Below are 72,089 nucleotides of genomic sequence, written 5' to 3' on the forward strand. Positions count from 1 at the left end.
GTACATGAGGCACCACAACCATCACTGGCAGTACCAGCAGTTGGTAGACTGAGTCCCCGCAGGGTGGAGTGTATCTCTGCCTCCGTGGAGTTCATGCTACCTGTTCACAGGAAATTTCGTGGCTCTCACACCAATGTGCGGGAATGTGAACTGCCACACACCATGTGAAGCACTCTGGGCACTAAGCCCCCTCCAGAACCAGTGGAGAACAGCATCCACTACCCCAGTCCTTGGCAGGATGAAGCAGTCTGGGCACTAAGCCCCCTGCAGAACCAGTGGAGAACAGCATCCACTACCCCAGTCCTTGGCAGGATGAATCACTCTGGGCACTAAGCCCCCTGCAGAACCAGTGGAGAACAGCATCCACTACCCCAGTCCTTGGCAGGATGAATCACTCTGGGCACTAAGCCCCCTCCAGAACCAGTGGAGAAAAGGATCCACTAAAGAGACTGTGGCTTTGCACTCCCCAGGAAAAATCAGTGGGCAAACCACCCACTTGAGAGACTTGCGAGACTGTGGCTTTGCACTCCCCAGGACCAATCAGTGGGCAACCCACCCACTTGAGAGAATTGTGAGACTGTGGCTTTGCACTCCCCAGGACCAATCAGTGGGCAAACCACCCACTTGAGAGACGTGTGAGATTGTGGCTTTGCACTCCCCAGAAGCAATCAGTGGGCAAACCACCCACTTGAGAGACTTAAGAGACTGTGGCTTTGCACTCCCCAGGACCAATCAGTGGGTATGGAGCCCCCTCGTGGAGCAGTGGCGTCGTCCCTTCATCTGGCTGAGGTGCCCCCCCCTCCCCTTCCCCCTGAGGTTCCTGTTTTTTTTTACCTGATGCCCCAGCAGTGTTCTCTCCGTTTAGAGGCAGGTATCATGTGTGGCATTTTGGGACCACTGGTCCACAGACAATGAATGGAACACCATCCGGACTTCTGTAGTTGCTGTACATATTTGTTTATACTGATCTGTTACAGACCTGTTTCCATATCTGAATTTTAGAGGATTACACTCATTACAATCATTCCCTTTTGTCATTGTGTTCTTCCAGAGGGTTGCGGGGTGTATATGTATTGTTGCAGCATGGTGTTGTGGGTGAAGGTAGGGATGGAGGTGTTGCATGTTGTGTGAGTGTGTGTCACTCTCTTCCCCCCGTGTACTAGGTGCAGTACTCACTGTGGTCGTCGCTGCAGTCTTTGCTGCTCCTGGTAGAAGAGGAGGTAAACCAACATTGGTAGCACCTGTAGTTCGTGCTCCATGGCATCCTGGTTCCTCATTGGGTGTCGAGAGGTGAGTGGTTTCCGTTCCAAGTCCTGTTTCTGCCGTGCTTTTGATGGCGTTGGTGCTGCCCCGGATAAGGTGGCGGATTGGTGCTTTGTAATATAGTGGGCGGTACATTGTGTTCCACCTGTCTGTTGCCGGTTACCACTGCAGTGTTTGTTTCTACCACCGTGGCGGTCGGAGTGCTAAAGTGGCTGTCTGTGTTGGCGGTTTCTGCCATGGTCATAATTCCATTTTTTTTTACTGCCGGCCTGTTGACGGTATTACCGCCGCTTTAACACTGACCACCAGGGTTGTAATGAGGGCCTAAGTCTCCGCATATGCAACAGAAACAAGGAAATAGCAAAGACATTAGGCTGCCTAGTATTGCTTTGTATTACTCTAAAAGCCATCCTAAAGTTCCAAAAACCCAGATTACAACAGACTGGTAACGTCCATCTCCTTCTATACCGTTGATAGTCGGGACAAAATAGTCTGGGGTGATTCTACCACCTGTGGGCAGAATGGGCAAAACCAATCCCGATAACTAGGGTAGCATTTCCACTTGGTTGTGAAAGAACTAAAGAGAAATGTTCCCATATAAAATTTGAGGTGTAGAGTCTTCGCATGGGTGGGGGGGTTCAATCTCATCCAAGAACACCTCAAAATGGTAATCCACTTTGAACTCCAAAAGATGCAGTACGAAAACCAGCTCTATAGATATGCAGACACAAATTATCTATGTAATGCCAGTAAGCTCCTTTCAGTTCAGACTGGTTTACTGAGATGATATCGGCAGGAGAGGTCCATAAATTATCATACCTAGTCTGGCCCAGATGAGTTTTAAAAAGACCCAAGCCAGGCAATGATACAGGCAGCAGGCTGCCTAAAAACATCTTCTAAAACCTCATGAAAAGGTGTAAACTCAGGAACTGACCAGCGTCTCTGCCAATATAGAAGTGGTCTTAGCCCAGCTTTATCATTGATCCCTCTCAGTCCATAATCATACCTCCAGGGAACAAGTGGGGTACTGACAGGGAGATTAGTTAAGCATTTCATTTCTGTCAGGTGTCAGCTCTAGTATCTTGAAAACCCCAAAGCTCCTCACCATAAAAAGTGGCCACTATAGTCTGGATTTATAAACTTAAAGGGCTGGTGACACTGGGCAAAATGAAGAGCAGTGATGGGCCCTCAAAATGCCTCCACAATGTTGCTCTAGATTGGGCCTGTGCACCTGGACATGGGGTGACTAGTCAAAGTCTTCTGTGAGCATGACCCCTAAATAGTCAAACATGGAAGGGATAAAGACCATAAGTTTAGTCTTGCTGAGGTTGATCTCTAGCCCCTTCTGCCTGTAGAACAACCCAACCGCATTGGGGATTTAGATAGTAAGACAGTATCATCTGCAAACTGAAGTGCTGGAGTGTTTCACCCATGCAAGACTACAGGCATCACCCTCACATTTCTCAAGCTGGGATATCAGATCATTAATGTGCAGGAGAAACAGGGCTAGGGCCAACACACACCCTTCTCTTACTCCCCTATTTACCAGAGTGTGGTCCTTCAATTTGCACTGTGGCCCACACATGGCAATAATTCTTAAAAGATAGCTGGGAACTCCAAACTTGGCCAGCACTGCCCACAGAGTATTTCTGGGGTCAAGGTCAAAGGCGGACCTGAGGTTCTCAAAGATAACATAAAATCTGCCACCCCACACTTGCAAGTGGAAGAAGACCTTGTCAATCAATCCAACATTGATTGAGTCAGACATCCACTTGGTCAGCCTGTTCAAAACAATCTGGCTAAATAGCTTTGCAAACTGTCAATGAGACTGATTGGTCTGTAATCGGATGGTAAAGATCTGGAGCCCTTTTAAAAAATTCTGAAAATTTCTACCCCTGCCAGGTGGAAGGGGTTGACTCATCATTCAATATAGCACTGAACAACAGGGAGAGATAAGGGCACCAAACATCTCTATAAGACTGATGTCAGAGTAGCAAACATCACTTGAGTTGGGTCCTGATCATCAATGCTGGAATATAGCTGAGAAAAGTACTCAATACAGGCAGTGTCAGAAATATTACTATCTAATGGAGCCTGAATACTGAGTCACCATCAGCAACAATTCGCCAAAAAGAATGGTAATCCTTGTTTTTGACAGCACTCAGCATTGAGCTCTTTTTAAAACATTCTCAGATTCTCTCGGCACTAGAAGTGGTAGTCTTGTAGTGCGATCTAGCATCCTGAATGGCATCTTTAGGTCCAGGTTGAATAGACTGACGCAGAACATGTCTTACCACTCGACACTCTTTAGAAAACCAAGAAGCCTCTTTCTTCCTTTCGGGGGAAGAATTAGAATCTACCAAAACTAGATTTCTTAAAGTGATTAACATGGTGCTGTGAATACCACTCACCTCACCAGAGCATCTGGAGTACAAAGGGGCAAAATATTGTCTATTACTGGAGATAAAGCGGTGGACACAGCCCCAAACACTTTCCCCAAGGCAGCATCTGGGCTTAATAAAGAGCTCCACTTTAGTCGATGCTAGTTATGGATGGAACCATCCTTCAGTCAAGTGGTTTGTCTATACTTGAAAGGGTATTTCCCAAGGTTCCCAATGTTACACCTAAAACATTCTGCTCACAGTCCTGCCTGGGGATTATAATCATGTCTGCCAATAAATGCCAGAGCCTAATGTCCAGAAGGATATAGTCATTAAGGCTAAAATGTGGTCAATGGTACGTATTACACCCCTCCCTGTTAGACTTAGTGCTCCCATTGCACAAGTGTAAATTAATTTAGCTGGACTACAATAGAGGCCACCATTTTACTGGGGGAGGACACCCCAGAATTGGTGGGAACACCTCAGAATCGGCCCTCTTCTCATCCTGAACGGCAGTCAACGGCTCAAATCTGCAGTTGAAATCACCTGCCACTATTTTTTTTAAAAAGGGAGGTCTGCCATGTAGGCAGTAATTTGATCAATGCCATGCTGCTCAACGCCTTTCCCCTTGGGTCTACAATGCACAAATATAAGTATAAAATACCCTAGCAGACGGAAAAGAATGGGTCACACATTGAACAAAAGGGCTACTCATGTCAATCGCCTTAGACTTAGAGCATAAGGCATTTTTAACACAAATTAGCAGCCCCCGGAGGGTCTACTCCTCCAAGAAGTCGAAGCAGGTAAAGAAAAATTAACAAACCCTCCAAGATACTGCACAGCTGAAGATAAATAAACCCCAGCTAGACAAGCAAATTTGGAAACCAGACCAGCAACAACCCATGAAACAAGTTTAGTGTGACAGGGTGGAGGTACAATAGTATCCCCCAAAACCACCTGCTCTACAACTGGAGTTGGTATAAAATCAGTGATCACTTGTCGGGATATTAGTGGGTTTATTTGAAGAAGATGAGCATCAATCTAAGCCATCCACGCCTGCAAGGGGACGAAATCTGTTGGAGGTCGAGACACAAGGCCAGGTGTTGACAGTGGCCCTAGTGAAAATAGACCCTGGTCCTACCCTGTCCCTCTGAGCCAAATGTCTATAAAAGAAGCCAAGGGAAACATAATAAAGGCCAACTATGACTGTCTGGCCTGAGACCCACTTCTAATCAGTTGCTCGGCCAATTCAGGACTCCTGCAGTTGATAACTGCACAGTCCCCTTTCAGATGTTTAAATGAAGGTCTAACTCATCCCTCCCTCCTCACAAACAGAATGTCATTATATTCAGTAATTTTTAATTCCGTATGGTGGATCAACCAATGGCATGCCTTATTTTGAAGGTGCGCATATGGTTCTTCTTGGGTGCCCTGTAAAGGGGTAACTCCTGTTAAAATGGACACTTGAGGGCACCAGTTGGGGGGAGATCTAAGAGGGATGGGCGTAAGTGTTAAAAGTCTGTACCTGCGAATTGGACCTCTCACATAACACCCAGTTCATAGCTCTAGAGCTTGATGACTGCCTCCTAGGAACTCCTACCCTTTCTGCTGCTGGTTGAAAAGGGCACATGGAATCTGACTCTAGGAATAAAAGGCAGACATTTTCAATAACTGCTGGCCTGGGTGGGGCTACAGGAGGATTACTGTTGTTGGCACTATTGGTCGGCTATGAAAGGGCGGGTACCTGCCCCCGGGAAAAAGTTTAGGCAAAGTCTAATAGTAAGTTCCAAGGAGCAACCCTTGTCCATCAAGGGCTTAATAAATGAAAGCACTGATGAAATTAACCAATCCAACATACTGTCCCAATCGGGAGACATGGAAATGTCAACTCCTGAAGTAGGCCTAGTCGAGCCCATGCTGATCTGCAGTGAAGGGGGATCAGTGAACTCCTTGTGGCAAGAGCTTTATCCTATTCCACCTAGCTATTTAGCACAACCCCCTTGTTTCTGCTTGTGCTTTCTTTTGGATCATAGTGCACCATCGCTGGCGTGCCTGAGGACAGAGACACTGGGGAACGCAGTGGCTGTCAAATTAGCAGACTGACCAGCCACTCTGCCAAGGATAAAGCCCAGGATAGACTGAGTGGCTATGGTCATGGGGTTCAATCCGGGAGGTGATCCTGGTAAGGGTGCTGAAAGAGGTCCATGAGCTATACCAAAATCCCGACCCTCCTTTCGACCAATTCACCCTCCCTGGACACAACACTAACATTGCGAACCAAGACGGAGCTCAGAGTAGAGGGGCCTGGTGGTTTGGCCGTAGTAGTAGCTTTGTCCGTTGGTGCTTTTCTTTTGCCCATTATGTCTCACAAGTGGCCAGAAAACACAAGTTAATATAGGACAAAGGAGAACCAGAGGCAATTTATATCAGCAGTGTATTGCCCCAGAGGTCTACAGGGAGAGGATGGTTGGTCTCAGTGCACAAAGAACACCTAAAGTCAATGGACTGCTCCCAGGTAATGACAAGGATTTTATGAGTGGAAACCATGAAGAGCTGTCCTATAAGAATAATTAATTAAAGGTTGAATGCACACTGCTGAAGAAAGAGGAGCTATGCCCCTGAGATCCTTGATGACAGAGGGGTGTCCCAGCCCAGCACTGTCCAGCCATAAGCAGGCACAGACGGGCCTGCCCTTGGCCCAGGCTTGGCCCTGCAGCTCTCAGGTGTGCCTAGTGTGCAGTCCGTGCTGTCAGTAATGGGCTCCAGCTGCATAGTCCCTCAGTCCACAGCTGTGAGGGATCACTAGGCTCCCCCTCTCACCCTCCTCTCACCCCAAGTGCTTTCTGGGACAGGTAGTCCCTGCTCCCACAATGTTTGGTGTCCTTGGCTATGGGTAACGGACTCCCTCTATATAGTTCCTCAGTCTACAGCTGCAAGGGATCATGGGGATCCCCCTCTTGCCCTCAAGTGCTTTGCGGGACATTTAGTTCCTGATCCCACAACATCAGCGCTGTGGATAATGGGCTCAAGCTACATAGTGCCTCAGTCCACAGCTGCAAGGGATCACAGACTTCCTCCTCTGGCCCTCCCCTCACCACCAAACACTTTCTGGGACTGTTAGTCCAAGCTCCTGTGACTTCTGGCATTCAGCACTGTGGGTAATGGGCTCCGGCTATATAGTTGCTCAGTCCATAGCTGCAAGAGATCACAGGGCAGCTCCTCTCACTATCCTCACAAAACAGTGATCACCAACCTATTGAATACTGTAAACTGTATCCATTTGATGACCACTTTGCCCACTGAAGCATCCTGAGTATTGTCTGAACTAGTTAGGTGAATGAGAGGACCCCCACACATCAGCATGATATTTTGTACTGCAATTCTCATCAGGCTAGAAGTCTCCTAACGGAAGGAAATCAATGTTTGATGCTTTGACAATGGTGTACATAAATGCCAGTATTTTAGAGGAGCAGGAAAGAGGGAGATTTTGAAAAATACATGCGTAGAATGTATTTTCCTCATTTACCTATATTGAAGCAGAGGATATTTTAGATGGGAGATAGTTAAAATAAAGCCATTTATGTATATAATTTGTACGCAGAAGAATGTGTCCACCAAAAGACAGTAGGCCAGTTAGAACACTTGACAACTTCAAATTCCAAAGAAACAATGGTCTAAAATTTCAATGGATTTTAGTGTTAAGATACCATATTCAGAGGAGTATACAGTACATAGCAATATGAGGGGAGGCTGGTTATTTTTACAAATTAGTCCACTTGGGTATTATCAAGAGATTGCCCACAGCTACATAACTGGCCAGGCATTCTGTAAAGAAATAGGCAGTTGACATTGACTACCTGAAATAATCATTGAGGACAGAGAAGGACAGTTTACACCACCTTCTTGGAATATTTTATTGCAACAACTGGGAACTATTGATTACAAGTTACCATACCCAAACTAACGGTCACACAGAAAGACTTAACTAGGCAATAGAACAGCCTCTGTTTTTTTTCTTTAAACAATTATCTCATTTTGAATGAATGAAGTTGATTCTGCTGTCAGAGTTTGCTTGTAAACACTTACTGCTGATTTGCCTGGGATTATCACCTTCTTTTGTACTTATGGGTATTATCCTAAAAGTGCAACCTATTTTTTTGTCCCTCTGTACAAAACCATTATGGGGTTTAGCTCAGGCTCAAAAGACAACTATACCAACCTCTTGTAGCAAACACCACTGTCATAAATTGGGTCTCTTTTTGGCAGACGCCTTGCACCCTCTTCAAGTACAGACAACAATCCTAGTCAGGCGATAGAGGTTACACTCCCAAAACTAAGATGTTCTCACCCTCAGGTAGTTTGGAACAAAGCATTCAGGCTTAACTTAAGAGGCAAGGTGTAATGTATTTGTGCAACATGCCCACACAATAACACAATGTAAACACCACAAAAAGACTCCACACAGGTTTACAAAATTAGAGAACTTTTATCTTCATAAAATAAGACCAAAATAATAAAGATCAATCAGGAAATACACTGTTACTGTCACTTTGTAAGTAACTGCAAGTACAGTGCCAAACACTGCAAGTTCTCCCTTTGAGGAGTTTACTGTATTACTTTCCAGGTGAGTGCTAGGGAAGCCTTTGTGATTCTGAGCTTAGGTGCTATGTTCCTAACTAAACAGTGAGTACAAGTTCAGCCAAGGAAGTCACATGGGCCAGGGACGGCTGCCTCTCGGTGCTTGCCTGGGTGGCACAGATGGAAAACGCACAAGGGATGATGATAGCAAAATTCACATGGGATGATGATAGTAAGATGCACCTGTGACAATGATAGTGAAATGCACAAGTGATGATGGGGCCTTAGTGTAGGGCCAAACAATCACACCAAGCCTTACAGGTCCCAACTAAATGGCAGAGTATCTTTGAATCAACTGCAGTCATGCTGATCTTTGTCCTGCTGCAGTAGCACTACCTCCTTAGTTACTTGGTAGAAGAGAGGAAAGCTGCTATGGCAACACAGATGTGGTATGATGGGGGGTTTCCCTCAGTTCGACGGTGACTCTTTATGGCCAGTGTGGCAGGGAGAGGGGGCGCTTAACACATACTAGATTGGACGGTGCAAGGTAAGGGGTGTTCATTCACAGCTCTTGGTCCAAATACTCTACTATTTGAATCTCATGTGGTGGAGTCCCAAGCAGGGGTAATTAGGAGCTATTGTTGATGGCTGTGAGATTGCAAAAACAGGAGGCAAGCCAACAAGCATTTTGAGAACACTTAGGAGAAGGTAGAGTTCAGCTCTCCTTCAGCAAAGTCAGAGGGTAGCAGGCAGCGGGGCAACATACAGAAAATCAGTCCTTCCAGATAAACAGTCCGGTTGAGTTCTTTACACAGCACAGTAGTTCTTCTGACATAGGTCCAGTTTAAGACACACAAGTGTCTGATTTGCTAGGGTCAGTGCCCCTATACTTTGTCTTTGAAATGGGGATGACTCAAAGCAGCTCCGTAAAGTGTACAGGTCCCCCTTTAATACCAGTCATGAATCCAGTTGAGAATAATCAGCCATTTGTGTGGGCTCAGGCCACTACTCTTTGAAGAGTAACTATGAGCCCTTCCGATCTTCCATGCCCAGGAAGGCCCATCAGTATGTAAATGTATGCTGTGTCATGTGGGTGTCTGGAGGAAAAGCATAAATGCAGCAGTCACCCAGCCTAGAATAGATGTGTATTGGAGACAGGGTGCTAGGCACACAGAGCAGTTAGAGTAGAGAAATGGCCACTATCTAAAAGTGGCATTTCTAAAATAGTAGTAATAAATCAGACCTTACCAGAAAAAAGGATTTGTCATAACCATTCCAATATATGAAACATGATCAGGAGCTACAGCTTATGAGTATATTAGGGAATTCCCAATGCTGACCTATGAGAGGAGCAGGACTCAAAGTAATGAAAAATGACTTTGGGAGATTTTTATTGCCAGGACATGTAACATTTTAAAGTACATGTCCTGCTTAGGGCCCAGCTTTGGGGTACAGTAAGAAAAGGGAACTTAAAGGGAAAGTAAATGAGGACAATACATTCTACGCATGTATTTTTCAAAATCTCCCTCTTTCCTGCTCCTCTAAAATACTGGCATTTATGTACACCATTGTCAAAGCATCAAACATTGATTTCCTTCCTTTAGGAGACTTCTAGCCTTGACAAGAGATTTTAAATGCCAAGTCCGAGTGTCAGGGAAACCGCATCCCTAGGCCCTGTAGCAGCAAACTGAGACATGTTTACAAGGCTACTTATTTGGATGGAACAATCGATGTTGCAGACTCACTAGTAGCATTTAATTTACAGGCCCAGGGTATATAGTATATCATTTTACAAGGGACTCAATATGCCAATTGTGGATACACAAATGTTATCATGTTTAGGGGAGTAGCACAGTGTTAAAGTGTTCAGAGTCCTAAAGCTAACAAAAGATGCAACATAAAAACAGGCGATGGAAAGGAAAATGTCAAAGGTTGCAAGGTCTAACAGCCACTGATAAGAAAATTGCTTACAGACATAGAATTACTGCTCCTATGCTCAATAGGGGTGATTTAGTATGGTTATCCACAATTAATCTAGTGATCTCAGGCATTCAATACATTTGGGGAAGATTCATCAAAAGTGGTGCTGCAACTAGTGCAGCTCCACTTTTCTTGTATTCCTAAGCGCCCCCCTAATGCCACTATGTGTGCGCCGTATCAAAGATACGGCACACCATGGTGATAGTTAAGGAACTACAGTCATCATTTTTTACGCTAGTTTGGCGCTTTGAAGGATTAGCGCCAAAAATGTTGATGCTAATCCTGCAAAGCATCCAGAAGCTCATTGAACACAATGGGATCCTCCTTGTAATGCCTGCTCTGAGCAGGTGTTAAAAATGCTGATAAAAATGACACAAATAAATCTCTTAGATTTCTTTGCGCTATTTTTTCGGTCCCCGCTAATGGGGGAACACCCCCCTTGCATATATTATGCCTGCCACAGGCATAATGTTTCTAAAAACAAAAGAGTCGTTAGATGGCTCTAGGCCCTTTTAAATCTGGCCCAATTAGTTTTCTACCTGCTTTGCATGTCCTTTTTCTGTAGAAAGTCTTGTGGAAATGGTAACAGAAAGGATCATCCAGCGGTATATGTTGTCGGGTTTAAGAGAGCCAAGGAGGATGGAAGAACAAAGCCGACTCCTCTAAAATCAGAAGATGTTCACCTTAAATTTGAGGTAGAGACCATGGGGTATGATGCAGCAGACATATTAAGGGAACCAATGTCCTTTTTGCATGCACCTAAAACTAGTAAGGAAGTTTCATGAAAAAATCTTGCAGAAACTATTACCTAAGACAAGAGAGTAGATTTCTTTTGCAAATGGTACTCTCAGGTTCAAGAGTATTTTCAATAAGGATGGGAGACAGATGGGGCAGATTGAGGGAAAGTGGGATAAAAGGATATGGAGGGTTTGTCAGTGGCAACCAGGGCATAAACATATGAGCAAGTCATCCATGTCAAGGTCACTAACAGACCAATTTCAGGCCTGCCTCAAAATAACATATCAACTATAGGGGAATTTAACAGTTAGCAAAAAGCAGTGCTTAGTTGCCTCGCAATTATTTTGTTGAACGGGTCTGTGGTTTCTAGCTATCACCCATTGCTTGCTCCTTGTCAGCACTTTTGTTGTTTCCCCCTTCTCTTCCATGTTTCTATCCCACCTTTAGTGTCTACCTCATTTGACTTGTTTGGTCATCCATCAGCAATCTCTTGTACAAGTTACAAGCAGAAATTTCCTTGCTGGTGTTCTTCTATGGTGCCTACTCTCACAATATTTTTCTGGATTCCACAGTATATAATTCTAATCCATCCATTTCCCAGACCTCAGGTGTGAGTTGTTGCTAGTTGTTTACCAGTTACTGGCATCTCCTCACTTCAAACCTATTAAGACAGGAGTCGGGGCGGGGGCTATGGTTGAAGGTGGCTCCACTGTGCACTAACTGTCACATATGTCCTTTCAACTTGACAGTACAGGGAAGAAGTGCGCAAAAGTTCTTCGACTGAAGAACGACAAAACAATACAAAGCTGATAAGACACCACCAAAGACACCTATGGTATTACTCTAACCTGTACTCTCATTTTCCCCCGATAGAGTGCATGTACTCTGAATTCCTTTCACTCAGAACTGTTACTTTCTATAGGTATAGGCTTGTGTATTAGTATTATAATCCACCAAACGTATACTTCTCAAACCTCAACCTCACATTATGATGCATAAATATATTTTCAGATACAGGATGATTAACTTAGAGGGACTGTCCCTAGTCCTGAAGCTGGACAGAGACTGGCCTTTAAGATTGAAACAACCTTTGCTTTCGCCTCATTAGTCCATCACTCTTATCTTAATGAATATATTTGATCATTCAGAACTAGTTGTTTTATTGTCTAAATAGCACAATCCTTTTTTATACACCCTTATTTGGCTAATTGCTTTATTTTATGTTTTTATTAATTTGTTGTGATGTTGTCTATGTGTGCCTCTCAGTCTCTCTGTGATTTAAACTTTTTTATACATTTTTGTATTTAAATTGAAATCATCTGTATTATGTATTTGTATATTATTTTCAGGTGTCTTCTTTCCCTCTGGGAATTCTTCCAAATGCATGGGTCCGTTATAGAAACATGTTAATTGAATACTAAAAATTTCGTCTGGTAGCCCTTATCTTGTATAATTTTGAATGTCCTGGCTTCCATATGGCAACTGGGCTGCCCTCATTTTCTTTCCTTTTTTTATAAAATTAGCAGCACACTTCTCATCATTCTGCTTCACAAGATTTACAAACAAGAAGAGGAATCTGGCAGAAACCATGCATTATATGTAGTAAGGTTTCATGCAATGAAGCATAGTATGGGATGTCACTGCACCGCTTTCTTTGAAAGAGAGAGAGAGCAGCTGGGCCATATTTGGAAAGATAACACTGGGGCACTTGAGGCTGCCTAGCACCAATGCAGGCTCCCCTACGTGTAACTCCTGGGTGTCTCCACTGTTGAGGTCAGAATAGTTTTTGTGCAGGAAGGATATCATGCTACTCAAAAACTATTCTCAGAACTGCATTCTTCTTTGCATGTGTGTAGCGCACATGCAAAGAAGAAAGAATGAGGAAAAATAACAGTATTTCTTCTCATTACGCAAAACTCAGATAGATGCACCATTTTGGCGGAAACCCAGGTTTGCTTGCTTTGGTAAATCTGGGTTTGCATAAATATACATGGGTGGATAAACGGGTATGCCCAGGCTATTCCCATTTAATGTCTCCCCAATGCAAGCTAACCGAAGGCAACCCAATGTACCTTAGCAAGTGTTCCCTTTCCTCCACCCCTTTCGTAGTAGATATCCCACATTTTCCAGTCATCCCCACATTTACACCTAAACCGATATGCAAATTTCTATGTACTCTTATGAAATAAATCTGCACCTGAGAGGTGGTATTGGTATAAGCATTGATCCTACAGCTTTGTGAATTTCATTTACAAGTGCAAAATGTTGTTAAGTAGTACTACAAAAGCGCTAATATATGTACTCATGAATGCCTTTATGAACTGCCTCCTATATATATTCCTGCAGCAGGATGTGTCAACCCATTCAATAGCAGCCTTTGTTTTACCTTTTTTCATCCCTCATTTTATGCAGCATGAGTTTGCATAGTGGCACTTTTACTACTGTTAAGTCCATGTATAGGTTACCAAGTACAAGGACATCAAGGGCCAGATGTAGAAAGGGTTTTGCGCCTCGCAAACAGCGAAAAACGCCGTTTGCGAGGCACAAAAGCCTCTCCGGTATGCAGAAATGCATTTTGCGAGTCGGATCCGACTCGCAAAATGCATTTCGAACTCGCAAATAGGAAGGGGTGTTCCCTTCCTATTTGCAACTCGCAATGCTATTCATTTTCATTTGCGACTGCGAAAGCGGTTGCAAATGAAAGCGCAGTTACAATCCACTTGAAGTGGATGGTAACCCAGTCGCAAACGGGAAGGGGACCCCAGGGGACCCCTTTCTCTTTGTGCCTGGAAAAAAAAAAAAAAATTCAGAGCAGGCAGTGGTCCAATGGACCACTACCTGCCATGAAAAATACCGAAACAAAAGGTTTCGTTTTTTTTTCTAAGTGCAGCTCGTTTTCCTTTAAGGAAAACGGGCTGCAGGTAGAAAAAAAAAAACTGCTTTATTAAAAAGCAGTCACGGACATGGTGGTCTGCTGTCTCCAGCAGGCCACCATCCCCGTGAGTGCCCATACTCGCAATGGGGTCGCAAACTGCGACCCACCTCATTAATATTAATGAGGTGGGTCTTTGCGACCCCATTGCGAGTTGCAGAAGGTGTCTGAGACACCTTTCTGCATAACAAATTGCGAGTTGCAATTTGCGAGTTGCACGGACTCGCAAATTGCAAGTCTCAATTTTGTTTTTTGCTACATCTGGCCCCTAGTCCTGTTTGGCTCAGGCAGCCATTCATAACAAGATCCCCATTGCAGGTATGGCGAGCAGTATACCGTTCTCAGACAACTGTCAAAACCATTATCTACTTAAAAAACAGTTTTCCGTTAAACTTTGACAGTAACTTACGTACACATAGAACGTTATAGTCCAATGTTGGTAATCTGTGGGGTCTGTGGGCATGTGCAAATCTATCTATGTCCAAGTGTCTTTGACCCTGTCAGGCCAGGAAATCTAGTCACTCAAGGAACAAATTCAGTCACCCACTCTCTATTAACCTTCTGACAGTCAAATCTAGGACTGCGGCTTATCATGGGGCATGTAATGATTCACATTGAGCTTGGCCTGCAGCTCAGGGAACAGACTTGCCAGCCACAGGTAATGCATATAGGGAATTAAAATGAGACACTCAATTAAATAGTGTCAAGTCATGCTCAAAGAGCTTAGACATAAAACTTTACTAATGTTGAAGAAAGCTGTGGCCAGCATTGTTGGTCAGAATGTAAAAATAATAACAGAATAAGAGTTGCCCCACAGCAGGGGAGAGGGAAGTAGTGGATGGAGAGGTGAAGGGAGCCATTTCAATATGACAACTGAACTGTTGATTGATACTGTACTGGAAGGCAAAACAGAATGCTTTGAAATGCTATGGATGTCCTGGAATTCTGCCAGGTGTGATTCAGCACAAATGTATATCACCATAAAACACAGTACTTAACACAATGGTGCAAGGGTGCCTGAGTTGTCAGCAAGATTGTTGTTTTTCAGTAAGGGACACCTTCGTGCAGAAAATAAATCTCCTGAGGCATATTCATCTTTCTATGTGTGCTGCTAAGTGCATCACACAGAAAGTGGAAATGACGAGGAGAAAAAAGATATTGGTACAGATATATCATTGCACCTGCTACTAATACTACAATAAGTGCCACATGTATATTTATGCAATTAAGTTAATTACAGTTATTTGAAAGCAAGATGGAATTGGTGGACATTTCTTATCTTAATAATGTCATCTCAGATTTTCTATTCGACACATAGACTGTAATGTCCAGGAAATGTATTCTTCTCTTGTCTATGTTGTATGTGAATGTTAATGGGTTGGTAGGAGAAAGAAGTAGCTTGGGAAGAAAGTCATGAAGTATTTCTGAAGACTATCATTCTCTGGACCAGGTACATAGATGACCTGTTTATTTTATGAAAGGGCAGCCCACAGGAATTTGACATGTATTTCAACAACTTGAATGAAAAATAATGAGGTTTGAAATTCACATGCACCATTTCCATTTTTCAGTGAATTTCTAAGGTTTTTTTCAATTCTATTTCCTAACTGTATTGTCACTGTAACCTTTATTTGTTTAGTGAATTTCATCAGTTTTTTTCTATAAATGATACTGTATTTTCACCAATACATTCAATTCAGTAATATACGTTTCCATAAGTTTATAAATAAATTTTTTTAACAATCATGTTCTTATTATACATGTTAAAAATAATATTTAACAATAAATGTAAGGTAACTTATGTGCACTTTATATAAATGCAATATGGCAAAACTCTATTTTTTTATTCATTTTTATTGATCCACAGATCAGCTGCAATCGCTTTAGCAATTCCAGGAACACACCCAAGAATCATCTTCTCATTGGATGCACTACTTCTCCATCCATCCACATTGCAAACCGTACCCTAAATCAGTAGTTTGAGCTCCCTGTTTCTTTGAAGACAGACTCAAAACCACAGCTCCATCATTTTTCTGGCTTTCCTTCAAAAGAAGAGAATTTCAAAATTAAGATGTCTTCAGTTGAAGATGAAAGAGAAGGGGTAGAGCAGGAAAAAGAAGACTTAAAACAGCCAAAGAATTCCTCCAATGTCTGAAAATATTTCTCCATCCCTTCAGGAGAAAAGAATGTTCTTCCAAACATTTGTCCATTGGAATATATGCAGCAAAAATCTGTCTGGAGGTATGGCGAAGAAGTATTCACATGGCACATTCTCTATTAGGAAACACCTGAAAACCAGACACAGAAGGACATATCACAACATGATAACAAAGAGGGAAGGTGTTGCATCATCATCATCAGCTGGGCCATCCGTGGGACCCTTACCTCTTGACCTGATGGTTAACAAAACTGGAAGACTTGGTCAAACATTGTAGTAAATGTCATATGCCAGCAGCACTAAAAATGTCATTGGTTGGTTTGAACACATGTAGATATCTGAAAAGAAAATATAGAATGCACTTACCTTTACATTACATACTATGTGCAAGTGAGTGGTAACAGGCTATGTTAGGGTCTGAATATGGGTGTATTCATGGGCATATGAGTGGCGGTACAGATGGCTGACTGAGTGTATGAGTGGTTGAGTGGATATGTGAGTGAGTGTGAGTGTGCCATTGGATGTGTAAGTATTTGAGTGGGTATCTGACTGGGTGTGTTAGTAACTGTATGGGCATCTAAATGGATATGTAAGTGGCAGTATGGATTGGTAACCGGCTGTGCTAGTTGGTGTTTGGGTGTGTAACTGTGAGAAAGTAGCCTCTTTCTAGCCTTGTTACACCCACTTTTGACCTGTTTGTGAGTATATGTCAGGGTGTTTTCACTGTCTCATAGGGATCCTGCTAGCCAGGGCCCAGTGCTCATAGTGAAAACCCTATGTTGTCAGTATGTTTGTTATGTGTCACTGGGACCCTGCTAGCCAGGACCCCAGTGCTCATACGTTTGTGGAATATATGTATGTGTTCCCTGTGTGGTGCCTAACTGTCTCACTGAGGCTCTGCTAACCAGAACCTCAGTGGTTATGCTCTCTCTGCTTTCCAAATTGTCACTAACAGGCTAGTGACCAATTTCACCAATTCACATTGGCATACTGGAACACCCATATAATTCCCTAGTGTATGGTACTGAGGTAACCAGGGTATTGGGGTTCCAGGAGATCCCTATGGGCTGCAGCATTTCTTTTGCCACCCATAGGGAGATCTGACAATTCTTACACAGGCCTGCCAGTGCAGCCTGAGTGAAATAACGTCCACGTTATTTCACAGCCATTTACCACTGCACTTAAGTAACTTATAAGTCACCTATATGTCTAACCTTCACCTGGTGAAGGTTTGGTGCAAAGTTACTTAGAGTGTGGGCCCCCTGGCACTAGCCAAGGTGCCCCCACATTGTTCAGGGCAAATTCCCCGACTTTGTGAGTGCGGGGACACCATTACACGCGTGCACTATACATAGGTCACTACCTATGTATAGCGTCACAATGGTAACTCCGAACATGGCCATGTAACATGTCTAAGATCATGGAATTGTCACCCCCATGCCATTCTGGCATGGGGGAGACAATTCCATGATCCCCCTGGGTCTCTAGCACAGAACCCGGGTACTGCCAAACTGCCTTTCCGGGGTCTCAACTGCAGCTGCTGCTGCCAACCCCTCAGACAGGTTTCTGCCCTCCTGGGGTCCAGGCAGCACTGGCCCAGGAAGGCAGAACAAAGGATTTCCTCTGAGAGAGGGTGTGGCACCCTCTCCCTTTGGAAATATGTGTGATGGCTGGGGAGGAGTAGCCTCCCCCGGCCTCTGGAAATGCTTTGATGGGCACAGATTCTGCCCACCTCTGCATAAGCCAGTCTACACCGGTTTAGGGATCCCCCAGCCCTGCTCTGGTGCAAAACTGGACAAAGGAAAGGGGAGTGACCACTGACCTGCATGACCTGCACCTCCCAGGGGAGGTGCCCAGAGCTCCTCCAGTATGCCCCAGACCTCTGCCATCTTGGAAACAGAGGTGTTGCTGGCACTCTGGACTGCTCTGAGTGGCCAGTGCCATCAGGTGACGTCAGAGACTCCTTCTGATAGGCTCTTACCTTTCTTACTAGCCTATCCTTCTTCCTAGGTAGCCAAACCTCCTTTTCTGGCTATTTAGGGTCTCTGCTTTGGGTAATTCTTCAGATACCGAATGCAAGAGCTCACCAGAGTTCCTCTGCATTTCCCTCTTCACCTTCTGCCAAAGGATCGATCGCTGACTGCTCAGGACGCCTGCAAAACCGCAACAAAGTAGCAAAGACGACTACTGCAACCTTGTATAGCTTCATCCTGCCAGCTTTCTCGCCTGTTTCCTGGTGGTGCATGCTCGGGGGGTAGCCTGCCTCCTTCTTGCACCAGGAGCTCTGAAGAAATCTCCTGTGGGTCGATGGAATCTTCCCCCTGCAACCGCAGGCAACAAAATACTGCATCACCGGTCCTCTGGTCCCCTCTCAGCACAACGAGTGTGGTCCCTGGAACTCAGCAACTCTGTCCATGTGACTCCCACAGTCCAATGACTCTTCAGTCCAAGTTTGGTGGAGGTAGGTCCTTGCCTCCCCACGCTAGACTGCATTGCTGGGTACCGCGTGATTTGCAGCTGCTCCGGCTCCTGTGCACTCTTCCAGGATTTCCTTCATGTACAGCCAAGCCTGGGTCCCCGACACTCTAACGTGCAGTGCACAACCTTCTGAGTTGTCCTCCGGCATTGTGGGACTTCCTTTTGTGACTTTGTGTGGACTCCAGTTCACTCCTCTTCTAAGTGCCTGTTCCCATACTTCTGCGGGTGCTGCCTGCTTCTGTGAGGGCTCTCTGACTTACTGGGCACCCCCTCTGTCTCCTCATCCAAGTGGCAACATCCTGGTCCCTCCTGGGCCACAGCAGCTTCCAAAAACCCTAACCGCGACTCTTGCAGCTAGCAAGGCTTGTTTGCGGTCTTTCTGCGTGGGAACACCTCTGAAAGCTTCTATACGACGTGGGACATCCATATTCCAAAGGGGAAGTTCCTAGTCCTCTTTGTTCTTGCAAAACACCAAGCTTCTTCCATCCAGTGGCAGCTTCCTTGCACCCACAGCTGGCATTTCCTGGGCTCCTGCCCACTCTTGACACTGTCGCGATCTTGGACTTGGTCCCCTTGTCTTACAGGTACTCAGGTCTGGAAATCCACTGTTGTTGTTTTGCTGGTGTTGGTTTTCCTTGCAGAATCCCCCTATCATGACTTCTGTGCTCTCTGGGGGTTGTAGGTGCACTTTACACCTACCTTACAGGGTCTTGGGGTGGGCTATTTTTCGAACCCTCACTGTTTTCTTACAGTCCCAGTGACCCTCTACAAGCTCACATAGGTTTGGGGTCCATTTGTGGTTAGCATTCCACTTTTGGAGTATATGGTTTGTGTTGCCCCATACCTATGTGTTCCTATTGCAATCTATTGTAACTTTACACTGCTTGCATTACTTCCTTTTGCTGTTACTGCATATTTTTGGTATTGTGTAGATATATCTTGTGTATATTTTGCATCCTCATACTGAGGGTACTCACTGAGATACTTTTGGCATATTGTCATAAAAATAAAGTACCTTTATTTTTAGTACTTCTGTGTATTGTGTTTTCTTATGATATTGTGCATTTGACACCAGTGGTATAGTAGGAGCTTTGCATGTCTCCTAGTTCAGCCTAAGCTGCTCTGCTATAGCTACCTTCTATCAGCCTAAGCTGCTAGAAACACCTCTTCTACACTAATAAGGGATACCTGGACCTGGTACAAAGTGTAAGTACCCCTTGGTGCCCACTACAAGCCAGGCCAGCCTCCTACAGTAACTGTGTGTGCAAGTGGCTCTGTTAGTGGTGGATACATAAGTGCTGTGTGGGTGAGTAAATGTGTAAGTGCCACTTTCACAGTATGTATTCGCACACATGAACAAATGACATTAAAATACATACAGTAGAAATAAGTTGCTCAGATCTTATTATTGTATCCAAATTAGTAACATTTCCTGAATCCAAACATCACAAAAATCCAAATAACATACAGTAAACCAAAATCACGGCAATCCTATTAATGTCCTCCTAATATTACAGTTTCAAGTTCTGTAGTCCAAAATTCCAAAATGATCATATCAGCTTAAAGTTCCAAAGGGAGATCCAAACTTATTCCAAGAGTCCAGAAATGATCCAGTCCATCCAAAAGTTGCCACTTATTAATTTGTCTGTCAACACATCTTTCATCCGGGGAGTACCCCTGGATTTCCTCAGGACCCCCTAAAATAATATTACCATAAATGCTACTTTAGTATGCAACTTAAAAATTACATTCCTGATTTTAATCATATTAATATATTCTATATTACGCTTATGTACAGTGGGAACCAAATCAAGCCATATTTCTTAATGATAATTAAGTAATAACAACGTTAATACAATACACCTTAATAGTGATCAAAGTGAACAAAACAAAAACTAATGTATAATTATTTAATGCTACGTTTGTAAGCATGCACATTCAGAAACATATCACCACACCTGGTGTAAGTGCCACTGTCACTGTCTGACTGGGTGTGTCAGTGGCTCTCGGCAAAGTGGTGTGGCAGGGCGGGGGAAGCAAAACAAAACAAAAATATATATATATATATATATATAAAAAATACAACTTACCTAGTTGCCGCGCTACTGCTGGGACGCCACCGTCACACTCCAGGCACAGGCTCCCAGCCTGCCCTCCACCAATCGTGAAGCTGTTCAGAGCAGCATTATTATTGGCTGGAGTCCCCTGGCTGGGCACTCCAGCGCAGACTGGGAGCCTTGGCAGGCCCTCTTCAACTTGTCTACACAGTGCTGGGTTGGAGAGAGCCGTTGTGCACACGTGTGTTTGGCCAGCCCAAGATGGCTGGCCAAACACACATGCACACTGAGGGGAGTGCTTTGTGCACTCCCCTCACTGCTTCTCATCCCCATGGCCCGCCCGTTAGAAATAAATTGACAATAAATAGCATTTATTGTTTTGTTTTTAAAGGTTTGCAACTCCTACTGCTGTTGGTGGGGTGTGGTGATGCTCCTCTGTCCTAACAGAAGAGCCGCCCCTGACTGACTGTCTGACTGCTGGGTACGTGAATGAATGTATAGGTGTGTGAATGGGTGTGGCAGTTCCTGCATGAATGTGTGAATGACTATGCAGGTAGATGTATAGGCAAGTAATTGGGTGTGTGAATGGTTTCATGGCTGACTATCTGTCTATATGACTAGTGAGTACATAAGTGCTTTTGAATGAGTGTAACTGAGTGGTTAAATTGCTGCCTGACTGTGTGAATAGGTGCAAATTACATAATAATAAATGACATGCTACAAGCTGACACCCACATCTAATTCCAAATACATTCATTCATACTGGCTTAAGTAAACAATTATATTTTCAATATAGCAATTACTCTTCCTTCTTTGTTGTTCACTGTTTTTTTACTTAATATTCTCATCTAAACTCCCTTCTATTTTGCCTTTTACTGTAGTGTCTAGAAGCTACACATTTTCTTTCTGCGTTTTTATACTCAAGAGTTATTTTGTTGAAAATACTTTTTTTTAGTACAAACTAATTCACATACCTGTAAAATCTCTTTCCTGTTCTCCAACTTATATGTTAATATCTGTTAATATCTGTTTTCTATTGTAAATCTTCATTCAGAAATATGGCAATCCTCCTCCACTTCAGTTGAACAGTACCAATAATAATAAACCCTTCCCATTGTGCTCTTACTCATATTGCTGTACTTATCAAATCATAAACTTTCATCTTTTATTTTTGTCATACCATTTCTAAATGGTCGCTATTTTTACCCCTTTCTATGTTCACTTCTGGTTGTAGGCAAAGTCCTTAGCATAGCTTCTCAGTATGAAGAAGGTGCAGTCATGCAGAGTGCAGTCCTTTAGGGTACAGACCAGGGTTGCGGCAGGGCAGTCCTTCTTCTCCTTGTAGTTTGAGGCAGTGATGAGAGTTTCTGGGCAACTCTCCCATATGTATTCAGTGTTCCTGGGCTGGCAAAAAAGTGGACACCTCTGACCAATGGGTGTAAGGTACCACCCTCTGGGGTGGCCACTTCCTGTGAAATGTGGCAAAAACCAATCTCAGAAAGCACTATTCTTTATAGATACAAAATGAAAATATGTTTCCTGTAGGTTAAGATCTGACTTAGCCCATTTACTAGGAGGGTCAAGTTTCTTTAACACTCTCCTTCCAGACACTCTGCTAATCTAATTACTGGGGCTCCCATCTGGCTGGGGTGGCAGGAAGTGGGGTGGGCTTGAGTCCTGTCCTTACTGTTATCCACCCTTTGAAGACCAGTTTGGCTACCCAGCTCCCTACTTTCGTTTTGTTGGGAAGTTGCAGATCTCCACCCAACAGATGTCCCATTGTCTCAATGCAGGACATTTCAAACCTCATTAAAGCAGCTTGGCTCATCCTGGCAGAGGATGGCCAATCAGAGAAGAGCTGCTGGAAGGCTGGATTTTGGCTCATCAGAAAAGCAAATTCTATAATGTCTTTACTGTCATAGTTAAAATAAATATACCTGTGGCAAGTTGTTGGATGTATTCTTCTTATCATATGAAGGACACAAATGAAATGTGTAGCTCTTTCCTAGCAATAGTTATACTTTAATAAGTGCTCCTATGTTAGCCTACAGAGTTAATGCACAACAATGGGGAAAAACAAAACTGACAGGTTTTCCCTCAGCAGAGCATACAACATATTTGTCTCTACTTATAGTTACAAGGCATCCTACCCCTGGTGCACCTAGACGAGACCTTAGGAGTGATGTATATGTAAAAATAAGGTCACCAGTATCAATCAAAAATAGGGTGATCACGGCAAAAGCATGACTTTCTCACATGCGTTCAGTACATGACTAGAAATAAGGTATACATTCTATAATTTGAAGTGTTTGGAACTTATTTCTATGATTATATTCTGCTCTGTGAATGTCTCCATGTAATAGAGAGATAATGTGACCCAAAACCACCATATTCCATGCAAACAGGTAGCAATGATATTGTTTGTTTTATTAGTCTTTTGTGCATGTCAGTGCTTTAGAAATAAGCATCAGATCTTGTTTCTCCATGCTCTTGGATATGCATACATCCATTTTCATCTTCAATGCACATGTCAGGCGGAGGGTGAGGGAAATGGGAGAAAGACAAATAAAAAAAATCTTAAAATTTTTACGTTGCTCTTCTGCTCTCCTGGTGTCCCAGCAGTCCCTGGGACACTAGCACAGGCTCCCCCACACAATCCTGGCACTGCTCTCATGCTATTCCTAGCATGAGAACAGTGCGAAGATTTGTCTGAGCAGCTTGATCTGATGCTCAGACAGTGCACTGGGGTCTGTGCAGTTTCTCCAACCCGGCTGTGCAACACAGCCGGGTCGGAGAAACCTAAGGGGAAGATTTAAGGAAAGTAACGCTGCATCCAGTGCAGCGCTACTTTTCTTGCACTCCTTAGCGCCCCACTACTGCCACCATGTGTGTGCCATATCTATGAAATGGCTCATCATGGCGCAGGGTAGGGGGAAATTGCATAAAAGATTTTGACGCTATTGATGTACTGTTCAGGGTTAACACCAACATTATGGTGCTAAGCCTGAACAGTGCCTAGGGCCAATTGTAAACAATGGAGTGCCTCCTTTTAACGTTTTCTCTGAGCAGGCATTAAAAGTGCTGAAGAAATGACACAAATAAATCACATAGATTTCTTTGGGCAATTTTTTCTCCCCACCCCCTAACAGGGGAACGCCCTCTTTGCATACATTATGCCTGGCACAGGCACAATGTAGTGCAAATGGCTACAAAGTGGCACAATGCATGCATTGCGCCACTTTGTAAATATGACGTGAGGAAAAAGCCACCTTTGTTCTGCCTTAGTGTAAAAAAATGACGCTAAGGTGATGCTAAAGTGGTGTTAGGACCACTTAAATTAGGGCCTAAGTGTGCACGTCAGTTTAGTCAGCCTAAGACTGCCAGCCAAACTGACATGCAGACTTAGCTCACTCGACTTATCCTCCCTCCTCCCATGGCCCAGCCCCAACCCTCCCTGCATATGCTGGCTGAGCCAGCAGCTGAAAAATAAAACAATGATTAAATATATTGTCCAGTGGAGCGATGCTCCTCCACCATTGCAGAGGAGCTGCCCCTGTTTATATGGAACTAATATGGTACTTCTTCTTACAATCTTTTGTGATATGGTATGTCTTTTCCCCAGCTTAGCAAACCATGATGTACACTGCCCTACATTTTCAGCTCATAGGAGTACTTCTTCATGCAGCCTTTCAAAATAGGACACTACCCTTCCCCAACTGCGCATACCACAGGGTATTCCTTGCATACTACCTCTAGCGACAGGATACTGCTCTTTCCCCACTTTGACCAACATGCACACAAGTGTACTGCGCTTATAACTCTGGCAACAGGGCACTCTCTCCACATGACATTTGAACACACACAACCAGCACATATCTACACAACAACAGTCAAATTGGTACTACACTCGCTTCCCTGCTACCTAGACTTCATCATACCACAATACATGAAGTCAAACGTTAATTCTCACATATCATTCCCAAACCAATCTACAGGTGGTAAATTTGCATATCCTATGCTATATTGCAGTATAAAGCATTCAGCACACCCCAACTATTAGCATAAACTGCAATTCTCAAACTATAAAAATCATTTTACACAGAAACCTACCAAGTCGACACATTCATTGTCATTAAGATGTACATGACACATGTCAAAATCGAAGAAACTTCAAAAGAACTGTTTCATAATATAATAAACCTCACAGTTAGTGGGAAATGAGGCATATTTCAAGCGCAAAGGATAATAATTCATGAAGGATGCCAAATAACCCCACATATTATTTAATTGAATGTCATATTTTAACACTGTGTTTGGACAAATGCCAGACAAGTGCTGTTTTGACCCTCCCATAACTTAAGGACACAATGGCCCTCATTACAACCCTGGCGGTACATGCCGCTTACCGCCGTGCAGAAGACCACCAACATACCGCTGTGGCTGCGGAATTCCGCTACAGCTATTACGACCCACAGCTCAGAATACGCCATAATACAGACACCCACACAAGTCCGCCACATCAAAGGTCAGTGATAAACTGGCGATAACAAAACTGACACAGTCACGCCAACAGGAATCACACTATCACAACCCATGAATCCACGCGGCGGTCTTTCAACGATGGTATTCCATTGGTGGTACACACCACCATGCTCAAAATACACACACATTTACAAAACGCAACCACATTGGACAATTCAAAATACACACACCTGATACACATACACACACCACACCCACAAACCCAATCCAACATAAAACACACACCCACATCACCCACAAACCAGAATTCTGAAACCAGACCAGAGAGAGACACCACCATAAACAACACCAGCATCCACAGACACACAACACCATCACTTACACAACATCCACGCACCTCAAACAACACACAACAACACATCCCCTCACACATCACAACACACACCACCTCACACATCACCCACAACACATCATGGCACCTCATGGACACCCCAGGTTCTCAGAGGAGGAGCTCAGGGTCATGGTGGAGGAAATCATCCGGGTAGAGCCACAGCTATTCGGATCGCAGGTGCAGCACACCTCCATTGCAAGGAAGATGGAGCTATGGTGCAGAATCGTCGACAGGGTCAACGCAGTGGGACAGCATCCAAGAGCAAGGGATGACATCAGAAAGAGGTGGAACGACCTACGGAGGAAGGTGCATTCCGTGGTCTCCAGACACCAGATTGTTGTACAGAGAACTGGTGGTGGACCCCCACCTCCACCCCCACAAATAACAACAAGGGAGGAGCAGGTCTTGGCAATACTGCATCATGAGGGCCTCGCAGGAGTAGCAGGAGGACTGGACTCTGGTAAGTCAAATCTTTACTATTATATCCCCACCCTACCTGCATGCCATCACATACTCCCACCCTCACTCTCACCCCCATCACTCCAACACCTCACATATGCCACACTATAACAACCCACCCATCCCAATACCAAGCCCTGCATGCAACACCAAAGCATGGACACCCATCACCAAAGCATGTCCACTACAGATACCCACACAGACCCCAAACCAAATATCACATAAGGACCAAGACAAGAATGCAAGCACTGGAGTACAGGGTCACTCACCCATTGCACACGATGGCACACACAGATGCAATAATCATGCCTTTACACCCCTGCAGGACCCCAACCTAATGTCACCAGACAGGAGGTACCAGACATATCCAGTCCCCCCACAGAAGAGACCCACAGTGATGACAGCAGCTCTGCACAACTGGATCCAGATGACCAGCCTGGCCCATCAGGGACCTCGGGACAGTCGGTTCCCCTGACACTGGCACAAGCCACCACAGAGCCTCCCCCTTCAGGAAACACCAGCAAAGCACCCACCCAGCGGGCCCATCCCTCTGTCCCCAGGACACGTCAATCAGCACTGTGTCCACCACTACGGGGAACCCAGGCAAACCCACCAACCCAAGAAAATCAGGGACCTGGGGGCTGTGGCAGTGGGCACACGGTTCAGGGGACAGAGGCTCAGGAAAACAGGTAAACTGGGAGGACTGCTGTGCGACAGGGGGAGGACAGGCCCAGGAAACCCACTCTCCACAAGGCCCTCTCCAACATCATGGGAGCTTACCATCATTCCCAGGAGATGATGGCAACGGTACTGGGCAAGTTTCAGGAGACCCAGCGGCTGCAGGAGGAACACTATCTGGGGATCAGGGAGGTCCTGAAGTCCATAAACAACACCCTGGTCACCATTGCAGGGGTGCTACAAGACCTTGTCAACACCAGGAGGGACACTGGGGCACAAGAAGGGGCCCCTGACGCTAGCCTGGATGATGAACAGCCCTCCACCTCCGCCGGCGCTAGTGGACAGGAGGCACCACCACAGCAACACGACACCAGCACCCCACCCCCTGCAGATGGAGAACCACCCCGCAAACGGTCCCTGAGATCCAGGAACAAGACAGAGAACTTTACCAAGCCCCCTGCCGGGAAATGAGACCCCCCTGAATGTCATCCTTCTGTCCCACTTTGTCACCCTGTCCATCCTTCAACTGCCATTGCTCCACTTCCTATGCCCCTTTGGACAATGCACCTGTGAAACAAATAGACTGGACTCTGTCATGGACATTCCTCCACCATCTCCCTTGCCCATTTCACAACCCCTTCCACTTATTTCCACAGAAATAAATACACTTCAATCACAAAACGATCTGGAGTCAGTCTGTGCTTTCACAAGCGTGTAATTGCAATAACCATGGAATATAGCAATGTCAATTTACTTGTTGACATACCGATGTAACACAGCTGTAGGGCTGGAGGAAATATAGCAGAGGGCACAAAGTGGGACCCACATCTGTGAAATGGAGAGGCAAAGTGACAAGTCAGGGTCCATACACTGAGTGAAAATGACAGACTTATGCTAGCTCCAACAATTGTATGAGATGTGGGAGGCAGTGACATCTTCTTACCTGTGTCTCACTGGAAGTATTGCATGATTATGTTGTTTCTATTGTCGATATCTGCTTCTTCTGCCTCCTCTTCTTCACTGTCCACAGGCTCCACAGCTGCCAGAAGACCACCATCTGGCCCATCCTACTGCAGAAAAGGCACCTGGCGTCACAAAGCCAGGTTGTGCAGCATACAGCATGCCACGATGATCTGGCACACCTTCTTTGGTGAGTAGTAGAGAGAACCACCTGTCATATGAAGGCGCCGGAATATGGCCATAAGGAGGCCGAAGGTGCGTTCAATCACCCTGCGAGTTCACCCATGTGCCTCATTGTAGCATTCCTCTGCCCTTGTCCTGCGCTTTCTCACTGGGGTCAGTAGCCATGACAGGTTGGGGTAACCAGAGTCACCTGCAAATATTGAGGGACAACTGTTAGACACACACTAACCCGTAGGGACAACCCCATACCCAGACAACTATTCACACTGTATAGGGTCCTTGTTCTCACCTATTAGTCACACACGGTGCCTCTGGAGTTGCCCCATCACATAAGGGATGCTGCTATTCCTCAAAATGTAAGCGTCAGGCTCTGAGCCACGAAATTTGCCATTCACATTGGAGATGTACTGGTCTGCCAAACACACCATCTGCACATTCACAGAATGGTAGCTCTTCCGGTTTCTATACACCTGTTCACTCCTGCGGGGGTGCCAAGGCCACATGTGTCCCATCAATGGCACCTATGATGTTGGAGGTATGTCCCAGGGCACAGAAGTCACCTTTCACTGTGGGCAAATCCTCCACCTGAGGAAACACGATGAAGCTGCACATCTGTTTCAGCAGGGCAGACAACACTCTAGACAACACGTTAGAGAACATTGGCTGGGACATCCCTGATGCAATGGCCACTGTTGTTTGAAAGGAACCACTTGCCAGGAAATGGAGTACTGACAGGACCTGCACTAGAGGGGGGATTCATGTGGGATGGCGGATAGCTGACATCAGGTCTAGCTCCAACTGGGCACACAGTTCATGGATTGCTGCACGATCAATTCTGTAGGTGACTATTATGTGTCTCTCTTCCATTGTCGACAGGTCCACCAGTGGTCTTGTACACCGGAGGATGCTGCCATCTCATCACCTGCCCCAGCAGATGTGCCCTATGGATAAGAACAGCGAGCAGAGAGTCAGCCAACACTGAGGTATCACAAAATGTAATTTGCACACATTTATTAATCTGCAATGTGTGAGTAACTGTGTGTATTCAAGGCCTACATCGGTGTGACACAGTTAATATTAATGCCATGTGACCCCCTGAAATGGCGGCTGCCTGACCTGCAAGGTGGGACAAGGGCATATAAGGTAACTGCGCTTGCGTTGTACACCGTCGCGGTAGGCAGTCGAACACCGCGGCGCAATCCAGCATTGGTTATCATTGGACCCTACGGGTCAGAGAAGCCAATGACGATGTACGCCGGCAGTGACGGTACGCACCGCCGTGGACGTTACCGCCATCTTCTGTCTGTTTACTCACTTGATACTTGACCTTCAACAGGAGAGGACCCACACTGCAAGTGCTGCTGTGACCTGTGTCTGGAAGCGACGATGGCTCTTGTGTCTGGGGAAAGGGCCCCTGCCTTCACTTCAGAGGAGTTGGAGAAACTAGTGGATGGGGTCCTCCCCCAGTACACACAACTGTACGGTCCTCCAGACAAACAGGTGAGTACACTGTGAGCATGCTGCATGGGCAATGCCTGTTTGGAGTGGTGTGGATGGAAGATAAATGGGGGGAGGACTGAGGCCTGCATGTGGGGACGGTGAGTGTATGTGCGTCAGGGCAAGTGTGGGATTGTGGGCCAATGAGTATGACAGTCCAGACTGGTAAAGATTATCCTTTTCCCCTGTACTATTCCTCTAGTTCAGCGCCCACCAGAAGAAGGCTATTTGGCGTGCCATTGCCAAGGCTGTCCTGACCCTGGGGGTCCACCACAGACGGAGCACCCACTGCCGTAAAAGATGGGAGTACCTGCGCCGCTGGAGCAAGAAGACGGCGGAGGCCCAGCTGGGGATGTCCTCCCAACATGGGAGGGGTGCCCGTCGCACCATGACCCCCATGATGTTCTGGATCCTGGCAGTGCCGTATCCAGAGTTGGATGGGCGCTTGAGGGCATCACAGCAGCCACAAGGGGGTGAGTACACTCTCATTCAGCTGACTCTGCGTGCATTACGAGGTGCCCGGGTGGGGGATGTGGGCAGTGGGCTCCCCTAGGCCAGGACGAGTCTGGTAGACAAGGTCCCTTGTGAGGCAGGCTCAGTGGCACCCCAACCCCACTAGTGGTCAGTGCCATCTACACCTAGTCAGGCTCCTGTGACTTCCAGGTGTGCAGCAATCGGGCTTAGGCCTTGTACCAAATGAGCATGTGATTAATCTAGGAACTATAAGTGCATGGCATAGTGCAAAGGGCTGATGTGTCTGTTGTGTCCGCCAACGGTAGTGGTGTTGCATGCACTGAACATGTCTTTCTCCTGTCTTCCCCCCCTTTTTGTGGTCTCCCTGTTCTTGTGTGCAATAGCATCATCAGGCAGAGGAGCATTGGCACCGGAGCAGGAGGGAATCCCACTTGGGACAGGAGCAGACAGCAGTGACAGCGACTCCTCCTCTGATGGGAGCTCCCTTGCGGTGGCGGCCCCTCTGTGCTACCCCCCATCAACAGGTACAGCTGCCACCCCCCTACCAGCACTGCCCTCCCAGCAGCCCCTCAGCGTGTGTCCTGTGCCCCCTCACGCAGGAGGGTGGGCATCTCCTTCGCCCCAGGGACCTCAGGCCCAGCCCCAGTCAGCCCTACTGCCCTCAGTGAGGCGGCTATTGACCTCCTGAGATCCCTCACTGTTGGACAGTCTACCATTGCGAATGCCATCCAGGGTGTTGAGAGGCATTTGCAACAAACTAATGCATAACTGGAGGGCATTCATTCTGGCCAGGCAGCCCAACAGAGAGCATTACAGGCTCTGGCCTCAGCACCGATTGCAGCCACTGTCCCTGTGTCCAGCCTCCCCCTCCAACTTCCTCCACCTAGACCCAATCCCCTGTACTTCAGCCTATCCCAAGCACACCATCAGACCAGCATGCACACACATCAACACAGAAAAGTGGCTCAGGCAAACATAAGCACCACACATTCCACAGGCACTCACACAAGCATCATACACATGCACACAGTCCAACATCCACTGCCTCCCCTGTGTCCCCCTCCTCCACGTCTCCCTCCTCCTTCCCAGTCTCGTCTCCACTCACACCTGCATGCACTACATCCTCAGCCACTACATCCATCACCAGCACGCCCATCACCACACACCACTCATGTGCGCTCACCACCCCCACTATCAATCACAAATCCCCTGTGTCCTCTCCCAGTGTGTCTGTGATCCCTCCTCCCAAAGTACACAATCACAGACACACACCCACCCAACAGCCATCCACAACAGCCTCCAGCCCATGCATCTTCACCCAAATTCAGCAGACGTACACCTCCTACAACCACTACCTCTACCTCCACTCCCAAACCCCCTCTATCTACCCGTCCCAGTGTGTCTAAAACTTTTCTTGGCTAACATTGACCTCTTCCCTCCAACTCCCCCCGTCCTTCCCCTAGGGCCAGGCTTTCCAGGTCCTAGCCCAGCACCAAAGCCACCACATCCCCAGGCACAGTGGTGCCAGCAACTGCGGGGTCATGGAGTGCGCCAACCATCAGGGCTGCCAGTGTGCCACGGAGCGAGGTCAAGGACATTCCGCCACCTGCTAAGGTGAAAAAGGTGTCCACATCCTGAAGGGAGAAGCCGAAAACACCTGCCACCAAGGGGTCAGGGAAAACGAAAGGGGATAGTGGCAAGACAGCTGCGCCACCATCAAAGGTGGGAAAGGGCCAAAAACTGAAGGGCAGGTCAGGAGAGGGCATGGTGGCACCGACTGAGGGACCAGTGTCACACCTTCTGTCCACGTCGGCGCCAACCTGTACGGCGGAGAACACTGCCACCTGCACCGCCACAGACCCCGCCGCCAGCACCGCCACCACAGACCCCGCAGCCAGCAGCGCCAGCACAGACCCAGCCGCCAGCACCGCAGCCACAGACCCCGCAGCCAGCACCGCAGCCACAGACCCCGCAGCCAGCACTGCCGCCAGAGACCCCGCAGCCAGCACCGCCACCACAGACCCCGCAGCCTGCACCGCCGCCACAGACCCTGCCGCAAGCACCACCGCGACTGACACCGCCGCAACTGACACCGCCGCAAGCACCACCAGCGGGCCCGCGACATCCTCAGACAGTGGCACCACCTCAGATATGGCTACCATCCCCAGTGCTCAGTCATCCGAGGCTGGTGGTGAGTTCCAGGACCCTGGGCAGCTTCCATCACTATGTCTCTGCCTCCATGGCGTATCATGCTACCTGTACCTCAGCAATCTCATGGTACACACACCCAGGCGAGTGTAATGTTCAGGCCACACTGCACGTGGAGCACTCTGGGCACCAAGCCCCCTCCAGAACCAGTGGAGAAAGCCATCCACTACCTCAGTCCTTGGCAGGATGAAGCACTCTGGGCACCAAAGAAGCACTCTAGGCACCAATCCCCCTCCAGAACCAGTGGATAAAGGCATCCACTACCTCATTCCTTGGCAGGATGAAGCACTCTGGGCACCAAGCCCCCTCCTGAACCAGTGGAGACCGTTATACACTTGAGAGACTGTGGCTTTGCACTCCCCAGTATAAAGCAGTGGGCAACCCACCCACTGGAGAGGCTTGAGAAACTGTGGCTTTGTACTCCCCAGGATAAAGCAGTGGGCAAACCACCCAATGAAAAGACTTGAGAGACTGTGGCTTTGCACTCCCCATGATAAAGCAGTGGGCAAACAACCCACTGAAAAGAATTGAGAGACTGTGGCATTGCACTATCCAGGATAAGGCAGTGGGCAACCCACCCACTGAAAAGACTTGAGAGACTGTGGCCTTGCACTGGCCAGGATAAAGCAGTGGGCAAACCACCCACTGAAAAGACTTGAGAGACTGTGGCATTGCACTCCCCAGGATAAAGCAGAGGGCAACCCACTCACTGAAAAGACTTGAGAGACTGAGGCTTTGCACTCCCCAGGATAAAGCAGTGGGCATGGAGCCCCCTCGTGGAGCAGTGGCGTTGTGCGTTCATCAGGCTGAGGTGCCCCCCCTGAGGTGCCTGCATATTTTCTATGTGATGCCCCTCCAGTGTTCTCTCCATTTGGAGTCAGGTATCATGTGTGGGCCTCGCCCATGCATTTTGGGCCCAGTGGTCCACGGACAATGATTGGTGCACTATCCGGACTTGTGTAGTTGGTGTATATAACTGTATATACTTTTGACTTTTGACTAATGGATTTTTATTGATTACAATCGTTACAATCATTTCCTTTTGTCCTTGCGTTCTCCCGGGAGGTGAGGGGGTGTATGTGTAATTTTGCAACATGTACTTGTGTGTATGGTGTTGTGGGTGAGGATGTGGGTGGGGGTGCTGCATGTAGTGTGTGTGTGTGTCACTCTCTTTTCCCTCCCCCTCACCTGTGTTGTAGGTGCAGTACTCACCGTGGTCATCGCTGCTGTCATTGGAGCTCCTGATAGAGGAGCAGGAAGACCATCGCCGGCAGTATCTGCAATTCGGGCTTCATGGCGTCCTGGTTCTCGTGGGGTGTGGAGAAGTGATTGTATTCCCTTCTGTGTATTGTTTCCACCGTGATTTTATTTGTGTTGGTTCCACTCCGGAAAAGGTGAAGGATAGGCATGTTGTGATAGGGTGGGCGGTACATTGTATCCCGCCTGTCTGTTGGCGGTGTCCGCTGCGCTGTTTGTTTGTACCGCGGTGGCAGGGGAGTGTTAAAGTGGCTGTCTATGTTGGAAGTTTCCACCACAGTGGTGATTCACATTTTTTTCCGCTGGCCTGTTGCCGGTATTACCGCCGCTGTAACACCGACCGCCAGGGTTGTAATGAGGGCCAATATATCCTTAAACAAAACAATGTAATTTATATCTCAAATGTACTTGGAGACAGTCCTACTTCTCTTTCTAAATTAAGGAGTAGTGTTTGTTCAACATTTCCAGACCTGCCGCAGTCAATCATCAGCTTTACTCTGCATCATGAGGTAGAAGTCTGCATAGCCAGCACCTCCACTCTGACATCCAGGTCTGGAAATCAAGACATAGGTGAGGCTCTTTCATGCTTAAGTTGTGCTGCCATGCCCCCAAACACTAGACCCTTTTTTTCAGGGATGAATGTCTTGCACTGTAGGGTAAATTGTAATTTACCACATGGATGCAAGACCATTGTACATCACCTTGATCACTGTGCCAGCAGGGGTCATACCATCCCTAGCTACTTTGCACTTGGCACCATAAAATGTGAGGAATACTTTTAACCAGTGCTCTTGGACAGAGTGCACTTTCCTCCACAAACGTGAATGGGACTCATTCACTTATGAGGGTTTTTGCATGCCATTCTGCACAAACTACTCTAGCTATGCCGTTGGGCCCTGAGAAACCTATTAGTCCAGCACTTGTGATACTTGAATTCAAATAAAGCAAAGTGCAACCATCACTGTACATTAAGTTACTTCATTCAAGAGTCTAGAGCCACTCAGCTCTTTTTATTATGTTAGGCCTGTAGGTTACAGAAATAGAGGTAGGATCCTGAAGAGTTACATTTTCTCAAGAACTCTTGTATCTTCTTGTCTCTGCTCCACACCACAAGGCAAAATTGCAATACATAATTTACTCTCAGCATTCCAGAAACCAACTCAGGCATACAGGTGCTTAGGACACATAAGATGCTATTCGTAAAGAGAGAGATAAGCTGAAAAGAGAAAAGAACTGAAGTAGAGGATGTCATGAACATCAGTTCCCCAAAATGCCACCGGTACCCCATGCTCTTTGACCTGTGATGATGTCATAGAAAGTGACATCACCTAATCTTATTCATGTTGCTAACAGATTGGTACACTGAAGGGCAGAATATATAGCACAATGCATCAACCAAACTTTCTCCACTACATTGCAGTGGGTGATCAACTAAATATGGCTTCTGCTGCTCTCTTTCCCTGTGCTTGTGCACAAATAAGCTGTTAAGGGCCATGCACACACATTTGTACCACAGTGCAAAGGTGTATGTGATGTCTACCATGGTCTTTGTACTGGAAGGATAACTTTCCAGTGCAACAAATCGCAGCCTAGCCAAACTTTAACACATTACACACAATGGATGTGTGCCATCTAATACAGTACCTATGCGCTGTATGAAATGTTATGTGAAATAAAAAGATTTCTCTAACTTTGCACTCACCGCAAGGAGGCTTACTTTTTAATGCAAAGCACAGTGTTAGACGTGTTTTCCTGCAACGCCCTTGCCCCATCTAACGATACCATGTGTGCGACGCACTTATAATATTGGGCACTATGGTGGTTATTGGAACAATAGCGTCAACATTTTGATGCTAGTATAGCAAAGTGCAAGGAGTCCCATTGAGTTAATGAGCACTACTTGGAATACAAGTGAAGTGACTAAAAATATCTGAAATATGTAATTTCAAGAATAATGGGCGAGACATAGAATTTACTGGTTGCACTTTGTGACCACTATTTTTGTGACCAGTAAAGACATTTAGGAACTCACCTCTGTACCTTTCAGTCGGTTCTTAAAATTCTGTATTGTTGTAGGTAGGAATCTGACCTACCTCATAAATATGTGACTCACTTCGAGGCTATCATAAGGAAGGTGGCCTGCTAGGATCATCATACCACCATGTCTGTGATTGCTTTTTGATAAAGTAAACGTTTGATAATGCAGCCTACTTTTCTTAAAATAAATTGGACACCAACTAGAAAGAGAACTTTATCTTCTTTATAGTTTGTTTATCAGTTGTCAGTAGACTGCAGGACCACTGCCTACACTTCAACAAACTTTGTTTTAAATTCCCAAAGAAAAATGGTTCCCAAGGGCTGGCCTTAACTTTTGCAAATGCATCAGTACCTCCTGTCAATATTTCGGTCTGAAATAACTGATACACAAGATACTGATTTGGTATTTGGACGGGAGGTCTGCAAGGCGCCACTTCCAGATACTGAATCGGTATCAATTTGCAATGTATTTAAGGAGATGGATAAACATTTTCAGTCTCCTAAAAAATATTAGTACATAAGACAAAGCATTGTAACCGTCACAAATGAAAAAGAGGAACATTTGCAGTAATTAATATGCTTCGTAAACTAGCCCCTAGTGCCTCAGCAGTAGCAATCCAAACTGCACTAGTGAAAATAATAAAATATAAATGAAAGCACACACTGTAACTGTAAGAATGTGTGACACTGCAGCATGATGCATGCAAGAAAAACACGTGTTGTGTAGCACTGAGACACTTCAAGACACCACTCCTGCGATGTAACCCTCAGTGCTACTTCAGACCAATACTGAAAGCATCTAGGTCGACCATACTCATGCTCAAGGCTATCCAGGGTTTGGGAGGCCCTACTAGTGTGTTACTCGGTGACACATTGGCATATCAGGCTGCTTTGTAACAGATGCAAATTGGAAACTGTTACATTCCCAAACTGCTGCCATGAGTAGCTGCTGTTTTCTGAGCATTGGAGGAATTTTGCACAGCAAAATGTTCCTGTTCCTATGTTTGTGGTGCTGCTTTTTCTCCCCAGAGGTAGGGTTCGCAAAGGCAGTACCAGGGGTTGTGCAAATAAAGTATCAAGGATCACCTTAGAGACCCCTGGAGATCCCCCAAATGATACCAATGAAGTAAAGAAAAAGAGGTAAAATAGATACAGAGGTAGAAATTGGGATGAAGTTGAGAGAAGTAGTGAGGTTGTTATAGAAGTGAGGTAGAGCTATTTATACCAAGAGTGAGGTAGATAGGTGGCATAAAGAGGGTTATTGAAAGTTATGATTTGCGAGCTAAAGAACGACAGTGGTGAGATAGAAAGGTCAATAGTGAGGGAAAGATGGAGAGTAGATGGAAAGGGAGAGATGAAGTTGAGAGAGCGGTCAAGTAGATGGAGAGGTGATACAAGATATGAGATGGAAACAAGAATAAAGTGCAGAGAAACTGATGAGGTAGAGATAGAAAGGTGAGATAACAAAATGAGAAACATAGGGAGACATGTAGCAGCAGGGCAGGATGGTAACAAGAGTGATCATGAAAAAGATGCTGTTATTGGTAGTGTAAAATAATGTGTATTTGAGAGACGAAGGTAGACAGAGGTGATGTACAGAGAGTTTGGACAGGGAGGGGGTAGGTACATAGAGATGTTGAGTTAAGAAGAGAGAATTAGAGAGATGTGAAGTAGATGAGGTCTTCTGTTTTAGAGAGGGAGACTTGAGACAGAAGATAGTTAATGTAGAGAAAAAAAGGTAGCGAGTGATAGAGTGTTGACTCAGATATAGGGCCTGACTTATCGTTTGACCTATGGGTACTCCAACAAAAATGTAACAGATGTCCTTTCTGTCTTATTACAAGTACCAAAGGATACAATGTACTTATAATAAGGCAGAAGAATAGCTGTCATGATTATGATGGAGTAACCTGTCTGAAAACACTAAATAAGGCCCATAGTCAGAAAGCAGGGTATAAAGAATAGTGAGATTGAGAGAAGGGGATGTATTAATCTGTGTGGTTGAGAGAGAACAGGTATAAAAGCACACTACAGAAAGAGGTGATATAGCAAAAGTTGAAGTCCAAATGGACAGGACACGCAGTGAAAACTAAGGAGAGAGGAAGGTGAAATGAAGAACAAGTTTGAGAGTGGTAAACAGAATAGTAGATGGACAGACAAAGGTCAGGATTAGGTGAGGAGTGAAATATTAGACCAGGAGATTGGTTAGGAAGGAAAGAGAAGGATATGAGGGGAGAGAGATGTGAAGTAGGGACAGTTAGAGACAGAGGTAAAGAGAGGCAGGGCAAATGTGAGCTAGAGAGACAGAAACATGAAGATGAGAAGCAGAAACAGATACCTTTATTTTTTCCATGCCTTAAAAATGTCTCCATTAAAGTTCTCATTCACTTAGAAGGATCAATCATACTGCTGCTAACCTACGGAAAAGTGACGGTAAGACACAATCTCTGTGCTCCAATGCAATCTGTTAGCTTTAACTACTAATATTGAGAAGGAGGGAGGTCCAGTGAGTCTGGTATATGTGTGTAAAGGGAGAACTGCACAACTGAGGTAAAATAAATGAGGAAAGAAATGTATAAGTGGTAGGATGAACACACTCAAACCACAAGGCATTCAAGGAGGTGTCCCTAAAGGACTCCTCTTGATTGGCTAGCCAAAATTTACGGAACCTGTTTTATGGTAGATGTTAGAAATTGGTTACTCGTTGAGGGGTGTGAAGCCATATTCAAGCCACAATCATATACCTTGTCAGGGTGAAGTCACAAGCAAATCCTAATTTGGCCTGAGCTCAACCCTTCGGTAGTTTGGCAAAGAGCACCTCTGCTTCACTTAAAGACAATGAAATAAAACAAAATCACAAAAATCCAATAAGTAGAACTGGTAACATACAGTTTTAAAGATTTAAGTAAAAATAGCACCAAAAACTGTGGTAATATGGGACAAAGTGAGAAGTTCAAGGCAACTACAATGGAGCATGGGTTGACTATAGGGACCCAGTTAAGACAGCTGGACAAAGTACCTTACTGTAATTATAATTGTAATTGCATTTATATAGCACGTACTCACCCTGATGAGGTGTTGAATCATTTTCCAGCAAGTAGCACACTACTTTACAACCCAAAAAGAATTAGTGGCAAATTAGCATAGGGAAATATGAGTTACATTTAGTGGTATCTATGCAAGTCTGTTAGTTGGTTTGAATAGGATTATGGAGGGAAAGAAGAGGTAACAGTCTAGAAAGTGTTATTAAGGAGATTGTAGTAGTAAAATGAGGTTTGGGATGAGTCGAAGAAGGGATACTCGAGGGAAGAGTTTATGAAACATTGTTTGAGAGATCATAGGATTAAAATGAGGTTTGGGATGAACCAATGAGGGATGGATGAGGGAAGTGCTAGAAAGTGTTGTTATGGAGGTCATAGTAGCAGAATGATGTTTGGGATGAGTCAGAGAGCGAAGGTACATGATATTTAATAAGAGTGTGTAGGGCGAGACATAGACTAGAGCATTGGGGAGAGTCAAAGTTTTTTCCTTCTACAATAGAAGTAAAGTAATAAATATATAGATACATAAGTACATAAAGATGGCACATATGTAAAGGAAGATTATATATGTTGATTTAAAGTTGTATAAACTAAGACTTTCAAGTATTATAGTAACCTAACTTATATCTGTATTTTCCTCATTATTTCAATAGTGAAGCACTTCTAAATAACATAGTTATGATAATATTTACGTATTTTGATAGAGAAATAAAACAGAGACCCATAAGTATAATCACTTAACATATGAAAACTATGTAGTGACTGATATACATGTTAAGTACAGAATAAGTTATATATACACTCACACTTTTCTTTGTCCTAAAAAAATATCATTCTACTTATATCATTCAGCAAAGCTTGAAAACCTCTCTTTCTCTCTCTCAAGTTCTCTCTGCCAATCCCTTTCTTTTCATTTCTCTCTCTGTCTCTCAGTCTATTAATTTCTCTCTCTCTCTTCCATAATGGGATGGAAGAGACAAAGCGAGAGATGGTCTTTACAATGGTCTCTCCATGGAATGAGCTGCAAAGAAAAGGAGTCACCTGGGGTGTAATGGTTAAAGTCACAGACTATTACAATGAAAGTTGCAGGGTTCTAATCTGGATGTGTTTGTGGCCTTCTTCCTACTTCAATTTGTTTTCAACCTTGAAAAGTTCAATGTTCATAATTGTTGCTTCTTGAGCTTCAGTCTGGATTGTTCCACTCTTAATCTATTGAGCTCCCTTTCTAACATTCTGTCATCAGGGTGGGTGGGAGAGGCATGTCTAGATACAGAAGTATGCTGAGAATGAACAGAAGGAGACCTGGCCCTAACAGATGGCACTCTAACAACCTGGCTAACAGAATGAATACTCCTACTGTGATGAGAAGGAACACCCTTACTGTGATGTGAGACAACACTATTACTGTGATGTGAGGACACATCAGTGCCAGCTATGCTAGGTGGCTTGCTAGGGGGCAGGTTGTAAAGTTTCCCTCCCACATCTTTTGCTAGGGGTGCCCCAGAATCAGAGTGGGTACCATCAGCTAATTTCTCACCAGAAGTGCCACCTAAGGTCTTATCTTGTTCAAATAGCATATTAACCAACAGTTGTCTTGAGGGATTCTTCCCTACCCCTAAACCTGTATCTATGCAGAGACTCCTTGCTTCCTTCCAGCTAAGGTTGTCATAAGCTATGTTGGACAGATCAAGAGATTGGCCTGTACCAGACATGATAGAAAGTGTTTAAGGGACAGAAAAAGTGAGAAAAAGTTTTTCAGAACTTTTTGAAAGACAGAAAAAAAACTTTTAAAACTTTTTAAGAACTTTTTAGAAAGTTTAGAGGTACTTTTCAGCACTTAGTAAAGAAGTGAGAGAAGAAAAGCAAAACTTTTTTGTTAGGTGTACATACACTGAACTTGTTTTGTATATTTTTCTCTTATGAAAAGTACAATGACATAAGTGGTAAGTAGTTGCAAAGTACTTATCCCACCGCTGCACAACCAATGTAGGAGGCTGGACTGGCTTGTAGTGAGTACCAAGGGGTACTTACACCTTGCACCAGGCCCAGGCCCAGGTATCCCTTATTAGTGTATAGGGGTATCTAGCAGCTTAGGCTGATAGAAAAGGTAGCTTAGCAGAGCTGCTTAGGCTGAACTAGGAGACGAGTGAAGCTCCTACAGTACCACTAGTGTCACTTACACAATATCATAAGAAAACACAATACACAGATATACTAAAAATAAAGGTACTTTATTTTTATGACAATATGCCAAAGTATCTCAGTGAATACCCTCAGTATGAGGATAGCAAATATACACAAGATATATGTACACAATACCAAAATATGCAGTAATAGCAATAGAAAACAGTGCAAAAAATGTATAGTCACAATAGAATGCAATGGGGGCACATAGGGATAGGGACAACACAAACCATATACTCTAGAAGTGGAATGCGAACCACGAATGGACCCCAAACCTATGTGACCTTGTAGAGGGTCGCTGGGACTGTAAGAAAACAGTGAGGGTTAGAAAAATAGCCCACCCCAAGACCCTGAAAAGTGAGTGCAAAGTGCACTGAAGTTCCCCAAAGAGCACATAAGTCGTGATAGGGGAATTCTGCAGGAAAGACCAACACCAGCAATGCAACAACGATGGATTTCCAGATGAGAGTACCTGTCGAACAAGGGGAGCAAGTCCAAAAGTCACGATCAAGTCGAGAGTGGGCAGATGCCCAGGAAATGCCAGCTGTGGGTGCAAAGAAGATGCCACTGGGTGGTAGGAGCTGAGGATTCTGCAAGAACGACAAGGGCTAGAAACTTCCCCTTTGGAGGATGGATGTCCCACGTCATAGAGAGTTGTTCAGAAGTGTTTTCCCACAGAAAAATCACAAACAAGCCTTGCTAGCTGCAAAGCTTTTGGTTAGGGTTTTTGGATGCTGCTGTGGCCCAGTAGGGACCAGGATGTCACCAATTGCGTGAGGGGACAGAGGGGGTGTCCAGCAAGACAAGGAGCCCTCTCAAAAGCTGGCAGTACTTGCAGAAGTGCTGGAACAGGCACTACGAAGTGGAGTGAAATGGTGCTCACCCGAAGTTGCACAAGAGAGTCCCACGCCGCCGGAGGACAACTCAGGAGGTTGTGCAATGCAGGTTAGAGTGCCGTGGACCCAGGCTTGGCTGTGCACAAAGGAAATCCTGGAAAAGTGCACAGGAGCCGGAGTAGCTGCAAAACACGCTGTTCCCAGCAATGCAGTCTAGCGTGGGGAGGCAAGGACTTACCTCCACCAAACTTGGACTGAAGAGTCACTGGACTGTGGGAGTCACTTGGACAGAGTTGCTGAGTTCAAGGGACCTCGCTCGTTGTGCTGAGAGGAGACCCAGAGGACCGGTGATGCAGTTCTTTGGTGCCTGTGGTTGCAGGGGGAAGATTCCGTCGACCCACAGGAGATTTCTTCGGAGCTTCTAGTGCAGAGAGGAGGCAGACTACCCCCACAGCATGCACCACCAGGAAAACAGTCGAGAAGGCAGCTGGATCAGCGTTACAGTGTCGCAGTAGTCGTCTTTGCTACTTTGTTGCAGTTTTGCAGGCTTCTAGCGCGGTCAGCAGTCGATTCCTTGGCAGAAGGTGAAGAGAGAGATGCAGAGGAACTCTGATGAGCTCTTGCATTCGTTATCTAAGGAATTCCCCAAAGCAGAGACCCTAAATAGCCAGAAAAGAGGGTTTGGCTACTTAGGAGAGAGGATAGGCTAGCAACACCTGAAGGAGCCTATCAGAAGGAGTCTCTGACGTCACCTGCTGGCCCTGGCCACTCAGAGAAGTCCAGTGTGCCAGCAGCACCTCTGTTTCCAAGATGGCAGAGGTCTGGAGCACACTGGAGGAGCTCTAGGAACCTCCCAGGGGAGGTGCAGGTCAGGGGAGTGGTCACTCCCCTTTCCTTTGTCCAGTTTCGCGCCAGAGCAGGGCTGAGGGGTCCCTGAACCGGTGTAGATTGGCTTATGCAGAAATGGGCACCATCTGTGCCCATGAAAGCATTTCCAGAGGCTGGGGGAGGCTACTCCTCCCCTGCCTTAACACCTTTTTCCAAAGGGAGAGGGTGTGACACCCTCTCTCCGAGGAAGTCCTTTGTTCTGCCTTCCTGGGCCAAACCTGGCTGGACCTCAGGAGGGCAGAAATCTGTCTGAGGGGTTGGCAGCAGCAGCAGCTGCAGTGAAACCCCTGAATAGGCAGTTTGGCAGTACCCAGGTCTGTGCTAGAGACCCGTGGGATCACGGGATTGTGCCAACAATGCCAGGATGGCATTGAGGGGGCAATTCCATGATCATAGACATGTTGCATGGCCATATTCGGAGTTACCATTGTGAAGCTACACATAGGTAGTGACCTATGTGTAGTGCACGCGTGTAATGGTGTCCCCGCACTCACAAAGTCCGGGGAATTTGCCCTGAAACATGTGGGGGCACCTTGGCTAGTGCCAGGGTGCCCACACTAAGTAACTTAGCACCCAACCTTTACCAGGTAAAGGTTAGACATATAGGTGACTTATAAGTTACTTAAGTGCAGTGGTAAATGGCTGTGAAATAACGTGGACGTTATTTCACTCAGGCTGCAGTGGCAGGCCTGTGTAAGAATTGTCAGAGCTCCCTATGGGTGGCAAAAGAAATGCTGCAGCCCATAGGGATCTCCTGGAACCCCAATACCCTGGGTACCTCAGTACCATATACTAGGGAATTATAAGGGTGTTCCAGTATGCCAATGTAAATTGGTGAAATTGGTCACTAGCCTGTTAGTGACAATTTGGAAAGAAATGAGAGAGCATAACCACTGAGGTTCTGGATAGCAGAGCCTCAGTGAGACAGTTAGTCATAACACAGGTAACACATACAGGGCACACTTATGAGCACTGGGGCCCTAGCTGGCAGGGTCCCAGTGACACATACAACTAAAACAACATATATACAGTGAAATATGGGGGTAACATGCCAGGCAAGATGGTACTTTCCTACAATAATAAAAAGTGATCTCACTCTTTTCACTTGGCAAATACTCTTTTTGTCTTCAATTTGTCAAGAAATATTCCATTCTAATTATATCATTCACCCAAGCCTAAAAAATTGGTGGTCCAGGCTTGGTGTGGCCTATATCTTTGTGCATGGACAAATGAAAACATTCGCCATATGGCATGGTGTCTGTTAAAACATAAAAATCCAAACATTTAAGGACAGTGCACATGTGTTTACATAGGGTAACATGTTAAACACTGATTTGAGCACACAGCTTTGTTACAAGGGTGTACAATTATCCATGATGGAATAAAAAAGTTGTATCAATCACAGCTCTAAACACACCACTGTTGTATGCATTACTGATCACACATGAAAAACACTTTTCACCCCCTACCATATCATATACATTACAACCATGACCTATGTCAATATATCCAAGAAATTGCATGCATGGGAAACTGTACATTATGGCCCTCATTACAACCCTTGCGGTCGGTGAAAAAGAGGCAGTAATACCGCCAACAGGCCGGTGTTAAACAAAATTGAATTTTGACCACGGCGGAAATCACCAACACAGACAACCACTTTAACGCTCTGACTGCCACGGCGTTAGCAACAAATACCATGGTGGTAACCACCAACAGCCACCAACAGCCAGGTGGAAGACAATGTACCGCCCACTGTATTATAAGAGGCCAATCTGACACCTTTTCTGGGGCGGTACCAACACCATCAAAGCACGACAGAAACAGTTCACCTCTCAACACTCAAGTAAGAAGCACGACACCATGAAGCCCGAGTTGCACATATTTCCAATGCTGGTCTACCTCCTCCTACACCAGGAACACGAATGGCGGCGAAGACCACCACAGTGAGTACCGTACCTAGCACACAAGGAAGGGGGGATGAAAAAGAGAGTGACACACACACACAACACTCCCACCCCAACCCAAACACCATACACACAAACAGATGCAACAGCATGACATATCCACCCCGTAACCCTCAGGAATAACGCAAGGACAAAAGGAAGTAAGTAAAGTCAGTGTAATATTAAAAATGTAGATAAATACATCCTTAAAGCACAAAACAGTATGTACAATATATTCAAATGGAGGGACAATGCCCACCCCAAAATGTCCATGGCCCACAGGGCCATAACACTTAGGCCAAGGCCACACTTGACTCCTGCCTCAATATGGACAGAACACTGCTGGGGCATCAGCTTGAAGACATACAGGCACCTCAGGGGGAAGGGGAACAAGGGGCACCTCAGCCAGAAGATGGCACAACGTCGCTGCTCCTTGAGGGGCTACATTGCCCTCTGCGATATCCTCAGGAGTGCAAAGCCACAGTCTCTCTAGTGGGTGGTTTGCCCACTGTTTGGTCCTGGGAAGTGCAAAGCCACAGTCTCTCAAAAGGGTGGTTTGCCCACTGTTTGGTCCTGGGGAGTGCAAAGCCACAGTCTCTCATGTGGGTGGTTTGCCTATTGTTTGTTCCTGGGTAGTGCAAGGCAACAGTCTCTGTAGTGGGTGGGTTGCCCACTGTTTGGTCCCGGGGAGTGCAAAGCCACAGTCTCTCAAAAGGGTGGTTTGCCCACTGTTTGGTCCTGGGGAGTACAAGTCCACAGACTCTCTAGACTGTGGTTTTCCCACTGTTTGTTCCTGGGGAGTGCAAGGCCACAGTCTCTCTAGTGGGTGGTTTGCCCACTGTTTGCTCCTGGGGAGTGCAAGGCCACAGTCTCTCTAGTGGGTGGTTTGCCCACTGCTTGCTCCTGGGGAGTGCAAGACCATAGTCTCTCTAGTGGGTGGTTTGACCACTGTTTGGTCCTGGGGAGTGCAAATCCACAGTCGCTCAAGTGGATGCCTTCTTCCACTGGTTCTAGAGGGGACCTTGTGCCCAGTGTGCTTCATCCTGGCAAGGAGGGGGTGAGTGGATGCCTTCTTCCACTGGTTCTGGAGGGGGCCTTGTGCCCTGTGATGCAGATCCTGAATGGTGCAAAGTCACAGTCTCTCACCTGGGTGTCACACCTACAGTTGTTGCAGGGGCCAGGATGCACTACAGCCCATGTAGTCATGACTACACACTGCTTGCTAGCGGTGCCAGCTGCTCAGTTTATGGCAGATGGGGGGCTGACGGCAGTGCTGTCAGTGGAGGGGGGAGGCTCCAGCCCTTCCCCTGCAGCCTCGGATGGCTGCCCACTGGGGCTGCTGCTGCTGGCAGTGGCACTGCTGGCAGTGATGCAGGTGGCGGTGCAGGTGGCGGTGCTGGCGGCGGTGCAGGTGGTGGTGCTGTCAGCAGTGCTGTCAGTGGAGGGGGAAGGCTCCAGCCCTTCCCCTGCAGCCTCAGACAGCTGCCCACCGGGGTTACTGTTGCTGGCAGTGGTGCTGTTGGCAGTGGTGCAGGTGGCGGTGCTGGCGGGAGTGCAGGTGGCGGTGCTGTCAGTGGTGGGGGGATGTTCTAGCCCTTCCCTTGCAGCCTCAGGTGGTTGCCCACTGGAGCTGCTCTTGCTGGCAGTGGTGCTGCTGGCAGTGGTGCAGGTGGTGGTGCAGGTGGCAAAGCTGTCAGTGGTGGGGGAAGGCTCCAGCCCTTCCCCTGCAGCCTTGGATGGCTGAAGTACCACAGCTGGTGTTGTTTGCCCAGAAGCTGCTCCAGCCCCAGGCACCATATCCATCCTGCCTGCGATGTCTGTTCCTTTTACATTGGTCTTGGCATCTGTTGTTCCCTTCCTGCCCTCTTTACTTCTGCCAGCTGGTGTTCTCTTCCTGCCCTTGCTAGCTGGTGGTGCCTCCTTGCTGCTGCCAGCTGGTGGTGCCTCCTTGCCCTTGCTAGCTGGTGGTGCCTCATTGCCCTTGCTGGCTGGTGGTGCCTTCTTCTCCTTGCTGGCTGGTGGTGCCTTCCTGCCCTTGCTAGCTGGCGGCCCCTTCTTGCCCTTGGCAGGTGGTGCAGGCACAATGGCAGTGCTGACGGGTGCCTCCTTGGAGCCACTCACACATGCAGTAGCTGCAGAAACTACAGTGGCTGTGGACTGGGTGGCTGAGGTGATGACCTGGGTTCTGCCCACCCTGGCCCAAAGTGAAGGACGGGGGCAGGGAATAGGTAAAGGGTGGAGAGGAAAAGCCTTTTAGGGACACTGGGGCTGGAAGAGGGTGAAGGTTTGGGAGTGGAGGAATAGAGAGTGGTTGTGGGAGGTGTCTGTCTGCTGTGTTTGGGTGCAGGTGCATGGGCTGGATGCTGTTGTGTGGTGGATGGCTGTTGGGTGTCTGAGTGCTTGCGTTTGTGTATCTTGGGAGGAGGGGGCATAGACACAGTGGGAGAGGACACAGGGGACGGGTGCATGGATGTGGGTTGGTGACTGCCAGTGAGGGGCGTGTAGTGATAGGCGTGCTGGTGATGGAGGTAGTGGGTGAGGATGTAGTGCATACAGGTGTGAGTGGAGATGCTTGGGTGCATGCTGGTCTGAAGGTGTGCTTGGGATAGGCTGGGGTTGAGGGGAATGGGACTGGGTAGAGGGAGTTGGAGGTAGGAGGCTGGAGACAGGGACAATGGTTGCCATCAGTGAGTTGGCCAGAGCCTGGAATGATCTCTGTTGGGCCGCCACACCAGAGTGAATGCCCTCCAGGAATGCACTTGTTTGCTGCAACTGCCCTGCTAGACCATGGATGTCATTCAGTATGGTTGACTACCCAACAAAGAGGGATCTCAGGAGGTCAATAGCCTCCTCACTGAGGGCAGCAGGGATGACTGGGGCAGGGCCTGAAGTGCCAGGGGCGAAGGAGATGCCCAACCTCCCGGGTGAGTGGGCAAAGGAAACTCGCTGAGGGGCTGCTGGAGAGCAATTCTGGTATGGGGGTGACGGCTGTACCTGTATTTGGGGTGGGCACAGAGGTGTCCGCCTCCGCCATGGAGCTTCGATCGGAGGAGGTGTCGCTGTCAGAACTGTCCCCTCCTGTCTCTGTCGGGGTGCTCCCCTCTCCCTCCGTCCCACTGGTGCCCTCACCCTCGGTGGATTCGCCCTCAATGGCCATGTGGCATGCAGCTCCCTCCGTCGCTGGTGCCTCTGCTCCTCTGCCAGATTATGCTAATGCACACAAGGACAGGGTGACAAAACATAAGGGATGGGGAAGAGACAGAGGATACACTTGGTCAATGCCAGCAACAACACTACCGTTGGCGTACACAGCTCACAGGGAACAGCCCTATGCACTAGGCCATGCAATACCAGTTACAATGCTAGTCACCAGGCCATCGGGTACAATGCCTAACGCTATTAGCTGCACACCTGAAACCCACAGGACACTGCTCAGTAGTAGATCCCCACTAGCATTATTGGGGTTGGAGTGCATCTGAGGCTGCCCATCATGGAACCTACCTTGCCATGTTCGTTGTGGCCTAGGGGCACCCACAGACCCACATCCCCCACCCAGGTAACACCTCAACGAGCGCAATTTCATGATTCTAAATCTGTACTCACCCTCATTTGGTTGCTGTGATGCCTTTAAGCACCCATCCAACTCCGGATAGGCCACCGCCTGGATCCGGAACATCAGGGGGGTCAGGCACCACTTCCTCGTTGGGAGGCCATCCCCAGCTGGACATCTGCCGTCTTCCTTGCCCAGCGGGGCCCATCCTCCCACCGTTTGTGACAGTGGGTGCTCCGCCTGTCAAAGACCCCCAGGGTCCACACCCCCTTGGCAATGGTATGCCAAATACTCTTTTTCTGATGGGTGCTGACCTGCAGGAAAAGATACATAAGAAAAGGAATTAGTCATACCGTCCGGACTGTTACACCCATGGCCCACCATATCCCTCCTATCCCCTTACGCACAGACATTGCCCACCAAACTTGCAGCACTCTGCCCAGGACCCTGCAGTCCCCCCCTACATGAGGATTACACACACAGCACTCCATACATTCATGCCCCACACATAGTGCTCACAGTGTACTCACCTGTTTGTCTGGAGCACCATAAAGTAAAGGGTACCGGGGTAGTACCCCATTCACTGTCTCTCCAACTCCTCGGAAGTGAAGGAAGGGCCCCTTTCCCCAGACACTCAAGCTATGGTCGCTTCCAGACACAGGTCACAGCAGCACTTGCAGTGTAGGTCCTCTCCTGTTAAAGATCAGGTAGCAAGTGAGTGAACAGATAGAAAATGGCGGTCACATCCACGGCGGCACGTACCATCACTGCCGGCGTACATCACCATTGGCTCCTGGAACCCTTAGACCCCAATGATAACCAATGATGTGTTGCATGGTGGTCTTCGACCGCCTTCCACAACGGCGCACAACGTCAGCGGAATTACCTCATTTCCACTTGTCCCTCCTCACAGGTCAGGCGGCCGCCATTTCAGGGGGGAACAGGCCATGGCACCTAACTGCGTTACAGCAGACATAGGCACATCAACAGACTTACACGTTGACATACTGTTTCTGTAAAAAAAAAATGCAAGGCATATTAATCTGAGGATATGTTTGAATATGACCATCTGCTCACCGTTTTTTACCCTAGAGTTTAACCGGTGAGGATGAGCAAGAGATGGAGACATACCCCTGTGTACAGAGCCCTGGTGGACCTGGCGACAGTGGAGGACAGGCACATTATCCTAACCTACCGACTTGATAGGGCCGCTGTGCATGAGCTGTGTGCCCAATTGGAGCCAGACCTGATCTCAGCTATCCGCCACCCCACTGGTATCCCCCCTCTTGTGCAGGTCCTGTCAATGCTCCATTTATTGGCAAGTGGGTCCTTCCAAGCAACAGTGGCCATGGCAGCAGGGATGTCACAGCCTATGTTCTCAAACGTGCTGACCAGAGTGTTGTCTGCCCTGATGAAACACATGCACAGCTGCATCATATTCCCCCAGTTGGAGGATTTAGCCACAGTGAAGGCTGACTTCTATGCAATGGGACATATCCCCAACATCATTGGTGCTATTGATGGTACACATATTGCCTTTGTCCCCCCCAGCAGAAATTAACAGGTGTTCAGAAATCAAAAGAGATTTCACTCTCTGAATGTGCAGATAGTGTGCCTGGAGGACCAGTACATCTCCCATGTCAATGTAAGGTTTCCTGGATCTGTGCATGATGCCCTCATCTTGAGGAATAGCAGCATTCCATATGTGATGTCTCAATTCCAGAGGCACAGGGTGTGGCTATTAGGTGAGCCCATGGTCGCCACCCAGTGTCTTTTGGTATATGGGTGTGGGTTTGGCCCTAAGGGTGAGTGTCTGGCTAACAGGTATCCCTTGATATTTACAGGTGACTCTGGTTACCCCAACCTCTCGTGGCTACTGACCCCAGAGGAATCCCAGGACAAGGGCAGAAGAATGTTACAGTGTGCCTCCATCCTACAGGTGGATCCCTGTGCTACTCACCCAAGAAGGTGTGCCAAACCATCATTGTACGTTGATTATTGCACAACCCAGCCTTGAGATGCCAGGTGCCTTTTCTGCAGGAGGATGAGGCTGGAGATGGTCGTGTGGCAGCAGTGGAGCCTGTGGACAGTGACGAAGAGGAGGCAGAGGAAGAGGATGTGGACAACAGAACAATTATAATTCAACAGTACTTCCATTGACACACAGGTAAAACACTGTTATCTCACCTTCCATTGCTATTTGGTGTTCGACATTATACATGGCAGCCTGATTTTCCAATTCCTATGGCAACTTACTCTACCCTTTGGCATCTCTGTTTTCAGATATCTGTGCCCCACTCAGGCTCCTGGTGTGTTTACTGCTGCCCACTATAGGTCATACCTATGTATATATAACTCTGCATTTGAATTACAATGTTTACAGCTTGTTAAACTAATACATATTTCAATCAATTGACAGACTCCATACTTGTATTAGTTCCAAGGGTGTTTATTTAGGTGATCATAAGTGTAGGGGGTATTGCAATGGGCTGGGTTGATGATGGAGGAATGTCCAGGATAGAGTCCAGTCTATTGATATCACAGGTGCATTGTCCAAGGGGGCATAGGGAGTGGGGCAATGGCAGTTCAAGGTGGACAGGGTGACAGAGTGGGACACAAGGGTGACATTCAGGGGAGCCTTATTTCCTGGCGGGGGTCTTGGCAATGTTCTCTGGCTTCTGCCTGGATCACAGGAACCTCTTACATGGTGGTTCTCCATCTGCAGGGGGAGGGGTGATGGTGGCCTGTTGTTCCTGTGGTGGGGCCTCCTGTCCACTAGCATCAGCGGAGGTGGAGGGCTGTTCATCGATGTGGCTAGTGTCAGGGGCCTGTTGGTGTGCCACTGCCTCCCTCATGGTGTTGGCCATGTCTGCCAGCAACCCTGCAATGGTGACCAGGGTGGTGTGGATGTCCCTCAGGTCCTCCCTGATCCCCAGGTACTGTCCCTCATGCAGCTGTTGGGTCTCCTGCAAGTTGTCCAGTATCTGGCCCCTCGTCTCCTGGGAATGGTGGTATGATCCCAGGACGCTGGTGGGTGCCTCGTGGAGAGTCAGTTCCCTGGGCCTGTCCTTCCCCCGTCGCACAGCAGTCCTCCCAGCTTCCCTGTTGTCCTGTGCCTCTGTCCCTGAACTGTGTGCCCTCTGCCACTTACCCCAGTGTTTGTGGGGTTGCCTGGGGTCCCTGTAGTGGTGGACACACTGCTGATTGACGTGTCCTGGGGACAGAGGGATGGGCCCACTGGGTGGGTGCTGTGGTGGTGTTTCCTGGGTGGGAGGCTCTGTGGTGGTATGTGACTGTGCCTGAGTCACCTACTGTCCAGAGGTCCCTGATGGGCCAGCTTGGTCATCCTGTTCTAGGCTAGCAGAGCTGCTGTCATCACTGTGGGCCTCTTTGGGAGCGGCGACTGGATGTTACTGGCACTTCCTGTCCAGTGACGTTATGTGTGGGTCTTGTGGGATGTAAATGTAGTTTTATTGTTACTGCGTGTGACATCTTGTGCATGGGTATGTTCCCCTCTATGGTTGTTATTACCATGTGAATAAAATTTACGAGTGTCTTCTAGTAAGAGGCTGAATTTCTACAAGATAGAATACAAGGATTCGATTATGTTTCAAAATAGCATTTTATTGGCTGTAGAGGTCACCTCCAAAGAGTATCAAAATAGAACTCTTTGGCCAAAGCAACTGATCTTTCCCTTATACTTTGATGTCTTTTAATGCAAAAAAACCCCACTTTACCACACTATACATGTGTCACAATTTCCAGACACCTTCAAGCAAGCATTTCCTGTTGCACCTTTAAACCACAAGAACAGGATGTTCAAAAACAGAGATAACATTTCTAGAACATGGGGTCATTAGCCCATCTAGAAGTTTCAAAAGCAACTCTAAGAAACTAGCACATTTGTAAGGACAGAAATATTGTGCAGGGCTGAGACATAATATTTTGCTCGTTGCACAGAACAAATGGAACTGAAATGTTAGACAAAATAGAGCCCTCGCGCCAAGTTAAGAAATACATTTTTCACAAATCGCCCTTTTTCCTGTGAGGCGAACAATTTATCTACAACTCAATCTCACACATTTCCCTAAAGCCCACATCTCTTAACATACATTGCCTTTCTCTTGAAACAGCAGGTGGGCGACAAGCAGATGCGCACATGGAACATATCATAGGCAAACAATTGATATAAAAAAAGAAATCCCAATATTCCACCAGCAAAATCCCATCCCCCTGTGGAAAGTAGGCCCCAGAACCATCCTGAAAGCGACCAGTTACCTTTCTCCTGGTGTATCTCAGCAGCTCTTCTGTGCAATGTTTTATGGCCAATTGTACTGAGGGAGCGTTATCCGGTATATAAATGCAGCAAGATGACCCTATGACCATACAAACACCACCACGGTCAGCCAAGATGGTGTCTAAAACAATTCTGTTTTGAAGAGTCATTAATCTATTATCTTGCATTTCAACAGTGATGTTAGCCAGGGCTCCTACAGTCTCATCTATGAATTGCATCCACTCAGGATCACCGTGAGACCCGTGCCCACACCACATATACAACAAAGCAGACACACCCATCGCATCCCACCTACGGAATGTCATCAACATCTCGTTCGAAACAGCAAGATTCCCGTAATGCTGGAAGCACGCCAAAATCAAAGCCCTTCTCAAGAAACCAAAGGCGGACCCCAAGGACCACAAGAATTTCCTGCCTATCTCCCTGCTCCCATTCCCGGTGAAGGTCATCGAGAAAATCATCAACACACAACTGACCCGCTATCTCAAAGACAACAACATCCTCGACCCCTCCCAGTCCGGATTCAGACGGAACCACAGCACCAAGACCGCCCTCCTCGCCGCCACAGATGACATCGGAAGCCAACTCGACAATGGAGAAACATCAGCCCTCATCCTCCTAGACCTGTCAGCCGCCTTCGACACAGTCTGCCACCACACTCTGAAAATCCACCCCCACGAAGCGGGGATCCAAGAGAAAGCCCTCGACTGGACCACATCCTTCCTCTCCGGAAGAACCCAAAGAGTCTGCCTCCCCCCCTTCCAATCCGAAGCCACCAACATCATCTGCGGCGTACCCAAGGGTTCATCCCTCAGCCCAACGCTGTTCAATATCTACATGGCCCCACTCGCACAAGTGGCCCGCCAACACAACCTCAACATCATCTCCAACGCTGACGACACCCAACTCATCCTCTCTCACACCAAGGACTTATACACCACCAAAACCAACCTCCACAAGGGCATGACCGTCGCGGACTGGATGAGAGGCAGCCGTCTGAAACTGAACTCGGACAAGACGGAGGTCCTCATCCTTGGTCCCACTCCCTCTGCCTGAGACGACTCAAGGTGGCCTACCTCGCTGGGGACCCCACCGACACCAACTGACTACGCACGCAACCTTGGCTTCATCCTCGACTCATCCCTCTCCATGTCAAAACAGGTCAACTCCATCTCCTCCTCCTGCTACAACACCCTCCACATGCTTCATAGGATCTACAAATGGATCCCAACCGAAACAAGAAAAACAGTAACACAGGCCCTCATCAGCAGCAGGCTCGACTACGGCAAGGTACTCTATGCAGGCATCCCATCCAAGCACCTGCAACGCCTCCAACGCATCCAAAACACCTCGGCCCGACTTATCCTCAACATACCCCGCCTCAGCTACACCACCCCCCACCTGAGAGACTTGCACTGGCTCCCCGTTGACAAGAGGATCACATTCAAGCTCCTCACCCACGCACACAAAGCACTCCACAACACCGGAACAGCCTACCTGAACAACAGACTCAGCTTCTACACCCCCACCGACAGCTCCGCTCTTTCAACCTCGCCCTTGCCTCCGTCCCCCGCATCGAAAATCCTCCGGCGGCAGATCCTTCTCCTACCTCGCCGCCAAGACCTGGAACACCCTCCGGACCGACCTAAGAAAGATCCAAGACCTGCTCATCTTCAGAAGACACCTCAAGACCTGGCTCTTTGAGCAGTAGCAGCACCCCCCCTTACCCAGCGCCTTCAGACCCTTGCGGGTATGTAGTGCGCTTTACAAGTATAATGATTGATTGATTGATTTATTGAGTCTCAACTACTCGTGTAAGTCTTCTTATGTCTCTACTAGCGAGACCTGTTCCCACTGGAAAGAATAGGCCCAAAAAGAAATCCTTTGTTACCTCTCCTTCAGTGTCCCTTTGGTTTACCTCTCTTTTCTGCAATCGATAATCTTTATGGTAATTTGGTGGGGCAGGGTAGATGGGAGGTAACAAGAAAGCAATAAAACAAGTGCCCAACCCATTTTTTGGTAACCAAGTATAGGCACTTGTTCCACATATAAAATATGTATTTGTGGACAGTACAAGCAAGGGACATCTGATACAGTTTAACGTTATTACCATGGAGCAATCACTATTACCCATAGGATGAGTGTCATGGGCACGGACACATAGTCTACCCTTTACAGGGAGTACGGATATAGGTTTCCTTGCATTGCAAATATTATGTGGGTTATACTCCACCAGTCGGACTATTGTGGAATCATATTCTTCCATTTCCAGGGTTGTACCATTGTGTGTAACTTTATCAGGCCAGCATATGCTGGCTATGTTGTTTACCAATGTGCGTGTCCAATTATTCTCTTTTTTCTCTGCTGAACTAACCACTTTGGATATTTCATAATACGCTCTACATTATCCATTTTTGGTAAAAGATGTAGGAACAAGTGGGCTTTTAGTATCAATAGAATGAGGCAACAGAACACAAATGTAACTGTTGGACTTGTTATAGGCCTTCTGGGCTGCTCCTAATATTTTAAAGAAGGTATTATTCATATAATTCATTCTGTGGGCCTCCTTGTGGGGTTCTAAAGTTATGAAGTGATGGTCTGGAGGGGGAACAGTGGTGGAAAGAACCTTATGTATGGGAACGTACCATTCAAGCAATAGAAATGCCAATAACATAAGTAAACAAACAAAAACCAATGCAGCAAACATTCTGATACCCCTTTTTTCTTGTTCATTGCCTTTCTCTCCTCCAGAATATTGTCATAGCTAGCCATTTTCCCTATCTACTCTAACAGACAAAAGATATAGTAATATAAAAGTGTCCTTTACATCCAAGCCTCACTGGTAAGCTTATGTACCGGTCCGGAAGTTGGCAGTCTTGACCACCGGCATGGGGTGCAGTCCCTCATGAGACAGTTTCTTCCTTTATGTCTCTTTATAGTTCAACAGTACCCTATTCCTCAAATTGTATCTATATCCATATATATCAGAATCAAAAGGTTTAGGAGAAGAAGATTTGTCAATGTGTTCTTCTAGTGTCCTGATTTCACCATTTATAATCACTTCCCCATTCCCAAAAAGGACTTGGTACGGAAAGTACTCAGTCTCGGTATCCGGGCAATTGTCTGATACCCACTGGTCATAAGGTAAAGGCAAAGGGCACTTTTTTACATGTGATGCATGAATCCAATGTTTCTTTCCATCACATTTTACAGCAGTCTGTGTGGCCAGGAGAACTTGCAGGGGCCCCTTCTATCTGGGTTCAAGGCTCCTTTTTTTTGGAGATTCTTTACAAAAATCCAATCTCCTGGCTTGATGGAGTATCCAGAGCCCTCAAGTCTCCTGGGCAGTGCCTCTTTGACCTGTTCATGGATACAATGCAATTGTTCAGTTAACTGCACACAATAGTCTAGAAACAGTGAGTAGTCTATATCAGCAAATTTCTTTGTCCTAGGTACACCCCAAACATTAGCGGGTCACCCCATTATTACCTCATGAGGAGAGACTTTGTTTTTAGAATGTGGTGAGTTTCTCATGGACAGTAAAGCTGTAGGCAGTGCATCTGGCCATTTTAGCTTTGTCTCAGCACATATGTTAGCTAGTTTTTAAAGTACCATTACAGCGTTCCACTAAACCTGCTGCTTGTGGATGATAGGCACAATGAAATTTCTGTTTTATCTGCAACCCTTTACCGACCAGATCCATAACTTGCCCAGTGAAATGACTGCCATTGCCACTCCAAATTGTTCGAGGCAGGCCATACCTGGGGATGCATTCTTTCATCAAAACCCTGGCAGCACTGGCAGCAGAACAGACAGTCAGTGGATAGGCCTCCACCCATCGACTGAAGGTACATATTACCACCTGCATATACCTTTTGTTGTTCACCGGTTCCATTTCTACAAAATCCATTTTCAGGACTTCAAAAGTCCGGTGGTGCAAAATTTCCTTTCGGGATAAGAGTGCCTTTTCCTACATTGTATGTCTGGCATATGATGCACCTTTGTACATGAGAACGTGCATATTTTGGTATGTTCTTGTTATGCCATACATGATCCAATGTATCAACTATTCCTTGAGTGCTACTGTGTGCAGGTACTTGTGCTGAGGAAACTATGGCATTCACTTAAGCATTAGGTAACAACCATATCCTTTTCTTCGTCTTGTCTACCCAACATCCTTCACTATCTAAGGTGGTACAAATGTACCACTCAGCAAGTTCCTCCGGAATAGATGCATCCTGAATATCCTTTACACAATCTATTGTCTGGTTCATCATGCCAACTTCTGGTAACCATCTAGCTGTTCCTGTCACATACATAGTAATGTACTCAGTTGTGCAGTATTTTTCGCTGTCCTGTCTGCAACTGCATTTCCTTTTCCTACATCATTCTCAATTTTCTTGTGAGCGGAACATTTTACCACAGCCAATTTCTTAGGTAACGTTAAAGCATTTAGTAATTTTACAATAAGTTCACCATGATGTATTTGTGTTCCATGAAAGGACATAAAGCCCCTTTCTCTCCATAATTTACCAAAGGAATGTGCTACACAAAAAGCATATTGGCTGTCAGTATACACATTAACTCTCAAGTCTTTACTCAATTCAAATGCCCAAGTCAAGGCTATCAATTCCGCAGCTTGTACTGAGTTGTAGGGTATCTTGTTTCTTTCCACTATAGTCTGTAATGTAGTAATAGCATAAGCTGCAACTGTGGTCCCATCAGATAATTTTGAGCAGGAACCATCAACATACAATTCGCCATCCCACTTTTCCAATGGCCTGTCAGTGAAGTCCACTCTACCTTTGGTCTCTTGTTCTGTTCTGATAATACAGTCATGTATTTCTTCTGGAAACACTTCTTCATTAGGTAAAGGTAACATAGTTGCCGGGTTCAAAGCATTACATCTCCGTATTGTGATATGGGGAGAAAACAAAGTGAGTTTGTAGCCTGTCAACCTAGCATTTGTCAAATGTTGTGTCAGTGTTTTGTTCAGTAGGACATCTACAGCGTGGGGTATCATTACTGTTAATGGGTGTCCAAGCACATATACTTCACTCTGTTTTAATGCTGTTGCCGCCGCTGCTACAGCTCTGAGACAACATGGCAATGCTTGTGAGACTGGGTCTAAGGTGGATGAAAAGTAAGCACATGGTCTGTTCTTGTCTCCGTGTGATTGTGTCAATAATGCAAGACTACAACCTTTGTTTTCATGTACATATAGGGTAGATGGTTTCTGGTAATCTGGGGTGGCTAACACAGGTGCATTACACAAATCCTTTTTCAATTCATAGAAGGCTCTTTGGGCAACCAAAGGTTTCCCTATGAGGGAATAATCAGGTATCCATTGTATGCAATATGAGGTAATACCTATAAAACCTCAAACATCTTTCTGTGTTTGTGGACATTGTAAATTGCAAAATATTGATATTCTTTGTGGGTCTAGTCTTCAACCCCCTTCAACAGGAGATGTCCTAAATAGGATACCTCCTGTTGAAAATAGTGCAACTTGGGCAAAGAAACCTTATTTCCATGTATAGCTAAATGTGACAACAATTGTTGTGTGGCTTGTTGACATTGTTCAAGTGTGTCAGAAGCAATGAGGAGATCATCAATATATTGTAAAAGGACATTTCCATCTGGTAATTTTAAAGTGTCCAATTGACTTTTCAAAGCCTGCGAAAAAAGTGACGGACTTTCCGTATACCCCTGGGCAGCTCGACAAAACTTGAAACATCTGTTTCTTATGGTAAAAGAGAATAAATATTGACTTTTCTCAGCAATTGGTATACTAAAGAAAGCATTTTTTAAATCTATTAAAGAGAAGTATTTGGCAGTGAAAGGAATCATGTTAAACAGTGTAGTGACATCTGGTACAAGTGGGAATTGTGGTACTACTATCTTGTTAACAGCTCGCAGGTCAATAACCAATCTATATTCTGTCTGTTGTCCAGTAGGACTTTTCTTGACAACGGGAAGTAAGGGACTATTACAGAGACTACCATAACTTTCCTTCACAATACCCTTATCAAGGAGGTCCTGTACTACAGAAAAAATACCTTCTTCAGATTCAGGGGATAACTTGTATTGTAGTATGCGGGGTAAGGATGCACCTTCTTTACCGTGTATCCTGACTGGTTCCATGTTTATGAAACCCACATTGTTTTTACTTGTAGCTCAAAGAGATGGATCTATATGTGACAACTCCTGGGGTATATTAGATGTGGAAAGAACAGGGTAACTTTTTGAAGTAAAAGGATTAGCAATTGTCACATATATTCCATCAGGATAACAATAAATATGAGCATGCACTTTCTTTAACAAATCCAACCCCCAAAAAATTTCCTCACAGTCTTCAGTGAGGATGAATAAATGGGGAAAACTGTAAGGTCCAATAGTAACATCCAAAGGCTTTGATATGGGGCTTCATACGGGCATTCCAGCAAATCCAAGTGAAGTATTAATAGACCCAGAGAGGGGTCCCATCTGGCTGTGGATGGCAGAGGTGTTGGTAGCTCCAGTGCCTAACAAAAAAGGCTGCTCTTCACCACACACCTGCATGTCTACATACGGTCCCCGCTGATCTACTGGTATTGCCAGTCTTCCTTCTCCCTCTTGTGGGCATCCCTAGTCCATATTGTCTATTTGGTCACCTACCACATATGATCTGTCCATGTGTGTAGTATCAAAATAATTAAAGTGCATCTTTTGTTGAGAATGTGCAGCAAAATCTTGTCTAGATGGTCCACCTCTTTCTCCCTGTTTTCTCCTATTTCCCATTCCTCTCTGCATTCCTTAGCAGAAATTGTGTAGTTCTGGACAAGTGTCTTTCCAGTGCCCCTCTTGTTTACAATATGCACAGGTATTATAACCTATGACTCTCATTCCCTGTTGCACAGGAGTATTTATTTACAATCTACCAACCCACCATCCACATCCTCTTGCCCTTTGTATCTGTCCTGTAGCTTGGGCATGAGTAGGGAAAGCCTATTGCGTTAACGCTTTTGTTTTCAAATCCTTCATTTTTTTATCACTGACCTCTTTCTTGTTTTTAAACAAATTTTCATAATATGTGCCATAACTAGGAGTTCTGACAGGTTCTTCGTTGGCCATGTACGTTCAGTATTTTTTAATGAAGTCACAGAGATCTCTTTGCATGTTATTAATTAATTTATCTGCAAACATTCGTTGGCCAGTCTGTGTATTAATATCTTGTCCACTATGATCACGGATCACTTCTTCAAACCTGGTAAAATAATCAGATATTTCTTCTTCATTTTTCTGTTTACAAGCTGTTATTTTGTCCCAATCTACATTGTTTCTAGGTATGAGCATTTGGATGTGCTGTATGATGTGGTCAGGCAAGTCACGAAGGCGCTGAGAAGGAAAGTCGCCAGCTGCTCAGGTGGCATCATCCCCTTTAAAGACATTCCATCATCTACATCCCATATTTGTCTCCATATCGAGATAGGTAAAAGAGTGCCAAAAAACATTTCAAAATCCTTAAAAGTCATGACACATAATTTACTAGCAGCTTCAAGTTCCTCATAAAATTTGGATGGATTTTTTCTACAGCCAGGAAGGGCCTTTCATATGTTAAGAAGTTCAGACCTTTGACAAGGAGTATGTACATATTGTGAAACAAATGCATTGGGGTTGACAGGATCAGGTCTAGGGTGCATTTCCCTCATGGGTCTCTGATGTGTTTTGTCATCTAAGCTATCATCCTCCTGTGCTTTAAAAAGTTCATCTAGTAATCATGCAGTGTCTAACAACTCCTCAACTGCCTTTATTCTGTCAATATGGGCCATGTTAAATGTGCCAGCATGATATTGGGTAAGGCCTATGTTAGTTGATACATCTATATCATTTTCAGAACATGCCCTCCGATCCATTTAGACATCAAGTCCAAAAGATAATGTTGTTGAAAATCATTACAGTTTTTAAATTCATGTAAAATGATGGCTGAATTTGTAAATGGAGCACTGTTTACAGTGACCGGCAAATCCGCTCCATTTGTTCGGGATCTACTTATTCTTTCTCCTTCAGAGAGGAGACCATCTAGCAAACTAATGTGAGAAAACGTCACTGTGGGGTCGTTCCGAGCACTACATGGAGTGGTGTCTGAAGTTCGTCTTATAGAGGACGGCCTGTGTCCCTTCTTGTATTTCGTAGATTTAACATTGTTACTAATGTATGGTGACTGTTGTGAAGTATAGGAAATAGTTTCTCGTTGCATGTTAGAATGAATCTGTGGAATCACCATTATACTTTGAGTATTATTCAATTGAGGTATTCCTCCCATTGTAGTGTTTGGAATAGCAGCATTTTGTGTAGTTTTTATGGGGACTGGGATGGGAGGAATATTTATAGTCTGGGGCGGATTAAATATTTGAGGGCCAAGAACCTGATGGCCAACATTGGGACATTAGAGGCAGATCCGGGGGAGGAGGAATAGTAACATGAGGAATGGGATTAGGGATATTAACGTTAACATTTTGCATGGGAGCATTGACTGGACGGGAACATAAGGCAGAGGATTATCCAAAAGATTTTCCAACAATTCGTCCTGTGTAGTCCTTTGTCGTATGTCATATTCTGACTGAGAGGGATACATTTTCATTGTAGTCATTCTAAATTCCCTGTCTCCCTCTTCAATATTCTGTTCTTTTTTTGCATCACTATATTCTTTCAATTTCAAGGCTGGCATTTTTTTATTTTCTTTTTCATATTCTCTAGCCTCTTTCATGGCCCTTTTTCAAGCCTTTTTTTCCCAAGTCTGATAACTGTCTCACATTGCTTGTCTAACATTTTTCTTAAATAGTGTTTGTTGTAAAACATGTAATTTGTCATCTTGAAAGGATCCATTTAATGGCCACCGTCTGTCTCCCGCTTTCTTCGTATAGTTGTGCCAAACTGGGTCCCAGAGGGTCTGGCCCTCACCATATTTTTTCATTATCCAGGCTGGACTACCCTCGTCTGGCACGGGTATAGACCCGTCCAGATGAGGGGTCCAGAAACAACAGCAACATTCAGAAATGCATTTCTTCAACTTACTCATAGTGATCCTTATTGCGGAGTTCACTTATGAAAAGGTCACAAACAAGTACCAAGATCAAATACCAAGATGAATATGACGTCAATAATAGGATACAAGTTTACAAGTTTAAAGTTACAAGTGACATCGAACAGTGTCACCAAATATGCTGGGTCCGGATCCTCGTATTCTTGGGGTAAAATGTCTCCTAGGCTTCCTACTGGGTCTCAGTGGGAGAAATTCTTTACATGGTATGGAAGTTGGGGACTTCAGATGACAGCTGCAAGAAACTTGTCTCGTAGCAGGGGCCCCCACGATCTGCGGTCTCCGGTCTCCTTCCTCTGTCACAGCCTTTTAAGTCTGTTGAATTTCTCTCCCTTGTTCTGGGGTGCTGTCCCACAGCGTTGACCCGGTCCACGACTCTCCGCTATAGCTTCATCTTCCTAGCAATGGACATCTGCTGCAGCTGTGGCTCTACCCGGATGATTTCCTCCACCATGACCCTTAGCTCCTCCTCTGAGAACCTGGGGTGCCTTTGTTGTGCCATGGGTGTAGTGTGAGTGGTGTGTATGAGTGTGTATGGGGTGATGTGTTGGGGTGTGTGCTGTGAGGTGTGTGGATGGTGTATAGGTGATGGTGTTCTGTGGCTCGGATTCTGTGGGTGCTCCTGGTGTGTCTCTCTCACTGTTGTAACTTGTTTGTAGTGGTAAAAGCTTGTGGGTACTGTGGGTGTGTGTTTTGTAGTGGTGTGTGGGTGTGGTGTGTGTATGTGTGTCAGGTGTGTGTAGTTTGAATTGTCCAATTTGGTGTTGTTTTGTTAGTGTGTGTGTATTTTGAGCTCAGCGGTATATACCGCCAATGGTTTACCTCGGTTGAATGTTCGCCGCGGTGATTCATGGGTCATAATGCTATGGGCGTATTTCTGTTGACATAACAGTGCGGGTTTTGCTACCGCCATTTTCTCATTGACCTTTGGTGTGGTGGACTTGTCTGTGTGTCTGTATAGTGGCGGATTTCTCTGTGTGGGTCATAATACGCGTAGCGGTATACCGCCACGGTCTCAGTATGTTGGCGGCAGTCAGCATGGGGGTAAGGGGCACTTACAGCCAATGTCATAATGAGGGCCTATATGTGTTGTATGGCATCATGATGTCTGGCCCTAGGGACACCCTAGGAACACACCAGAGTTTGTCATACACTTGCACTTACATAGTTCTGGGCTAGCGGATCCTAAACCAGGCCAAGTCACCCCCATCTCTAAGTAAACATTTTTCAAGGGTATCATGTGCATGAAAAATTTTCGCACATGGGCCAGATATCATAAGCTGTGTGGTGAAACAAACAGTAGAAATTCTGAAATGTTAAACCAACAATAGACACTACTGTCCATGTCCATCAGGGGCCTGACCACTATGGTATTTTGAATAGTCACGTTAATGTTATGAAAAACATGACGCATGCGTAAAGGCAATTAATGGATGTGTGTGTAACTCATGTCATGTATGTGCAGAATGACACAACAATGTGCTAGGCATCTGAAAAATGTCAGTGGGATGTCCTCTGCAAAATGTTACTTTTGTAGTTGAGAAATGTATATATGGGTTAAGCCCATATGTGTACGTGTTTGCAAGGCCTAACAATGTCTGTCAAACTGACATGTTGTAGGGGGCAGTTAGTCATTCCCTAACCTGACTCAACTACTGTAGGTTAATCAGCTAAACATATGGAATGTGTAACATTTTTCCATGGTGTTCTTTGTTCAACATTCACAGAGCTGTTTCCTGTCATGTCTTGCAGGAAGACCTGCTCCTTACCCCATTGGTGAGATTGTAAGATTTGCGGACCACAATGCTGCCAGTAAGTGTTATCATGTATAGCTAATATTTAGTGCAATGGTTATGTGTGAAGTTGTATGATGTGCGCAATGGCATATTAAAATAACATATGTGGCAACTGGGACAACGTCATCAATCCTTGGATATTGACAGTATGTCTGATGTCATGTTGAGGAAGTGGAGTACAACAAATTGATGCACTGGTGACAGCGTGTGCTGTAATTTTTGGATTTTTGGAAAAGGTATATACATGCACAAACACAGTGATGTTAGTCAAGACGTGGCAGAAGTGCTGGGTTAAAAAAAGTATGGATGTTAGCAACAAATTGGTCACAGCACGTTACTGCACTGTGTGCCACATGTAGCACACAGTAACTCTGGGCATGTTACAATTAAGGTCCATGTGAAGATGTCACTAAGGGGCTTATCAATGAGCCACTTTCACCACCAGCCACTTAAGGAACTGTTTGAGATGCCCCATAGTTAGTTAAGTCCACATTGAAGTTGCAGCCCTTGTTCTGATGAGTGTGGTACATGTCTACGGACAAAGCAAAAAGATGTATGCAGAGGGACACACGTGAGCTGTCCAGCATGATAAGCGTGACCGAGCATAGTCACATTACTGGTGTATGGGATGTGCCTGGTGAATGTCAACCTGGTTCTTAGGAGATGTTACAAGCTTGTGCACTCATACCTGGAACATGAACAATATGTTGAAGATAGCTGTGGTGCAAAATTGTATTAACTTTGGCCTTGATGATGTTTTGTGAGTCGTTTCAGACAAGTGTGCTATCTGAAGATGCTGTTTCCATTGCATACTTGTTCTTCCTCTGCCAAACGCAGATATTGATGACGTGTTTCCTTCACGTTTTAGTGACCACACTAAATCGAGTATAAAAGTGTGCCTTAGAAAAAAGAGCAGAACGATACAGGCACATGTGTGCTGTCAGGAAAGTGTACCGCAAGATGGCCAGAAAGTATCAGAGAGCGAAAGCATTGGGGTCCTGGCGGGCATTTCCTCTTGGAGGACCTGCCAAACAGGCTGTAACCAGCACCCACACAAGTGGCAAGTCAAAGCAGAAGGAAAAGGGTGGCTCTGCAGGTTCAGTCCCATCAACATCTACAGGCTCTACTCCAGCACCATCATGTCCCCAGACAAGATCTGCAATCACAGCTCATACATTTGAACAGGAAATGCAGATATGGCAGACCTAAAGTTGAGGTTGGACAAATTGAAGGCAAAAACTGATAAGATGTACAAAATGCTGTGGTACATCAAGAAGAAGGTTAAGAGCACTGACTTTAGACCCTTACTTGTTATCATTACCTTCCCTTCCCCGAGTTTTAACAGTTCTTTGTTATATTGGGTTTTAGATAGGTTGGCATAGGTTAGTTAGTATAGTATAGGTTAGTTTTAGGTCATAGTTTGTAAAGTTAGGGGGGTGAGAATTTGTGTTTTTACTGTGTAAAGAATTATTTTAAAAAACGGTCGCGGATGGAAGGGGAATCCACTACCGGACCCCTACAGCCTCCCCCCGTGACGTCAGCGCGCATCGCTGCCCCGAAGGGGGGGCAGAAACAATTAGGCACCGGGGATTTTTTTTGCACCAATGTCACGCAAGGGGAGCGACCCCGTAGGCAAGGGTCGCTTCTGGGGGTGTTGGGTGGGCAAATTAATTTTAGGGCATTTCTTCCCCCAGGGCCAATTTTTTTTGTGTGTTTTTTTTGGTTTGTTTGTTTTTTTAGGGATGGGGACCCATTAGGCAAGGGACGCTCCCCTGGGGGGCAAATTGTATTTAGACCATTTCTGCCCCCCTTGGGTCAATTTGCCCCCAAGGGGGCAGAAACAACTAGGCACTGGGGATTATTTTTTTTGCGCCATCGTCACACAAGGGGATCAACCCCGTAGGCAAGGGTCGCCCCTGGTGGGGCTTGGGGGGGCGGGAGGCAAATTTATTTTAGGCCGTTTCTGCTCCCGGGGGGGGCAGAAACCTCTAGGCGCCAGGGCTAATGTTTTTTTTGTGTTTGTTTTTTTAGAGACGGGGAGCGACCCATTAGGCAAGGGTCGCTCCCCTGGGCGGCAAATTGTATTTAGACCATTTTTTCCCCCTTGGGGGCAGATCGGCCGATTTTAGGTCAATCTGCCCCCAAGGGGGCAGAAACAACTAGGCACCGGGGATTTTTTTTTGTGCGCCACTGTCACGCAAGGGGAGTGACCCCGTAGGCAAGGGTTGCTCCCGTGGGGGCTTAGGGGGGTGGGGGGCAAATTTATTTTGGGCCATTTCTGCTCCCCTTTGGGGGCAGATCGGACTATTTTTATTAGGCCAATCTGCCCCCAGGTCGGGCGGAAACCTCTAGGCACCAGGGCCCATTTTTTTGTTTTTGTGTTTTTTTTTCTTTGTTTGTTTTTTTAGAGATGGGGAGCGACCCATTAGGCAAGGGACGCTCCCCTGGAGGGCAAATTGTATTTAGACCATTTCTGCCCCCCTTGGGTCAATTTGCCCCCAAGGGGGCAGAAACAACTAGGCACTGGGGATTATTTTTTTTGCGCCATCGTCACACAAGGGGATCAACCCCGTAGGCAAGGGTCGCCCCTGGTGGGGCTTGGGGGGGCGGGAGGCAAATTTATTTTAGGCCGTTTCTGCTCCCGGGGGGGGCAGAAACCTCTAGGCGCCAGGGCTAATGTTTTTTTTGTGTTTGTTTTTTTAGAGACGGGGAGCGACCCATTAGGCAAGGGTCGCTCCCCTGGGCGGCAAATTGTATTTAGACCATTTTTGCCCCCCTTGGGGGCAGATCGGCCGATTTTAGGTCAATCTGCCCCCAAGGGGGCAGAAACAACTAGGCACCGGGGATTTTTTTTTGTGCGCCACTGTCACGCAAGGGGAGTGACCCCGTAGGCAAGGGTTGCTCCCGTGGGGGCTTAGGGGGGTGGGGGGCAAATTTATTTTGGGCCATTTCTGCTCCCCTTTGGGGGCAGATCGGACTATTTTTATTAGGCCAATCTGCCCCCAGGTCGGGCGGAAACCTCTAGGCACCAGGGCCCATTTTTTTGTTTTTGTGTTTTTTTTTCTTTGTTTGTTTTTTTAGAGATGGGGAGCGACCCATTAGGCAAGGGACGCTCCCCTGGAGGGCAAATTGTATTTAGACCATTTCTGCCCCCCTTGGGTCAATTTGCCCCCAAGGGGGCAGAAACAACTAGGCACTGGGGATTATTTTTTTTGCGCCATCGTCACACAAGGGGATCAACCCCGTAGGCAAGGGTCGCCCCTGGTGGGGCTTGGGGGGGCGGGGGGCAAATTTATTTTAGGCCGTTTCTGCTCCCGGGGGGGGGCAGAAACCTCTAGGCGCCAGGGCTAATGTTTTTTTTGTGTTTGTTTTTTTAGAGACGGGGAGCGACCCATTAGGCAAGGGTCGCTCCCCTGGGCGGCAAATTGTATTTAGACCATTTTTGCCCCCCTTGGGGGCAGATCGGCCGATTTTAGGTCAATCTGCCCCAAAGGGGGCAGAAACAACTAGGCACCGGGGATTTTTTTTTGTGCGCCACTGTCACGCAAGGGGAGTGACCCCGTAGGCAAGGGTTGCTCCCGTGGGGGCTTACGGGGGTGGGGGGCAAATTTATTTTGGGCCATTTCTGCTCCCCTTTGGGGGCAGATCAGACTATTTTTATTAGGCCAATCTGCCCCCAGGGCGGGCGGAAACCTCTAGGCACCAGGGCCCATTTTTTTGTTTTTGTGTTTTTTTTTCTTTGTTTGTTTTTTTAGAGATGGGGAGCGACCCATTAGGCAAGGGTTGCTCCCCTGGGGTGTGCAAATTGTATTTAGACCATTTCTGCCCCCCTTGGGGGCAGATCGGCCAATTTTAGGTCAATCTGCCCAAAAGGGGGCAGAAACAACTAGGCACTGGGGATTTTTGTTTTGGCGCCAATGTCACGCAAGTGGAGTGACCCCGTAGGCAAGCGTCGCTCCCCGGAAGGCTTGGGGGGGTGGAGGGTCAAATTGTATTTTGAACATTCCTGCCCCCCTTGGGGGCAGATCGGCCAATTTTTGTTAGGCCAATCTGCCCCCATGGGGGCAGAAACCACTTAGGCACCAGGGATTGGTGTGTGTATGCATGTGTTTTCTTTAGGGAGGCAGCCCCTTGGGTAAGGGTCGCTCCCCATGTGAGTACATTACTGTTGGCCATATCTGCCCCCCATTAGGGGCAGATGGGCCTATTTTTGGAAGGCCCATCTGCCCCGGTGGGGGGAGGGGCAGAAAGCCCACCAGAGGCCAGGGAAGTTCTTTTCCCAAAAATAAGAGGGTGGGGGTATGGCCATACCCCCACCCCAAATAAATGGGGCCAAAGGTGTTCTGCCCACTAGTGGGCAGATGGGGCAATTAACCCTGATCCACACCCCGGGGGGCAGAAAGTCTACTAGATGCCAGGGAATTTAAAAATATATATATATATTGGGGTGGTGGCTACCAACCAGTATGGGCTTGGTTACGCCTCCACCTCAACTAAATGGGGTAACAGTCTTTCAGCTCTCCCCCGCACTCTAAAACATCTTATCCTGCAGCAAGCAAGAAGGCATTTGATTTTTTGGGTTTTAGTTTTACATTTGGGCCATGAGAACTTGGCTTACTCTCAAAATCGTCCCACTTGGAATGGTGTGGGCTGCACTTTATGGACTATGGGACGCTGCCATGTAAAAAAATCCACAAGACCTAGACACATCTGAAAACTAAACATCTGGGTGATTCCAGACTGGTGTGTTTCACATGCACCCCGCACCATTTTTGTACCCTCAATCCCCTGCAAACCTCCAAGTTTGTTGGAAAACACACATTTTTCCCATGTTTTTGTGATGGAACCTTCCGGAATCTGCAAAAATCCACAGAATTCCTACCACCCAGCATTGTCTCATCTATACCTAAAATGTTTTTTTTGCAAACTGCCCTTTTGGACCCCCTTTGTTCCCCCTCAATATCTACATGTTTTTGGCTCTTCCCTTTCACAAGCACTTGGCCCACCTACACAAATGAGGTATCATTTTTACCGGGAGACTGAAGGGAACATTGGGTGGCATGAAATGTGTCCCAGTGCGGTGATCCCACACAGAAATGTGGGAAAAATTTGATTTGTTAGCTAAATTTGAGGTTTGCTGAGGATTCTGGGTAAGAAAACATTGGGGGATCCACGCAAGTCACACCTCACTGGACTCCCTCGGGTGTCTAGTTTTCAGAAATGTCTGGGTTTGGTAGGTTTCCCTAGAAGGCTGCTGAGCCCAGGACCAAAAACGCAGGCGCCCCCCTGCAAAAACAGGTAGTTTTGTATTTGATAATTTTGATGTGTCCACATTGTGTTTTGAGCCATTTCCTTTCGTTACTTCGAATCACAGCGCGTGCACGCTGACATCATTTTTCTGACTCTCAGGGACTTAGAGAGTATGGGTGAATTGGCTTATCAGGGCCCCCCACTATATACCACATTTAGGACTCATGGAGTGCTGGCTTCTCTGGCCCCAACTTCATTCAAAACGTACGTTTCCTGCGACTAGGAAACACTATTAATTATTTCAGGAACTAATCCATTTGCATGGTTTCTCTTTGGATACGTCCTCTTTTGTTTACAATTCTGCCTTGAAAAAGTCCTGTTGGACGAAACAGGTGTTGGCTGCTTTCTGCATACATATGTTTCTATGTTTTGAACATAAGGAATTAAAGATTTTTATCAGGTGAAAACTACTTTCTGGAATGTTGGACTTTTATTCACTGTGGACTATTATCTGGATTGCCCTGGTATCTCTGTATTGAAATTTAGTTTTCAGAAATGTCTGGGTTTGGTAGGTTCTCCTAGAAGGCTGCTGAGCCCAGGACCAAAAACACAGGCGCCCCCCTGCAAAAACAGGTAGTTTTATATTTGATAATTTTGATGTGTCCACGTTGTGTTTTGAGCCATTTCCTTTCGTGGGCGCTAGGCCTACCCACACAAGTGAGGTGGCACCCCATCTTGGATTCCCTTAGGTGTCTAGTTTTCAAAATTGTGGTGGTTTGCTAGGTTTTACCCAGGTGCCGGCTGAGCTAGAGGCCAAAATCCACAGGTAGGCACTTTGTAAAAAACACCTCTGTTTTCTGTGAAAATATGTGATGTGTCCACGTTGTGTTTTGGGCCATTTCCTTTCGTGGGCGGTAGGCCTGCCCACACAAGTGAGATATCATTTTTATCGGGAGACTTGGGGGATCGCTGGGTGGAAGGAAGTTTGAGGCTCCTCTCAGATTCCAGAACTTTTTGTCACCGAAATGTGAGGAAAATGTGTTTTTTTAGCCAAATGTTTAGATTTGCAAAGGATTCTGGGTAACAGAACCTGGTCAGAGCCCCACAAGTCACCCCATCTTTGATTCCCCTAGGTCTCTAGTTTTCAAAAATGCACAGGTTTGGTAGGTTTCCCTGGGTGCTGGCTGAGCTAGAGGCCAAAATCTACAGGTAGGCACTTTGCAAAAAACACCTCTGTTTTCTGTCAAAAAAAGGGATGTGTCCACGTTGTGTATTGGGGTACTTTCTGTCGCAGACGCTAGGCCTACCCACACAAGTGAGGTATCATTTTTATCGGGAAACTTAGTGGAACGCTGGGTGGAAGGAAATGTGTGGCTCCTCTCAGATTCCAGAACTTTATGTCACCGAAATTTGAGGAAAATGTGTTTTGTTAGCAAAATTTTGAGGTTTGCAAAGGGTTCTGGGTAACAGAACCTTGTCAGAGCCCAACAGGTCACCCCATCCTGGATTCCCCTAGGTCTCTAGTTTTTAAAAATGCACAGGTTTGGTAGGTTTCCCTAGGTGTCAGCTGAGCTAGAAGCCAAAATCTACAGGTAGGCACTTTGCAAAAAACACCTCTGTTTTCTGTCAAAAAATGGGATGTGTCCATGTTATGTTTTGGGGCTTTTCCTGTCGCGGGCGCTAGGCCTACCCACACAAGTGAGGTATCATTTTTATCGGGAGAGTTGGGGGAACATAGAATAGCAAAACAAGTGTTATTGCCCCTTGTCTTCCTCTACATTTTTTCCTTCCAAATATAAGAGAGTGTGTAAAAAAGACGTCTATTTGATAAATGCCCTGTAATTCACATGCAAGTATGGTTACCACGGAATTCAGAGATGTGCAAATAACCACTGCTCCTCAACATCTTATCTTGTGCCCATTGTGGAAATACAAAGGTTTTCTTGATAGCTATTTTTCACTCTTTATATTTCAGCAAATGAATTGCTGTTTAGCCGGTATAGAATGAAAACCCACTGCAGGGTGCAGCTCATTTATTGGCTCTGGGTACCTAGGGTTCTTGATGAACCTACAAGCCCTATATATCCCCGCAACCAGAAGAGTCCAGCAGACATAACAGTATATTGCTTTCAAAAATCTGACATTGCAGGAAAAAGTTACAGAGTAAAACGTAGAGAAAAAATTCTGTTTTGTCACCTCAATTTCAATATTTTTTTTTTCAGTTGTTATTTTCTGTATGAAACCCTTGTAGGATCTACACAAATTACCCATTGCTGAATTCAGATTTTTGTCTACATTTCAGAAATGTTTAGGTTTTTGGGATCCAGCATTGGTTTCACGCCCGCCCATTTCTGTCACTGACTGGAAGGAGGCTGAAAGCACAAAAAAATAGTAAAAATGGGGTATGTCCCAGTACAATGCCACAATTGTGTTGAAAAATTGGGTTTTCTGATTCAAGTCTGCCTGTTCCCGAAAGCTGGGAAGCTGGTGATTTTAGCACCGCAAACCCTTTGTTGGTGCCATTTTCAGGGAAAAAACCACAAGCCTTCTTCTGCAGCCCCTTTTTCCCATTTGTTTGAAAAAAACTAAATGTTCACTGTATTTTGTCTAATTTCTTGGCCTCCTTCAGGGGAACCCACAAAGTCTGGGTACCTGTAGAATCCCTAGGATGTTGGAAAAAAAGGACGCAAATTTGGCATGGGTAGCTTATGTGGACAAAAAGTTATGAGGGCCTAAGCAAGAACTATTCCAAATAGGCAAAAAAAGGCGTGGCACAGGAGGGGGAAAAGGCCTGGCAGCGAAGGGGTTAAGAGGCGGTGGGGGTCAATGTTTATCGTGTGGCATTACATGTATAGGATAAGTTAAGATAAGATATGTTAGCTGTAGGGATAAGTTATGATTAGATAGTATAGGTTAGGTTAGTGTAGGTTAGTATGTAGTTTAGTATATTATTGGGTAGAAATGTTTTGGTAATATTAAATCTTGTTTTGTTGCTACAGTATGGTTCCCATAATGATTAACTATCTGTGCGGTATCATGTCTGTAAAGTTTAGTTCAGACAAATGCCTTTGGGTGTGCATCCAGGAGTGTTTCGCATGTGCTACTATGTGTATCCCCCATGGCCGAGTAGCTGTCAGATTGGCAGTGATATTAAATCAGCTACTCATTACAATCTTCAGCACTGTACGTGATACTCTGATTGTGCATAGATACACATCCCAAAACAGGCTATCTGGCACCATCAATTTGTGTTGGTAAGTAATGTGACATTCATTGGTTAAACGTTTTGGACATTGTACTCCACCGCTATTGGAAAATTTATACTGGCCTAATTTGATTGTCACATCAATGTTGTAATGGTGCAACCTTCCTAAATTTTTCCTACAGTTGTGTTCTATATTATACAAGCCATTGCTAAACTTGCATGGTACCTCTTTAATTACATGCTTGGAAGACTGAGAACTTTTGTGCCAGTCAACAATGCTATCAGTCACCTTAATCATGTTTCAGTGTGTGACTTGATGTCTGACACAAACCCACTCATTTCCTTTTGTTAAGTACTCAGTGTATTGGAATCACACAATGCATGCAATTAACAAAATGTTAATGGATAACCAACAAAAACAACACATGTTACATTACTAATTTAGTTACATGTGCAAGTTTTGTTTCAGATGATGTTCCGTATATTGACTCCTTGAGAGATCCTAACCCATTGAATGTCAAGTCAGAGCCCAAAGGAGGGGGACATGTCATGAGATATGTGTAGGAGAGGAGTGCATCAGTGAGGAGGTGTACAAATTGCCAATAGGTAAGATTTAACACTATGACAGTCCATGCGTGATAAGTCAACAGTGGAAGAGTGAAGAGAGCATGTTGCCAGTTGTCACAGCACTGGCATGACCTTCAGCACCGAACTAAAGAGATCATGTCCATGTGCCACAGACTGCAGCTACTGTTGTTTTCTGGGGAATGATATTCCTTCCACATCTTCATCCTCTAATGTGTGTGGTGCCTCCTGTGCCATG

This window comes from Pleurodeles waltl, chromosome 3_1 (assembly GCF_031143425.1).
Source record: "Pleurodeles waltl isolate 20211129_DDA chromosome 3_1, aPleWal1.hap1.20221129, whole genome shotgun sequence".
NCBI classification, from domain to species: Eukaryota; Metazoa; Chordata; class Amphibia; order Caudata; family Salamandridae; genus Pleurodeles; species Pleurodeles waltl.